General features: G+C 38.8%; 5 protein-coding genes across 7 annotated transcripts; 2 read left to right on the top strand and 3 right to left on the bottom strand.

Moving 5' to 3' along the window:
- Positions 1–674: 674 nt before the first annotated feature.
- On the bottom strand, positions 675–2,600 carry LOC122022394 (cyclic dof factor 1-like). The gene is made up of 2 exons (XM_042580374.1): positions 2,364–2,600; positions 675–1,816 (listed from the first exon to the last, which is right to left on the bottom strand). Exons 1-2 carry the CDS (start codon positions 2,451–2,453, stop codon positions 854–856), a joined length of 1,053 nt encoding a protein of 350 aa, XP_042436308.1. The 5' UTR covers positions 2,454–2,600; the 3' UTR covers positions 675–853.
- Positions 2,601–19,478: 16,878 nt separating this feature from the next.
- On the bottom strand, positions 19,479–20,253 carry LOC122022781 (leucine-rich repeat extensin-like protein 2). The gene is made up of 2 exons (XM_042580900.1): positions 20,237–20,253; positions 19,479–20,076 (listed from the first exon to the last, which is right to left on the bottom strand). The coding sequence occupies exons 1-2, from the start codon at positions 20,251–20,253 to the stop codon at positions 19,479–19,481; spliced, it is 615 nt and encodes a 204-aa protein (XP_042436834.1).
- An 8,538-nt stretch (positions 20,254–28,791) lies between these two features.
- On the top strand, positions 28,792–30,759 carry LOC122023514. 2 transcript variants are annotated; one of them, XM_042581642.1, is made up of 3 exons: positions 28,792–30,166; positions 30,251–30,309; positions 30,388–30,759. In XM_042581642.1, exons 1-3 carry the CDS (start codon positions 30,076–30,078, stop codon positions 30,502–30,504), a joined length of 267 nt encoding a protein of 88 aa, XP_042437576.1. In that variant the 5' UTR covers positions 28,792–30,075; the 3' UTR covers positions 30,505–30,759. The 2 variants fall into 2 exon arrangements, with proteins under 2 accessions (XP_042437576.1, XP_042437575.1); XM_042581641.1 differs by having other exon boundaries at positions 29,211–30,191.
- A 120-nt stretch (positions 30,760–30,879) lies between these two features.
- On the bottom strand, positions 30,880–37,436 carry LOC122023512 (probable glucomannan 4-beta-mannosyltransferase 11). Of its 2 annotated transcripts, XM_042581640.1 has the most exons (10): positions 37,300–37,436; positions 36,887–37,221; positions 34,850–34,948; positions 34,178–34,430; positions 33,508–33,618; positions 33,063–33,199; positions 32,276–32,389; positions 31,849–32,048; positions 31,446–31,640; positions 30,880–31,350 (listed from the first exon to the last, which is right to left on the bottom strand). In XM_042581640.1, exons 1-10 carry the CDS (start codon positions 37,304–37,306, stop codon positions 31,185–31,187), a joined length of 1,617 nt encoding a protein of 538 aa, XP_042437574.1. In that variant the 5' UTR covers positions 37,307–37,436; the 3' UTR covers positions 30,880–31,184. The 2 variants fall into 2 exon arrangements, with proteins under 2 accessions (XP_042437574.1, XP_042437573.1); XM_042581639.1 differs by lacking the exon at positions 37,300–37,436 and having other exon boundaries at positions 36,887–37,258.
- A 4,305-nt stretch (positions 37,437–41,741) lies between these two features.
- Positions 41,742–42,972, top strand: LOC122024250 (myb-related protein 306-like). The gene is made up of 2 exons (XM_042582827.1): positions 41,742–41,957; positions 42,050–42,972. Exons 1-2 carry the CDS (start codon positions 41,825–41,827, stop codon positions 42,679–42,681), a joined length of 765 nt encoding a protein of 254 aa, XP_042438761.1. The 5' UTR covers positions 41,742–41,824; the 3' UTR covers positions 42,682–42,972.
- The last annotated feature ends 28,926 nt before the right edge of the window (positions 42,973–71,898 follow it).

Here is a 71,898-nt window from a genome sequence, read left to right as displayed (position 1 = left end):
AAGTTACTATAGTTTGAATCAGAAATAACAATTCAAAGATACTTTATATGATTAATTAATGGCATTTTACAAAACTAATTCTTCACTTGCTGCTATTTTAGTTGTCTTTATGGGAAAGAACACATGCTTTGTCAAAGTGTATGTGCTTTCAGACAGTGCTTCAATGACATATAAGTTTCCAATAAGTGGATGACAAAGGGGTGCCTAAAAGCTTAATGTACCACAAAGTCAAAAGAAGATGAACTCTTACATTAGAGGCGTGAAAAATTACAGATGAGATGGTGGAACTAACAAGCAACCATGTACTAACCATGTTAATTAATTCCTATTTAAAAGTTTGGTCCAATAATTGTCTTTCCTCTTTATTTATCTCTTCATTATAAACTATTTATACCTTCTTGTTTCACTTGATATAACAATCAACAAATTATAATGCGTGCTTTTTGTTCTCTTTTACCTTTTTTCTTAGGAGTCGATTGGGTTGTGGCCTTTGAGAAAGTGAAGATGCTTGCCACAGTTCAACTTCTTTATCTCAACCAATCTCACTCCCTTCTCAGTTGTGCCTCGTATTACAAGCACATTTGAGCAATGAATGCATTCTCATTGGTTCCTTTGGTCCTAAAATTCTTCCGTACTTTTAGCATCCATCGACTCACAAAACGTGAACAGAATCCAAAAGCAGTGGTAGATTAATTTAATCATTCTTTTCATTCAACTTCTCATAAATAAGTTATTTATGTTCAAAGGAACCTATTGCTCTCACTGTAGCACACTAGTGAAACCATTAAAGTGAGGAATTCCTCCTCGTGCAAAATTCAGCTTCTGTCTTCAGTTGAAGTTTGCGTGGTTTAGTCTAAGAGCTCTCCTGGAAGTGCAGGGATCGAGCAAGTGCTGCAGGGTTGGCATGCAGCAGTGACGGTGCCTCCGGTGCATGGTTCTTGATGTTGTCCTTGGGTAGGAAGGCCTTGAGGAGCCCTCCGCCGTTGACTGTGATGTTCTCTCTGTCCATCGTCCATATAGAGCTCTTTGCTGCTGCTTCAGAGTCATCGATCCTGAATGTTTTGGCAGGATCGACCTGCCTGCATCCATCTTCCCCATCTCGAACACGCTTGCCTGGCTCAGAGAGCCGTGGAGTGTTCCATGTCCCGGGCTCCACCGCGCAGCTCCAGTAAGCTGCGGCGGGGTAGACCGGAATCGGTACGTTCGGCGCACAAAAAGGAAGTGGTGTGTTCCATGGAAATGGCCAGGTAGATCCGTTGAAACATGGAATCTGAGTGTTTGCCTCTTGATTCGGTGCGACTCCGGATGCCTCTTCCATCTTTGAGCTGATCATGGAAGCTGAGTTGCATAGAGGAGTGTCAGAGCCAAAGGCGAGCACAGTGCCATTGGTGGTTAAACATGGGTAACGAGCTGAGGGCTCATCGAATCGGAGAGCTTGGAGAGCAGATTCGGGTATCGAAATGTGCCGGTACTGGCACGGGTTCTTGTTCTTGCGTCGACCAGCTCCGACGGGGACGTTCCTCATGGTGCCTCCTGCAGTCCAGTACCTTTGGCAGTTCTTGCAGAAGTGCCTGGGCTGGTTCACATTGTAGTTGTTGTAGTAGCAGAACTTGGTGTCCATGCTTCTGCACCGTGGGCAAGGGAGTATCTTGTCGGGCTTCTTCAGAGTCACAATTTTCTCTTTCGATTGTTCGTCGAACGTCGATTTCTTAGTGGAGCCATCCTCCTCCTTAACGATGGAAGGATGGGTGGAAGACTCATTCATCTCTCGCGAGTCTGCTGTTTCCTCGTGAGGTCTCGCAGCAGTTCCCTGAGGCTGAAACAGGGTTGTATCAGGAAAGAAGCAATTGGAGCAGAAATTTTGGGGGCAATTCTTGATTGACAAGAAGTCTTGTACGTGATCTTAAAACAATGATAAACTAACTAGTTTGATCTCTGAAACTGATACAAAAATCCAAAGCATGTCTGTTCAATTGTAGTATGAACATTCATCTCAAGTCACAAATTCCTCAAAAGAGCATGAAAGAAAGAAGAAAAGAAAAAGGAAAAAAAAAAGTGAATTTTGGAAGTAATATTCGCAATCTAATCAAACAGAAAAGCCAGCCAGCCATCAAAGAATTAATTCAAAGTCAATGGTTAATCTCTTAGGAGAGATCATCAAAACCTAAAAGAGCCGACTCCTGATTCCATAAGAAGGAATCATATCTCCTCTGTTTTCTTCATCAAAGCAAAGCCAAAATTCAAGCTTTGTGTCCAAACCCATTCAAACATACTGAAAACCCCATCCCTGAAATTCAATTTACTATAGCACACAAAAACAAAGGGAGAGGAAAAAAAAGGAAAAAACATAAAAGAATCACTACCTTATCTCCTGCCCCGCCGCCTTCTCGCTGCAATGTTATCGTCTTCCCGAAGAGCTTGATCGCGGCGGCGATGCCTCTTTTCTCTGCCATCTCCTTCCCCTGTTTCACCCCTCCTTCCTCCTCCTAAGTTTACCTTCCCTCTGCTTCTCTGTTTCTCAGTTCTCTCAGGGTTTAACAGAGTGGGAAAGGAGGGAGGGCCAGGTCAGCACTGAGAGTGGAATTTGAGCCACAAGTTCCTTTGTGGCCTTGGGGGGTGTTATTTGATTCTCACTTCCTTTCCCTCCAACCCCACCATTTACTTTTGGGGCAAACTCTCGCCACTAAATTTTACTAGTGCTTAGTGTTTGATCAATTGCTTAACAACCAACAAGTATTGGTATTGATGACAACATTTTTGAAATCTAGTCGGGTCAACCGGTTCGATCAGAAATCGTAATTAAATCGGTTCAGAACTAATTCAACTCGAGTGAAACTTCAACAAAACGAACCTAGAAATTGAAAGTGAGTCCGTTGTCTTATTCAAGTTATTCAACCACGAATGTCTAGATTCGTCATTTTGTTAATTATATCATTGACTTGTGGAATCTGATGAGGATCGCATTGTCAACTTCAAAGTTGTAGAATTTGATTTGTCTTTATTATTATTTTTTTTTTTTTGACCATTTTAAAGTAAAAGATAGTAATGTGTCATGAGATGAATCCGGTCGGTCTTCTCTACTAATGCGAGAGTATAAGTTTGTACTATAATGTCAATGTTTTATTAATGACATAAGACATTGAATAGGATCCATGTGTGACCAATACGAAGATATTGAGATGGAGAAGCTTCTCGAACTGATGTGATCGTTCCGCGTAGACTTAATAATGTCAAAAATAAGATGCAAAAATATCTAGATGGATGTAGGAAGTTAGCAGGTAGAGTAGTAAATTGACCTAAAATCTTTGCACGTAAACTTAATTTTCTCTTTAGTCAATATGTTAGAAAAAAATTATTTCCAACTCTATGCATATACTTTTTTTTTTTTTTTTTTAGTTCAACTCCTTTGATCCGGTTTAGAATCTGAATCAGAGGGATCATCGGATGAAGTGAATGAAATGTTGATCGAATCATGACGTCCCGGAGGGAGGTATGCTGAAATAGCTTCTGTGTTATCTGAGTTAGAGGACTACCGAGTGAGGTGGATAGAATGTTGACCGAATCGGGATGTCCCGGAGGGGGTATGCTGAAATGGCTTATGTGTTGACCAAGTCGTCAAAAGTCCTCTGGTCAACGATACATGCAGCCAGCGACCGGGTCACCCCGGTCTCTGATACTCCGAGACTCGAGGAAGATCCAACGAACATATAAATAACAGACTAATAATATAATAATGAGATAAATGAGGGGTGAGTACGACAACGTACCCTGGCCCAGGGGGGCGCCCTCGGATGGAGTTCAAATCCTCTGTCCCCAATATCACCTGTCACCGTGTCTCACTCATCGCCCCAACCCACTGTCGACAGCCTCCGGCTGCCGCCCCGATCAATACTATAACCCTTGGGGAAGGTGAACCCAAGGGGGTCGCCATCGGCACAATCGGCGTCGGAATCCGGCCGGATCTGAGCAAACTTTCCTCTACCGTCAATCTAAGCCCCTGCTCTGATCTGGCCGGATTCCGACACCGATCGTGCTGATGGCGATCCCCTTGGGGTCATCTTCCCTAAGAGTTATAGTATTGATCGGGGCGGCGGCCGGATGTCGCTGACGGTGGGCTGGGACGATGTGTGGGACACGGGGACAGGGAGATTTGGGGACAGAGGATTTGATTTCCCTCGGATGGGGCGCTGCTTGATTTGTTGTGACCCGAAAAAGCAGGTGAACGAGAATCAGATGTGGAGCTAGGTCTGGAGGCACAGAGCTGAATGCGGCCTGGATCTGGAAGACGACACGCAGACTGGGATCTCACCGTGCCACGTCGATCGAGACATGAGATCGACCCGTCGATCGAGACACGAGAGCGGCACGTAAGCCGGGACACGAGATTGGCAAGTAGGTCGAGACACGAGATCGGCACGCAGGCCGAGACACAAGATCGGCACACAACCCGGACACAAGATCGGCATGCAAGTCGAGACACAAGATCAGCACATGGACCGAGATACAACGGACACGCCCACATAAGACAACGATGCGAGGATCAAAATGTAGCCTCGGCTCAAAGGCCGGAACGCAGCAAAGACAGAGCACGATCAGATCGGGGTCCACTGGCGATGAGGGCCTGGAAGTCCGACCCACATCGAAGATACACGACAATGCGGGCGATCCGGAGATGGTCGGAAGCGTCGGCCGACAATAGGAGAAGGAGACGAGGGAGAGGAGAAGAGGAGGTGCGGCGGCTGGCTATTGTGCAAGCAACCTCGGCGGGCTTGGCAGAAGCGGTGGCTGGAGGTGAATGTCGATGAGAGGAGAGGAGAAGGAGAGGAGTGGCTGCAAGTAGGTTCGGTGGTAGCGTCGCGAGGAGGACAGAGGATCGGCGGCGATGCTGGCCACGGGAAGAGAAGAGGAGGAGAGGCGGTCATCGCCGGTGTCGCGAGGAGGAGGAAAAGGAGAAGTGATCGTCGCCGGCGGCCATCACTCTGTTGGAGCAATCTAGTGACCCTAGGTTTTGATGTTTGGGCAAAGGTTTAAGTTAGGTTTATTGTTGTATTTGATATGCATTGTGAGTGTGCAGGATACAGGTACAACAAGGAAGTCCAAGTGTGATCTTGGCAAAGGAGGAAAGTCCAAGGATGAGTCTTGGCGGTGTAAGTCCAAGCATGTAGTCTTGGCAACGTAAGTCCAAGTGTAACTTGGCAATGGATGAAGTCCCGGAGGCGCGACCTCTTGGCAAAGGAAGACCCGACAACAATGACAAGGCCGATGGAAGCTCCAGAAGGCAAGACGTGAAGGATGGGGAGGCATCCGAGGGACGCAAGGCTGATGGAGGAGGCTAGAAGGCTAGGTCTAGGTTGGTCGGGCAGGGACGAGTGCTGAGAGATTGTACTCGGAGTAAAATACAAGAATTAGGGTTTACTGTAGCAGTACTGTAGCGTTACTGTAGCAGTCGACTGCATGTTTTATCAGTCGACTGGTGCAGTCGACTGGTGAAATCGAGCCGTTGGGGTGTAACGGTCGAATTTCCACAGAGGACAGTCGACTGCATGTTTTAGCAGTCGACTGGTAGGTGGGGTTTTCAACCCACGGGCTATAAAACCAAAGCTTGGGAGCTTGGTTTGAGTTGACGAAATTAGACTTGGTTAAGGTCTAATTAGTAGTCTACAAGTGCTCAAGAGTTTTCCTTGTGTCCAAGAGGTCTTGGTGAGTTTGTGGTGAGGTTTCTCCACCCACAAGGAGTTTGAGCTAGCCGGAGGTCTTCCGGGGAGTAATCCACCGACGGATAGGGATCGTCCACCTTACGGACACGCCGTGGAGTAGGAGCTTTATCTCCGAACCACGTAAATGATCGTGTAGCTTGGTTTGCATTCTTTCTTGTCTTATATTTTGTTTAGCTTGTTTATTTTTGTATTATTCCGCTGCGCAAGCTAACAACGTAGGAAGCGAACGATTTGGGTGAGCCGCTATTCACCCCCCTCTAGCGGACGTCAAGGTCCCAACAATTGGTATCAGAGCGAGGTCGCTCTTCTACGGACTAACCGCCAAGAGAGCAAGAAGCTAGAGGAAGAAGAAGATGGAGTCCGAAGGACCACTCGGATGGGATATCCGAATTCCACCTCCATACGACAAAGAAGACTTCAATTATTGGAGGAAGCGGTTAGAGACATGGTTCCAAATGGATTGGAACCAATGGGTTGTCTTGAGTGACCCATTTGAAGCTCCTACGGACAAGAAGGGTAAACGCCTCCGACCTCGGCATTGGACCGAAGAGCAACGGGAACAAGCGGAGGCCGATAAGAAGGTAACAAAAATCTTGTTAAATATATTACCTTCTAACATCCTTTTGAGTGTAGGTGAATACACAAGTGCATGTGATCTTTGGAAAAAGATCATTGTCCATCATGAGAACCCTACACAAATCCAAGAAGAGGAGAAGCCCAAGGAGAAGGGCTCATTGGTCCAAGAAGAGAAGGACCAATCGAATGTTGACATAAGTTCAACATTCGAGGAGGAGAAGGAAGATGAGGAGGTATCATCCACATCTTCAAGGGAGGAAGAAGTGGAATCATCCACATCTTCAAGTGAAGAGGAAGAAGAGAAATCCGAGGAAGAGGGGATCTTGGAAGCTCAACTCTCCACCTCAACTACCAAGAAGAGCACAAAGGACCACATCAAATGTTTTAAGTGTGGTAAGATGGGGCACTACAAGAGTAGGTGTCCTTCGCTCAAGAAGGTAAACCCTAAACTCACTACAGTTAATTTAGAAACTAATGTGAGTTGTAGGAAGAAGAAGAAGGAGAAGAAGCACATTAGGTGCTTTACATGTGGTGAGTGGGGTCACTACCACACAAAGTGCCCAAGGAGAGGAGAGCTCAAGAAATTGGCGCACTTGAAGAAGTGGGAGAAGAAGGGAGCTTCCAAGGTAAAAACCAAGGTATCATTTAATGAATCCATTCCGTTGACATATGATAAAAAGCATGCTAGAAATAACTCTTATCATCTTAATGCTATTTATCATGAGAATAGGAGGCATTATAACCTTAAGGATAAATATATTCCTCCTTATGCTAGATTTACCACACCTAAGGTTAGGAAGGTAAATAACAACCTAGGCAATAACACCAAGGATTTTAGATATATGCCTAAAAATAGAAATGCTCAAGGATTCAATGAAAAACCAAAATCTAGAGATTTATGGGGTGAAAATCAAGTCTTGAGAACAAGACTTGATAATTTAGAAAGGACCTTAACAAGAATGAAAAATATTCTTATGGGTCAAAATGAGCATAACCTAAGAAAAGCTAGACAAGAGCCATCCAATGGCTATAGAGGTTTGGGATACAAACCTAAAGTCAAGAAGGATGTGACTTCCTTTCATAGGGTTCCATATAGTTATGGGACCAACCCTAGGTTTAGAGGTCAAGTTAAAGATACTAGGGAAGGAATCCTTAAGAGTATTTTTGGCAAGACCAATGTGACTAAGGCTCCAAAAAGGCCTAATAAAGTCACAAATAAGGTTACAAAGGGAGTTAACCCTAGAAGTGACCTAGTGGAAGTGACCAAGGCTTCTAAGAAGCCAAGAAAGGTCGTTAGGAAGGTATCTAGGAAGTCATCCCTAGTGAGTACCTAGAGCATCCAAGGAGCACCAATAGGTATTGGGTTCCTAGGAACATATTCTCTACACCCTAGATGGGTTTAGAGAGTGTCAACTCAATTGGAAAGGTAGTTAACCCAACCTTAGGAAAGTTGACACTTGAGAGCATTTTCAAAGTGATTGTTAACCTTTGAAAATGAAAAGGATGATAAGTGTTACTCTTTGAAAGAGTAAAATGTGTCAAAATTTGAGGAGTTAAATCTAATTTAAATTGACACACTAGAGAGAAGCAAAAGTGATGCCAAATTTAGAATTCGACATTTTCTTATGGAATTAAGGGAAATGTAAACCTTAATCCAAATTGTCACTCTTGGAAAAGAGTAACATGTGGCAAATCTTAAGGAATTATGTTTGAATTAAATTGGCGCAATGTGGAAAAACATAAGAAATACCAAATTGGGATTTTGGTATCTTCTTAGAGTAATTAAAGAAAAATCTAGGTCATAATGTAAGATGTTCACTCTTTGGAAGAGTGAAATGTGTCAAACTTTGAGGTTTTGAACTTAATTTAAATTGACACATTTAGAAAAGGATAAGAAATGCCAAGTTGGGGTTTTGATATTTTCTTAAAAGGTAAAAGGCAAATCTAAGTTTTAATTTGATTTCATTTACTCTTGGAAAGAGTAAAATGTACCATACTTTGAAAAATTTGTTTAAGTTAAAATGGCACAAATTTAGAAAGGAAAAATAAATGTCAAAATTGGGTTTTGGCATTTTCATGGAAAATCATGGGCAATTTAGGGTTAAATTTTGAGTTAGCTAGGGTTAAGAATACTTAGATAGGTAATCTAGGTAAATTTTATTTATGCTAACTTGCCATGTTTTGTTTGCCTATCATATGTCATGACATCATATTTATATTTAGCATTCATATTTTATTATGAAAAATACAAAAATACCATGTCATGTCATACATACATCATGTAGCTATAGCTTGCTTTTCATTTTGAAAATTGCTTATTTTGATGTATGCCATGTAACATCATGCATTACTTTAATTCCCTTGTTATTTAAGGACAAATGACATCTATTATAAATGGTAAATATCCCAACAAGAGGGATTATATCAAGTGGCATCCTAGATGGATGATCATGATTTTTACAATGCCTAGATAGAGATGCATGATCCCTTAGTTTAGGGCAAGACCAAATATACATCTCACAAAGAACTATAAGGTGACTTGTATGTGTTTTAATACACGTTAGATACAAGTGAGATGTTAAGATGGTGAACTAAACTCAAGATGTTGATCTAGTGCATCTTGTTGAGTTTTAGGTTCATCAAAACACATAGTTATGTGTCTTCCAATCATTGGGAAAGCTAATGTACAAGTCATGTGCATTGAGCCCAAAGAACGTGGTTGGATATTGGTTTTAAAAATGATTTCAAAATACTTTTGAAAAACCTTGGTGAAGACTATCTTTTGATAGTAATCATCATTGGAAAGTTAGACACAAACTAGGAGAAAACATTGAAATTTTCAAGAGTTTTCAAATTTGTGTCAATCTTTGAAAATAGGAAGTATTTTCATAGAAAATTATTTTTCCTTGATAAAGTATACCCTAAATCATGTCTATATGAGTTTTCATGATGAAAACAAGTATGGTTTGGTTAAGAAAAATCAAAGTGAAGTTTCGGTTGAGATTTAATTTCATTATTGAACTTTGAACCTCAAAACTTCAAGTTTTGGTTTTCCTAATTATTTAGGAACCCCAAGTCATTGTTGGTGCAATGATAGAAGTTTGACCATGTTTTTAGGGGGAGTTACTCTTTGAAAACATAAAAATCTTTTCAAAGACCAAAAGGAGGTCAAATGTTAAGGTAGCACATGACATTGGTATGGGAGGTGTTACCAAGGACAAGGGAGAGTCATCCAAGGCCAATAAGAATGAATGTGCTAGGGTAGCATATTATTATAGCAAGGATGAGGTGTCCAAGATTAAGGACAAGAAGAAATTAACCAAGGACAAGGTGTCCAAGGTTAAGAAGGTGAGTTTTGTAGGCCAAGTATCACCCGAGGTGCACCGAAGTGGCCTAGCCATAGTGGATGAGTCACCAAGGGAGGTGACTAAGGTTAAGATTCCTAAGGTTAGGAAGAGCCTTTGGGACCCATGGTAGATGGGTTATCAAATGTGCCAAGTGGTTAGGAGACGAACTTAAGTCTCTAACATAGTGGGTTGGCACAATTGAGTTGAGTTTCATGCATAGAAATATGAATTGGGTTCATATTGCATGAAAATTAGTTTTTGATGTATAGATGCCATATAAACTAATGCTAGTGATGCATTATGGTTTAGTATGGGCAGATACATCAAGAGGAAGCCAAAACTAGGACTTTAGGTCAAGGTTTAATTGAACCATTTAGCTAGTTTTGAATTTTGTGTCAATCTTGGGATCTGTGATAGATATATTTTTATATATATTTTTCCCAAGTAGATATTGATATAATAGACCTCTCCACAAAATTTGGGGATTTTTGGAGGTCTGTGGAATTTCTGGCGCATTTCTGAAGTTGGCCAGAAAAGGCTGATTTTTTCATGAATAGTGTACCAGTCGACTGGTAACACTATTCACGGGCACAGAATGTCTCTGTAAGCTCATTTTCATGGGGGCAGTCGACTGGTACTTCTTGCAGTCGACTGATACGGTCTGAAAATGTTTTTCAAGCATTAGAAAATGACCAAAAGAGTGGTGAACATGTATGTAATCTTATGGGGGATTAATACATGATATTTATGGTCATTAGAGGTCAAAGAGTCTAATAATTGGGATATTGTTGGAGCTCTTTTTGATGTATGGCAAAGGGGGAGAAGTTTAGGTTTAAGTGGGAAACTTACATACCTTTGCAAGAAATCCTAGCTCAAGGGGGAGCTTAGGTGAAGGGGGAGTGATTGCTCATTTATTAGAAAAAGGGGAGAAGTTTACCTTTGCAAGAAATCCTAACTCAAGGGGAGCTTAGGTGAAGGGGGAGCCTAGGATTAGGTTCCATGATTTATGCATGTGTAGATTGCATGTTTATTTGCATTATTATTGATATATTGTTTCCCTAACTTAAGCGGTTTGCCAAACATCAAAAAGGGGAGATTGTTGGAGCAATCTAGTGACCCTAGGTTTTGATGTTTGGGCAAAGGTTTAAGTTAGGTTTATTGTTGTATTTGATATGCATTGTGAGTGTGCAGGATACAGTACAACAAGGAAGTCCAAGTGTGATCTTGGCAAAGGAGGAAAGTCCAAGGATGAGTCTTGGCGGTGTAAGTCCAAGCATGTAGTCTTGGCGTAAGTCCAAGTGTAACTTGGCAATGGATGAAGTCCCGGAGGCGCGACCTCTTGGCAAAGGAAGACCCGACAACAATGACAAGGCCGATGGAAGCTCGAAGGCAAGACGTGAAGGATGGGGAGGCATCCGAGGGACGCAAGGCTGATGGAGGAGGCTAGAAGGCTAGGTCTAGGTTGGTCAGGCGAGGACGAGTGCTGAGAGATTGTACTCGGGAGTAAAATACAAGAATTAGGGTTTATCTGTAGAAGACTGTTGTGTTACTGTAGTAGTTCTGTAGCGTTACTGTAGCAGTCAACTGGTGGTTTCATCAGTCGGCTGTGTGAAATCGACTGGGGTGTAACGGTCGAATTTCCACAGAGAGCAGTCGACTGGTAGGCGGGGTTTTCAACCCGCGGGCTATAAAACCAAAGCTTGGGAGCTTGGTTTGAGTTGACGAAATTAGACTTGGTTAAGGTCTAATTAGTAGTCTACAAGTGCTCAAGAGTTTTCCTTGTGTCCAAGAGGTCTTGGTGAGTTTGTGGTGAGGTTTCTCCACCCACAAGGAGTTTGAGCTAGCCGGAGGTCTTCCGGGGAGTAATCCACCGACGGATAGGGATCGTCCACCTTACGGACACGCCGTGGAGTAGGAGCTTTATCTCCGAACCACGTAAATGATCGTGTAGCTTGGTTTGCATTCTTTCTTGTCTTATATTTTGTTTAGCTTGTTTATTTTTGTATTATTCCGCTGCGCAAGCTAACAACGTAGGAAGCGAACGATTTGGGTGAGCCGCTATTCACCCCCCTCTAGCGGACGTCAAGGTCCCAACACACTCAAGGGCGGCGGCGAGAGAGGGAGAAGGAGGGTGGCTTCGGCTAGAGGAGGAGAGGGGGACGGCTCTGAGGCGGCTCCGACGAGAGGAAGGAGGACGGCTCTGAGGCAGCTTCGGCTAGAGGAGAGGAGAGAGAGGGAGAATAGAGGGAGGATGGCTCTGAGGCAGCTCCGGCGAGAAGCGCTCGGAGGCGGCGAGGTCGGTCTAGTGGTGGCATCATCTTCTGGCGTGTGATGGTGGCGTGGAGAGGAGAAAGGGTAGGAGGGGAAGTCGTCGCGCTCGCGTGAGGCCTCGTGAGTGAGAGCAAGGAGCGGCCGGCGTTGGACGTCGCCGGTGTCAGAGGCTGCAGAGGTGGCCCCTTCTCCCTGGTCTTCCTAGCAGCGAACCCCACCCAAAGCAAAAAACACAAACCCCCTTTTTGCTACAGTACCCTTCTCCCCGTAAAGTCCTAATAGTGATTTGACGATATTGCCCTTCCTCCCCCACTATTTCCTCCTATACCCTTCACCTATATCCATATCACAAGTCTCCCCTTCAAGTCTAGTCGAAGGAGGTGCAAGTCCGACTGACTAGACCAAGCCCAAAACAGAATCGCTACCGAACGTAGAATCAGATCACTGGGCTCGTCTTATCACATCGAACGAGTAGCTGTGGCGATGCTGAACAAGTGACTCAAATAGTATCGAACGAGCGACGAGAAATAATGCGAAGCGTATGCCGAGCAAGCGATCGATCAGATGCTGAGGGAGACCAAGTGATATCGGGAAGATGCTCGAGCGATACTGAGCAGAGTGATTGGGCGATTATGCAAATGACAAGTAGCAAATAAGTGTCGACAGAGCGACGAATGTGGGGCAAAGAATGAGCGAGACATGCGAACGACAAGTGCAAGGTGGAACGGTGAGTGAGTCGTGAGATGTGAATGTTTACCAAGCTATGAGTGTCGAATAGAATGGCAACCAACCCAAGATTTGACCAAACATCCGAATGATACTCGGGTGATAGGACAACTGTTGAGCGGGTCGAAAAACGATGGGCGAGCGATGTCAAGCGCGCGACCGAGAAAATGTCATCCGAGTGATAGTAAATCATGACCAGGCAATAGAGAGACTGATGAACGAGTGAAGCCGTGAGCGCGACCGAAAAAATGTCGACCGAGAGACAGTAAATAGCGACCGGGCAATTGAGAATTACCGACCAGGAAATAATGAGAATGTCGAGCGGGTCAAAAGATGATGAACGAGCGGTGTCAAGCGCGTGACCGAAAAAATGTCATCCGAGTGATAGTAAATCGTGACCAGGCAATAGAGAGACTGATGGATGAGTGAAGTCGTGAGCGCGACCGAAAAAATACCGACCAAGAGATAGTAAATCGCGACCGGGCAATCGAGAATTACCAACCAGGAAATAGTGAGAATGTCGAGCAGGTCGAAAGATGATGAACGAGCAGTGTCAAGCGCGCGACCGAAAAAATATCATCCGAGTGACAGTAAATCGCGACCAGGCAATAGAGAGACTGATGGACGAGTGAAGCCGTGAGCACGACCGAAAAAATGCCGACCGAGAGACAGTAAATCGTGACCGGGCAATCGAGAATTACCAGCCAGGAGATAGTGAGAATGTCAAGCGGGTCGAAAGATGATGAACAAGCGGTGTCAAGCGTGCGACCAAAAAAATGTTAATCGAGCTTCAGTAATCACGACCGGACGATCGAAAAAATATCGTCCGGGGCGATAGGGTGACTGCCGAGCAGGTCGAAAGACGATGAGCGAGCAAAGCCATGAGCACGACTGAAAAAATCCCGACCAAGCGACAGTAAATCACGACCAGGCCATCGAAAAATGTCAATCAAGAAACAGAGAGAATGCCTATAGGGCAGAATAAGAATGGGTGAGCGATGTCGAGTGCCCAACCGAGAAAAACATTTAGTGATAGGTCGATCGGCATAAAACGAGTAGCCGAGTGGTACCAGTGAATGGTCGAACTGTTAGAGTGTATACTGAAAGTCTAAGCTTTTGTAGACATTTATTTTGAATAAAGAATCACATTTGGTCAAATTATCTACATTTGTTTGTAGTTGTTCAATTAATTTATATTGTAGATAACATAGTATGTGGTGTCACATACAAAAGATAATGTTATCAGAACCTTATAAATTATAAACAGTAGCTCACGACCAAGATGGAAAGGAACAAACCATTGGAAGGTCGTAGTGTAATTAGGTATTAGTTTATCTTAACTATATAATTACACTAGTACACTTAGAGTGTATTGAGTAGGACCATAAGAGGTCGTTTCTTTTATACTGACTTTATAAAGGAACAAAGACCTCAGTTATTATGGAAGTGTGTGCTCTTAATCCTAATATAATAACAAGCACATATATTTGATATTTATTTCTTTAATTTATCAATGGGTGAGATTTAGTTCGATAAATCAATAAGCCTGATAAGTTGGGAAATGATATCACTTATAGTGTGTGTTGTTGATTATAGAAGGAAACTGTGTCCTAGTGATCTAGGTTGATAATGTCCCCAAGAGGAGCTCATAAGTATTGTCATGTTAAACCCTGCAGGTGGACTTAGTCCGACATGACGATAAGGTTGAGCGGTACTACTCTTGGACTAAGATATTAATTAAATGAGTTGTCAGTAACTCACTTAATTAGTGGACATTTGACATCTTAAACACAGGGAGACTAACACACTCATAATAAGAAGGAGCCCAAAAATATAATTTGGGATTGGTGCTGTAGTTCAATAATAGTTCTCTAGTGGAATGAATTATTATTGATAAAATTAAGTTGTGTGTTTGGGCGAACACGGGATGCTTAATTTTATCGGGAGGCCAAAACCAATTCCTCCTCTCGGTCCCTTTCGTAGTCTCTTAATTATAGAGTATTATACCCACTTATACCCACCTTCATACCCATGTTGTAGGGGCCGGCCAAGCTAGCTTGGGGACCAAGCTAGGGTCGGCCAAGCCTTGATCCATGGGTGGCCGGTCCTAGCTTGAACCCAAGCTTAGGTGGCCCGCCCTAATAAAATAGAAAAGAATTTTAAATTTAAAATTTTCTTATGTGGAAGATATAATTTAAAAGAGAGATTAAAAAAATTAAAATATCTCTTTTCTAAATTTCTACAAAAGATTAAGAAAAGAGATTAAATCTCTTTCCTTATTTGTAGATTAAAAGGATATTTTATTTTTCTTCTTTGTAAATTATCCACATGTTGAAAAATTAAAATTATAGAAATTTCTTTTTATCAACCATGAAGGGATTTTAAAGGGAAATTTTATTTTTTAAAATTTCCGGAAACAAATAAGGAATTTTAATTGGTTGATTGAAAATTGCCTTATTTGCTCTTCCATGATGTGGTCGGCCATGACATGGGTTATTAGGGAATTTTAATTAATTCTTCTTAATTAATTCATGTCAAGGAAAGTTAAGGAAATTTTATTGTAATTAAATTTTCTTATTTGCCAAAGCTAAGGATTATAAAAGAGGGGGTTTTGGGTGCCTTCAAGGTGAACAACCTCTATTCTTTTTCTCCCTCTTTTCCTTGGTGGTGTTGCCGACCCTTCCTTCTTCTCTTCTTCTTCTCTTTATGGCCGAACCTCTTCATACTCTTGGAGTTTTAATTGGTGGCCGGATCTTAGCTTGGAGAAGAAAGAGAGAAAGCTTGCATCCCTTGGAGCTTGGTTGGTGGAAAAGTTCTTCATCCTTTGAGTAGTTTTGTGCTTGGCCGAAACTTGAAGGAAGGAGAAGAAGGTGCTAGGTGATTCTCGTCTCAGAAGATCGTTGCCCATACAACGTCCGAGATTAAAAGAGGAATATGGTAGAAGATCAAGAGATCATTATTCACAAAGAAAGGTATAACTAATAATTGTTTTCCGCATCATGTTAGTTTTGTTTCTTTGTAAAAATACCAAATACAAGAGGCATGCGATTCTAGTTTTTCGAATTATTTTTCGAAGTTGTGTTCTTTTGTTTTTCTTTTCCTTGTGATTTGATTGTTCTTAGCAGTTAACCTAGCGTTACTATGGGAAGGTTAAATATTCAATTTCCTTAAAAGGCTTTGTCTAGTCGGTGGTGGTTGCTCCCATATCCAAGAAGACCATGTGCCTTACCATGCAGTACTGGAAGCCGATTTTGGAAATAGATATTTAATTGTCTTCGTGACCTAGGTGATTTGGATCGAACGTGTTAAATTCTGCAAAAGATCCAAGTCTAAACCTAAAAGAACAAATAAATTAAACTTAGGATCAAACGTGTTAATTTCCGCAGGCGATCCAAGTTTAATTTAAAAGAACACATGATAACTAGGAAAAGGTTCAGACCTTTGTACAAAATTTTTGTACAGTGGAACCGTTAGATTTTCCGAGTAGCAACCAACACGAACAAACGACCAAGCAACAGCGATGAGCGAAACGTGAATGGCGAGTGTCGGATAGAGCGACGAGTGGAGCGAGTATGATGAGTGCCGGACAGAGTGGCAAGTGAGCGGTGAGTGCCGACCGAGCAACAGCGGTGAGCGAAACGCGAATGATGAGTGCTGGGCAGAGTGGCGAGTGAAGCAAGTGTGATGAATGATGGGCAGAGCAGCGAGTGATCAATGAGTGTCGACCGAGCAACGGTGGTGAGCGAAACGCTAAGGATGAGTGCCGGGCAATGCGGCAAGTAAAGTGAGTATGACAAGTACCAGGCAAAGCTGCGAGTGAGCGATGAATGCCGACCGAGAGGTTATTGGGTGTGAGAGCATGCTCACTTATAACTCGCACTGGGGCGAGAGTCTGGAGGCGTGAGAGCATGTTCACTTATAACTCGTACTGGGCGCGAGAGTATGGGACACCAACCGGGTAGGTCGTTGGGTTTGAGAGCATGCTCACTTATAACTCGTACTAGGGCGAGAGTCTGGGACACCGACCGGGCAGGTTGTTGGGCATGAGAGCATGCTCACTTATAACTCGCACTGAGGCGAGAGTCTGGAGGCGTGAGAGCATGCTCACTTATAACTCGCACTGGGGCGAGAGTCTGGAGGCATGAGAGCATGCTCACTTATAACTCGCGCAGAGACGAGAGTCTGGGACACCGACCGAAAGGTCGTTGGGTGTGAGAGCATGCTCACTTATAACTCGCACTTGAGTGAGAGTCTGGAATCCCGATTGGAAGGTGATCGGGAGGCCTGACCAGTACTTGATCTAGAGACCTGACCAGGAATTGATATGGAAGTTTGACCAAGACTTGATCTGGAGACCTGACCAGGAATTGATCTGGAGGTCTGACCAAGACTTGATCTGGAGACCTGACCAGGAACTGATCTAGAGGTCTAACCAAGACTTGATCTAGAGACCTGGCCAGGAATTGATCTGGAGGTCTGACCAGGAAGCAATCTGGAGGCCTGACAAAGAAGCAATCTGGAGGTCTGACCAGGAATTAATCTGGAGGTTTGACTAGGAAGCAATCTGGAGGCCTGACAAAGAAGCAATCTGGAGGCCTGACCAGGAATTAATCCGGAGGTCTGACCAGGAAGCAATCTAGGGGCATGACCGAGAGATCGTTAGCGATACTCCGATCTGAGACCGGTGGTGATACTCTAGTCCGAGACCGGTGGCGATAGCTCGACCCCAAATGGGGGAGGATAAGCCTTGAAGCCCATAGAAGCGGAGCTCGTAGCAATATGAGGGGACAGAACCTTTATCATACTTGATCGCGAAGTGATGTCAGCCGGCTAACTCAAATCCCAAATGTCTGTACAGTCAGTGAGAGAAATAGTGTCGATCCCTTGACTCCCAAATGTCCGCGGAGTCAGGGAGAGAATAATCTGAACCTTGATCATCTAAGGGAGTGAAGCCCATAGCCATATAAGGGAGTAGAGTCACCGCAGGTGTAGGTAGCAGAGTCTGTAGATGTAAGAGAATGCAAAACAGGTGGAGGATGCAGAGCATATAATAATAATAGAGTAAAGCGCCTATAGCAATAAGAGGATGCTGAGCTCCATGGTGAAGGGTGCAGAGCCTGTAGTAATAAGAGGATGCAGAGCCTCATGGTGAAGGGTGCAGAGCCTATAACACACCTGATCGGGGAGCTGGCCCCTGGTCCCTGATTGGAGAGTAAGGCCCCTAGCCTGTAATCAAAGAGCGAGACCCCTAGATCCTGATCGGGTAGTCGTACTATGAGTCAATGATCGGGAAGCTGTGTCCCTAGTGAATGAGCGGGGAGCTGTGTCCCTAGTGTATGAGCGGGGAGTTGGGCCCCTAGTGTCCGATCAAAATTCGAAAGACCTAGTCTTTGATCAAGGAACTAGGATCTTACTCTCTTATCAGGGAGCTATAGCAGCTTATATAATCGTAAAAAGGGAGTAGAGCCTGTAACGTACCTGATCGGGGAGCCGTGCCAACCGGCTAAAGGTTTGTCTCAGTCCCTTGACTCCCGAATACCCGTGGAGTCAGGGAAAAAACATAATGGAAAAACTAACATGTCGGCCAGCTGAAGCTCCAACTCAATCCCTCGACTCCCGAATACCGGTGGAGTGAGGGTATAAGATAATATGTTCGTCGAGATCCTCCGAAACTGTGATAATGGCAGAGAACCTCCCGACGTCGTCCATCTGCACATTCCAAAATAGGTGGAGAAGATTCCCATAAATGGCACCAAATTGATCCTGTCCGGAATCTGAGTTAGAGGGACCGCCGGATGAGCTGGATGGAATGTTGACCGAATCGCGATGTCCCGGAGGGGGGTATGCTGAAATGACTTTTATGTTGACCAAGTCGTCAAAAATCCTTTGGTCAACGATACCTACAGCCAACGACCGAGTCACCCCGGTCTCTGGCACCCCGAGGCACGAGGTAGATCCAACGAACATATAAATAACATACTAATAATATAATAATGAGATAAATGAGGGGTGAGTACGACAACGTACCCTGGCCCAGGGAGGCGCCCTCGGATGGGACGCTGCTTGAGTTGTTGTGACCCGAAAAAGTAGGTGAACGAGAGTCGGATGTGGAGCTGGGTGTGGAGGCACGGAGTTGAATGCGGCCTGGATCTGGAAGACAACACGCAGACTGGGATCTCACTGTGCCACGCCGATCGAGACATGAGATCAACCCGTTGATCGAGACACGAGATTGGCACGTAAGTCGGGACACGAGATCAACACGCAAGCTGAGACACGAGATCGACACGCAGACCGAGACACAAGATCGGCAGCAAGCCGGGACACGATATCAGCACGCAAGCCAGGACACGAGATCGACATGCAAGTCGAGACACGAGATCAACACACAAGCCGGGACACGAGATCGGCAAGCAGGCCGAGACACAAGATCGACATGTAAGCTGAGACACGAGATCGGCAAGCAGGCCGAGACACAAGATCAGCACGCAAGCCGGGACACGAGATCGGCACGCAGGCCGGGACATGAGATCGGCATGCAAGCCGGGACACAAGATCGGCACACGGACCGAGATACAGTGGGCACACCCACATAAGACAATGATGCGAGGATCAAAATGTAGCCTCGGCTCGAAGGCCGGAACACAGGAAAGACAGAACACGATCATATCGGGGTCCACTGGCGACGAGGGCCTGAAAGCCCGACCCACATTGAAGGCACACGACAATGCGGACGATCCGGAGATGGCCGGAAGTGCCAGCCGACCGTAGGAGAAGGAGACGATGGAGAGGAGAAGAGGAGGTGCGGCGGTTGGCTGTCGTGCAAGTGACCCCGGCGGGCTTAGCAGAAGCGGCGACTGGAGGTGAATGCCGATGAGAGGAGAGGAGAAGGAGAGGAGTGGCTGCAAGTAGGTGCGGTGGTAGCGTCGCGAGGAGGACAGAGGATCGGCGGTGATGTTGGCCGCGGGAAGAGAGGAGGAGGAGAGGCGGTCATCGCTGGTGTCGCGAGGAGGAGGAAGAGGAGAAGTGATCGTCGCCGGCGGCCATCACTCGAGGGCGGCGGCGAGAGAGGGAGAAGGAGGGTGGCTCCGGCGAGAGGAGGAGAGGGGGACGGCTCTGAGGCAGCTTCGGCAAGAGGAAGGAGGACGGCTCTGAGGCAGCTCCGGCGAGAGGAGAGGAGAGAGAGGGAGAACAGAGGGAGGATCTCTCTGAGGCGGCTCCAGCGAGAAGCGCTCGGAGGCGGCGAGGTCGGTCTAGTGGTGGCATCGTCTTCTGGCGTGTGATGGTGGCGTGGAGAGGAGAAAGGGGAGGAGGGGAAGTCGTCGTGCTCGCATGAGGCCTTGTGAGTGAGAGCAAGGAGCGCTCGGCGTCGGACGTTGCCGGCGTTGGATGTCGCCGGCGTCGAAGGCTGCAGAGGTGGCCCCTTCTCCCTGGTCTTCCTGGCGGCGAACCCAAACCCCCCAAGCAAAAAACGCGAACCCCCCCCCCCCCCCTCCCCCTTCCCCTTTTTTTTGCTACAATGCCCTCCTCCCCATAAAACCCTAATAGTGATTTGACGACATTGCCCTTCCTCCCCCCCCCCACTATGTCCTCCTATACCCTTCACCTATATCCATATCATCCCTAACATACAACAATTTATCTAATTATCCTCTTAATTTTAGATAAAAAAAATCTAAAGTGAAATATGATTCTCCTAAATTTAATATTATTTAATTAAAATCTAGTATATTTTCTATCAATTGAGCAGCTTCGATCAATTAGAAATCGATTGGTTTATCATGAGGAAACAGAAGCCCTCATTATTTTTATAGGTACAAAAAATCTAAAATCAACTATAATTTCTATCTAATTGAGCACAATTCTTTTTTCACCTACCAATCGATTGACTTAAGTTGAATGGACTAGGAGCCTAAGTCAATCGATTGATATGAATTCCCGATCGATTGGTCAGGTAGAAAAAAAATCATACTTAATTTAATAGAAAACATACTATATTCTAATTTGAATATACTGAATTTAAGAGGAATTATATCTTATTTTGAACTTTTTTAACCTAAAAATGAGAAGAATTGGGTAAATCAATGTATATTAGGGAGTTGAAGTAAAAAAAATTACATGCAAGGAGTGGGAATAAAATTTATTTTACACAGCGACTGACTGAGGAAGATGTTGAGTTTGTATGTAGGGAGTTTAGGATAATTTACCTTAGTAGAAAGTAAAAATAATAAATAAATAAAAATACATTCAGATATTGTAAATATAATTTAAAATAATCAAATGAAGTAGAGGTATCAATCGGTAGAGCTGAGATCGGACCCAACTTAGGCATATTTCTTCATGTGAAGCTGTGTTAGGTTAGACTAGACTAGGATCAATTTAGGCCGTGCCAAGCATGTCGCAACTAACCCGAGGATTGACCTAGTGAGCTTAGGTTTAGAGTAAGTTAAGCAAGGCCAATATCGTTAGTGATGCGGTTGAAAATATGCCCTTAGTCTGAGGTAAAAATGTGATAACGTTCATTCAGACGATTTAGTATTATCAGCCCCTGATTAAATATAGATAGATAAATTATGAAGGTTTAAAATGAAATATGCCCTCAGTCATGTGATAAAAAATGATTCATTAGACCTATTACCCTGTCAACATGTTAAAATATGCATTTGTCCCTTCGGATGGGTCTAGTGGCTAGCACATGAGGTGCTGTCACAATGAGATCTGGAGTTCGAATCTCGATAAAGCCGAGGTAAATGCCTCCCTTATGTGCTAGTCACTATTCCAAAGGTTAGTAGTCGCCCGTAATTTATCTCCTCCGTGTTGGTCCTGAGACGGGTTGGCGGGGGCGCTGGGGACGAGCGTATTCGTCTTTTGCCACAACGTTAAAATATGCCCTTAGTCGAATGTTGATGCGGTGGTGATGATGTGGAGGCCAACGCATGTGGTGGCTATTGGGGTGGATGTTATCCGACCAGTGGCGGATCTAGGGGGGAGCGGGGGTGTGCTTGAGTACCCCCTTGCTTCTGGAAAATTCCACCAGTATGTTGCAGTCAGAGGGACAACGAGAAGGAAGACAAGCTCCAGCTCCCTTCTTTGAGCACCCTCTTCCTTTTTTGTCTCGATCCGCCACTGTATCCGACCAAGCCAAAGAGGTCCAGCTCGCGCACACCAAAACAAGCATCAAAGTTGTGATATAGTTGTATTTATAGTAATTAAATTTGAGGTCTTTGAACGGGTAAATAAGGGCATTGACCTAAATAGGATCACATAAACATGGTTTGCTGATCTAGGATATCAGCTGGATTTATTTTATAAATATTTAAATTTTAAGAGTATTTTCAAAATTATTAAAATAATAATAATTAATTAAAAATAGAATGCCTAATATTAAAAGTGATATTATAAAAAAAAATTAATCAGGTCAGATAACGTCGAATCTGGGACAACCGATCCAACCCACGGAAGTCGTTAGGATAAATAAAAAAGTACTCGTGGTGGACGACCAGAAGCCTAGCATTTCTTGATTGCGAGTCCTATTTGAAAGGAAATTCTTGCAAATAAATGTACCGTAGTTGGAAATTAAATCATGGGTGTCTGAATGTTAACTTGTTAGAAAATTAGTTTGGTGATCAATAGGGATAAAACGGCTATTTGGCGAGTAGACCGTCGTAAATCAATTTCTCGAGTGAATGAGAAATTAATGTCTAATGAAGGGTTGGTCTGATATGATCAGACGGAAATTTGATTCGCATAGGAGTTTTATTCATAGATGAACGCTAACTCGAGTATGTGGAATTATTGAGGGGTATTGAATTATAATTAATTTCATTGATTAATTTATTGATTGATTAAAAGATTAATCATTATGATATTAATTAATTGATTAATTAATATTTATAATAAATTAGGTAAATAGTTAATCATATTAATCAATTAAATTAATTAATCTGTTTAAGGGAAAATACACATCCCATACTCTTTCACTTCTTGGAAAAAACCTTTCACCTCTTGAAAGAAGCCCTTCATCCATATAAAAAAAATTTTATTCCTTCCACTCAAAATACTCAATTCTCAAGTTATGAATTCTCCTCTCGAGTTCTCTTCTCTCTCTCCTCTCTTAAGAGTTTTAAGGCTTCGAAAGTTCGACAAGGCTCGAAATTTAGAGTGTTTCTATTTCGAAACACAAGTCGTTGTATTTTGGGAGACGATTGTCAATAAATCGTAAGCACCTAGGCGGGGCAATATTATTTTAAGGAAGGAAGGTCTAGCCTTCACCTCGACCATAATACTATTATCCTTAAGGATAAGTTTACCCAAACGAGTTGTGACAATATCCGAATGGATAACTCGACGACCGACAAGATTAGGTTGGTAGCGACGATACCAAGAAGGGTATATCTCTTACATGAAAGGGTACTTCGATAACCGAAAGGGGATGTCAAGATTATAAATGGGACAAGGTCCACATTGACATACCAAGCTCCATCGGTTAGAGTCATCGACTTATCGTCGAGATGATTAACCGGGCCCAACTGTTGGATCTCAACACCAAAAATCCATATACCTACATTTTTCTTTTAAAAAAATATCCAACAATCTTAAGACAATATTGGCGATTATGGTGACCGTGGGTCCCACTCCTACTAGAGAAAAATTGGAGAAATTCTCCGTAATCGTCTTCTAGCGATGACAGTAAAAGACACTGTATTATTTGAAGAAAATGTATCTTTTAAGGTTACTATCAAAAGATGTTCTAGCGCATCTAAAAGTGAACCTCAAGTAATGTGAGAGTTACTCACAAGGAAGAATATAATTTTCCTATGTGAGAACCATAAGAATATAATTTTCCTATATGAAAACCATGCCTTAAAAGGATGGACAACAAAATTATATTATGGGTATAATGATGGTCAAAGCTTTGTGGGGGTCATTTGACTAAAGTTACAAAGTTGAGGATAGTAAGCTTAAACTATTCAAAAAGAAGGCTAATGAAGGTTTTCAAATAAAAGATCAAGCCCACTTAGTAAAAAGCTAAAATTGAGTCTAACTCAATAAGACCTAAGTGAAGGTCAAAATAGATGAGTTAGAAGGATTGCATTACATGTGTTGCAAGTGACTAAGAATTAAGTCAAGTGTCTCACAAAGAATAAATGCAATCATGGTCAGCACTCCAATCAAACGACTACATCTATGACTTGATAAGATTAGAAGACCAAGGGATGTATACTTCTTAAGTCGAGTATCTCTCAAAGAGTAATATAATCTTGGTCAGCACTCCAATCAAACAACCGTAGCTTTGGCTCGATGAGATTGGAAAACTAAGGGATGTATACTTCTTGAGTCGAGAATCTCTCGAAGAGTAATACAATCTTGGTTAACACTCCAATCAAATGACCATAGATTTGACTCGATGAGATTGGAAGACCAAGGGATGTATACTTCTTGAGTCGAGTATCTTTCAAAGAGTAATATAATCCTGGTCAACACTCCAATCAAACGACCGCAACTTTAGCTCGATGAGATTGAAAGACCAAGGGATGCATACTTCTTGAGTCGAGTATCTCTCTAAGAGTAAACACTCCAATTAGACGATCATAGCTCTAGTTAAGTGAAATTGAAAGACCAAGTGATGCATACTTTCTAGATTGAGCACTTTTTTTTACAAGTGTAAACGTTATCATCATTCTAATTAGATAACCGTAGTTTTAACTCGATGAAATCAAAAGATTGGAGTTATGAAGACTTGCTTTTAAGCAAGATTGAGGCCCTTGAAGTGTTTTATAAAACACTAGAAATGTGATTAGAAAAATCAATTAAGCAAGATCATCCATGGTGATTTGAGGGAGAGAATACAGGATATTGCTCAAAGAATGTTTCTCAAGGAAGAGCAACATTCCGATAATTAACTATATCACATTCACCTCAATTTAACAAAGGTGGCTTAAACATTGAGAAAATGATAAAAACTATGTTGATAAGTTTTGGGTTTATCTTGGAAATTGTGGGAGAAATTGTTCTCTCAGTAAACCACAAGCCCTAGTGAGATAAAAATAAAAAATCTCTATAAGGCATTGAAAGGTCACAAACCTTCTAATATGAGGGTTAACTACTGTGCCAATATATATAATATATTATGGTATCTAAGAAATTATGAGAAGGGTACTAGTGTAAAATGGTAAGTTCTGAAATGACTTAATACCATTAAAGCAGTAGATCTCTAGTGGTAAAATCTCTATGGAATATAGAGAATTGTGCGGATCCGTTAGGCCTACCAAGAGATTAATTATACTGCATGTTTTGGGGAGTGAGTCTAAAACTCAATATTTAAATAAAGTAGTGTTAACCCAACCATGTTGATTGGAGATCCCAAGATCATGGTTCAAAAGAGACAACTAAGCTACAATTCGAAGCACCTAGAGTAATTACTCTAACTCATTCTTAGAGACAAAAGGTGCAATATGTGAAATGAGTAAAGGATAAACAAAAGTTCTTAATGATTCCTATATTATATCGTAAAGGGTATTATAGGGTATTGCAGGATACTCTTAATAGGAGATCACCTATATAAGTGTGAAGATGAGTCGCTTTAATGAAACACTTATGAATCTCAAGATTTGTCTATGATCAAAACAGACACGATAGAGAACTAGTAAAAGCCTAGGGGCTATTGTGTGGATATGATTGTCTTGGTTTACTGCAACGATTGAACAATTTAAGATGTAGTTTATTTGGCAGCCAAGTAAATCCGATCATATTCCACTACGGAAGGTTCAAAGTCACAAGCTATCTCTCCTGATGTAATAGTCTTCCAATGAAACTCTTGTTTGAGATTTGAAACTTATCCATAATTTTCATTCATGTGGGGGATTGTTGGAAAATTAGTTTGGGGACCAATAGGGATAAGACGACTATTTCGTAAGTAGATCGTCGTAAACCAATTTCTCGAGTGAATGAGAAATTAATGTCTAATGAAGAGTTGGTCTGATATAATTGGACAGAAATTTGATTCGCATACGAGTTGGATTCATGGATGAACGCTAACTCGAGTATGTGGAACCATTGAGGGATATGAAATTATAATTAATTTCATTGATTAATTTATTTATTGATTAAAAGATTAATCATTGTTATATTAATTAATTGATTAATTAATATTTACAATAGATTAAGTAAATAGTTAATCATATTAATCAATTAAATTAATTAATCATAATGAAAATGTTTAAGTAAAAAAGTTTAAGGGAAAAATACATATCTCATACTCTTTCACCTATTAGAAAAAATCTTTCACCTCTTGAAGAAAACTTTTCACCTCTTAGCCTCTGTTTGGATGGGGTGAGGTAAGGTTCATTAATGGAAGGGGATGGAAGGGGATGGGAGGGAAAGGAAAGGAAAGTAATATATTTATCTTACCCTTGTTTGAAAGGGAGGGAAAGTTTATGTGAGAGGAAAGGGATGGAATGAAGGTTAAATATACAAATTTACAAAAATATCCTCTTATTTTTTTAATAAATCTGCATGTGAAAAAATAAATAAGGATATAATTGTAATAATTTCTCCTTACCCTTCCTTACACCCCAATTTGGGGTGTAAGGAATTTCGCTTATTCCCGAGCATGCAAGGGGAGGCTTTACCCTTCTCTCCCCTTCCCCTTCATAGCTCACTCTCTCCCAAACAAGGGTAAAAATTCATTTTACCCATGTTTACCTTTCCCTCCCCTTTACTCACCTCCTCCCAAACAGAGGGTTAGGAGTAATCCTTCATCTATATAAAACAAACCTCATTATTTCCACTCAAAACACTCAATTCTCAAATTGTGAATTCTCCTCTTCAGTTCTCTTCTCTCTCTCTCTCGAGTTCTCTTCTCTCTCTCTCTCTCCTCTCTTAAGAGTTTCAAGACTTTGAAAGTTTGACATGGCTCGAAAGTTGGAGTGCTCCTATTTCAAAACGTAAGTCGTTGTATCTTGGGAGACGATTACCAATAAACTGTAAGCACCTGGTCGAGGCAATATTGTCTTAAGAAAAGAAAGTCTAGCCTTCACTTCGATTATAATACTCTTATCCTTAAGGATAAATTTGCCCAAAGGGATTGTATCGATATCCGAAGGGATAACTTGACAAGATTAGGTCGGTAGCGACAATACCAAGAAGGGTATGTCTCTTATCCGAAAGGTTACTTCAATAACCGCAAGAGGATGTCGAGAGTATAAATGGGACAAAGTCCATATCGTCATATAAAACTCCATCGATTAAAATCATCGATTTATTATCGAGAAAATTAATCAGATTCAACTGCTAAATCTCAACATCAAAGATCTATATATTTATATTTTTCTTAAAGAAAAATATCCAACATAATTGAAGGTCCTTCCACTATATCATAACTAGGAGGTAATCATATAAAACGATATAAGCAAAATGTTTATTTTATATATGTGTGTAAAACTGGCATTGGTCAAACTTAACTCGCAGACCGTATCGAAACCCAATCTCATGTCTTCAGGCATAGCCTAAATTCGAATTAAGTCAAACACAACCTATAAAACATATAACTGTCACTCAATTTAAGGGCTTTATTAGATTTGAACTTTGTATGGTCGAACTCATGTATGTTTATGTCGTACTTATCATAATTACATCGTGTGATTTATAAGGTGATACGGTGGTTAAGGTGGATTCCTCCCGACAAGAGTAAGAGTCTAGAAGGTCGATTGACATGACAGTTAAGGTCAAAGAATGATTAACATATAAGGATAGACGGACATAATCAATGAGTTGATTGGACGTCGAATTCCTCGGCCTTGAGAAATAAAGGTGAGTTAGTACTCTTTAGAGCTAGGAATTATTTGCCTTTTGAAGATAAAATGAGTGTTAGCTTGGTTAAGTGATTTGCCCGATCGGAACTGTGGTGCGATCGGATAGAACGGACGACTAGTTTGGTCGAACTCTTTGGCTGAAAATGATAGGCCGAGTGGGGGTAAGTTCATGACCATACTCTATTAGTCCGATTGGCTGGAGTTAGCGTCGATTGGCTCACAGAAGGAGCTAGGTCAACCTACCATGTGAGCATATTGTGGGCTCCTTAGTCTCCTCGAGACGGTTTAGTGGCTAGCACATGAGGTGTTGCCACTATGAGATCTGGGGTTCGAATCTCGGTAAAGCTGAGGTAAATGTCTCCCTTATATGCAAGTCACTATTAATATTCCAAAGGCTAGTAGCTGCCCGTGATTACCTTCGTGTAGACCCTGGGACGGATAGACTGGGATGCTGAGGCGAGCGTATTCGTCTTTTGCCACCATATTGGGGGCTCCATATCTCAACGGGCTCATATTCCTTTTTGATATCTTGTACCACAGAGGATAGAGAATATTCTGTATGCAAGTTGTACCGTAGAAGCTTCCCCTCTGCCACATGTAGAAATTACAGGTTCATTTGGAGAAAGGTGTGAAAGTATCTTTATAGTCAACCCTCTTTTGGAAACATTTTAAGATTTATGCATAAACAAACAGAGACACTATAAAAATGGATCGGTACATTTACGTGAATAAGACGTTAAGCTACATAATTTTACGCATCTATTATTCTTGCTAGAGTTCTTCATCTTTATCTTCCACCAATAACTGATTTGAGTGTCGAAAGGTCTACGCTAGAAACTCTTTCCCTGACCTGATCCTTAACACTCTTTTCGGCACGCAAGAGCACTTCAAAATTATTTTCAAGATAACAAGAAGTTTTCATTTAGTCCGCACCAAAACCATTCGTTCAGCCTTTCATCTCTATCAATTTCAGACATAATCATAAGGGTTTATGTCCACACAGCTTATTTTCTCTTATTTAGAAAATAAGAGAAAATGTTAGCAAGAATTTTTAAAATGTTTAAGTTAATTGGCACTAGAAAAGGAAAGTCTTAATTTATATATTGAATAATTTATCTAATTTGAATATTAAAAATATATATTTTAATATATATTATATATAACAGAAAAAAAGGATTTTAAATCCCAAAAAAATTGGGCTAAATATGGCTTAATGAACATCACAAAAGGTATAATCAGATAACTATAAGAAGAAGAAAAAAACTAAAACATCATTATAAAAACTACTCGTCTCCAAAATTATAAAAGTGAAATTTTCCTAAAAGAAAATTAAAATACTTTAGTATCATGAATATATTTTTTTTTCCCCAAATACTTCAGATCGAGGAAAAGCACGCCATCGCAGCTTCGGCACTGTTGCTGCCCTAATTTGAGAAAGCAAAGGGATGAGGACGACACGCAGCAATGAAGAGGAAAAGGAAGAGTGGCGCCTGCCTTACCATATCTGTCGAAGTGAAATCATCGCCTCAAACCGAAGCTTAAGCCGGCGATCGACTGGTTCGAAGGAGGCAGTTGGCTCGCAGCGGAACTAAGCAAGGGCTGTCGGCGCCGATCGACAAGGGTGGGGAAGGGCCGGATCCGGCAAGGAGAGGGCGGCGTCGGGGAAAGGAGAGCGACGAGCGCGGCCGAGGTTTGTTCTTTTTGCCGTCTCATGGCGTGAGGAGGAATGAGGTCGGCGGCGGCGTCCGGCTGTCTCACGTCGTGAGGAGGAGACGGAGTTGGCTTCGGCGGAACAGGCACAGGTCCGGTGAGTAATCGGCAACTTTATAAAAAAAGCCTACTACTTTTCCAATTTACAATTAGACCCTCTATCCAACCTGATTAGTTTATGTAATATTTTATTTACTTCGGATTTTAGGCAGATCAAATTTTGGTTAAAAAAATTAATCTGCAAATGGATTGACGATCCATCCTTAGCTTAATTCTGTGTATCTAATAAACAACAATGAATAATCATCATCTACACTGAGAGATGGACCACTGAGTGGGGACGAGAACGTTGAATGCTGATGGATACTGACTGTTCACTCCATTCATTGTGGCAACGAGTAAGTGAGGTGATCATGATGGCTTTCAAGATGTTCAGTGGATTATCTTGACTCCAGAAACATACATGAGCTTTATTTTTAATCTTTGGGACAAATCATAGCCGTGCCAGACCTAACACGGTCCACCAAAAGACACACAAAAGATAATGTTCAAAGTAAATCATTCTTAAATCAGTCGTGGAGTTGACCATCTCTCTTTAATGACTTGATTAGAACGAGAAGAGAAAAGTGATATTCAGAGATTGCAAGTTGAATATATATAGATAGATATAGATATAGATATAGATATAGATATAGATAGATAATGCTATAGTGGGAGTAGCTGGAAAGGAAAGAGATATCTATGTTAGGTAGGTAGCATAAAGAAGGTGCCTCAAAACTTTCTTCCTAATTCCTTTGCTAGATGAATGCCCCATGAAAGCACCCAAAAGCTATGATAAGTTCATCAGTGGCACTGCATAAAAGGAGTCCTCATGACTCTGCTAATAAAGCACTTAGTGTGCTTAATTAAAAAGACATGGAGAGGCTCACCTGCCTTCAGGGGTTACTGGTCTCGTTGGCCTTCTCTCAACTCATTACTTCATGCTGCCTTGCAATTCCAACAACAAGTGATCATCTGCTACACCATCATTGGTAGGAAATCAAGTAAACCTCTTTTTTTTAATCTAAACACAGTGATTCTGTTCTTCCAGGGAGTCGAAGTTTGTTCAAATTGGATAAAGAACTGTTGGTTCCTAATGATTCTGTTCAGGTACCATGGTTGATCATCATTGGTTCTCTTAAACTTGAACCAAATGTAGTTTAGTTCATGTTCTCAACTGGAATGCAGATTATGAATGGAGATGAAGTTTTCCAAGAAGGCAAAAGTGAAAGGATGGATTTTGAGATTAATGATTATCCAGGATCAGGTGCCAATGATCACCATACTCCCAAACCACCAGAGTAGAAACTATTCTCAGTTCAATTAAGAGTTAAAATGCTGGTATAGAAACTATAGGAGCTTGATGGCAAGAGCTGTCCTTGAAGGACAGAAATGTGAAGGATATTGGAGCATGACTAGTCTTAGTAGTCTTCCAATTGATGTAGCATGACTAGGCTTTTTGACCTTATAAGTGTAATTAAACTTTGGGTCTTCTTCACCATATAGGTTTAAATGAATGAAAGCTATGCAATTCTGCTCTCAGAGCATTTTTCTTCTTTATATTCTCACTGTTTATCTCTGTAACATTATTAATTTTTAACATGTTATCACAGTCTTAAACTGTTAAAGAGAAGAGTTTTTTTTCCTCGCCTGTGATTAAAACAAAAAGGGAAAATAGAATTAAGGAAAAGTAAATACAACGGGCTATCATTACATTTTAATGAATCCATTACACTTATAACTTTGTAGCTACATTCTACATTCTTTCAATCATAAACGCCTAAACTTGCATGGGATGTAGCTTCTTGCTCTCAGAACTCCTGCATCCCCCCTGCTTATTATCTGGTGAGCTTTTTCAAGGTGGAATCGGTTAATCTCTTCGTACAGGATGCAGACTGTTACATAAATAAATGGCAAAAGAATTTGAATATATAGAAAGAGAGGCGACGGTAAAGGAGTGAACCAAACCTACTGGCTTGGTTTATCTACTTGGTTTGTGGGATATAAGTGCCAACAAATCCAAAACCCATCAGGAGGAAGGAAATAGTCTGAGGGAAAATGAAAATGAAGTGCTGATCTTTCCTGAAGGAGAAATTGTAACATGCACATATCAAGAGTATCAATCCCATGCTCACTTCTAAGAAAAGAAGCCTGTTTGGCATGGAATAAGGGTTAATTAGTAATCATGCAATTCTGGTAGCTATGAAGAATTAATGTTATGGATGAAGAACTGTCATCAAGATTACCTTTCCCACAACTTCCTTGCGAATTTCTTCTCAACTACTGAAATTTGTTTAGTCTTCAATGTGTTCCCTAGTTTCTCTGTGACAACCCATTCATTTACTCTCCCCGCTTCAAGTAGACCAATGTAAACAGCTTTGCATCGATGCAAGGACATGACATTTTCAAAAAATACCCAGACGACAATTAGATGCAATGACCTGATGAAGAGGAAAAAGTGAAGAGAATTATGAAAAAGAATAACATATCTACTTTCTCTCTCTTTAATCAGAATAGTATTTAGGAAATATATTGTATCGATGTAAGTCAATAGTTTTGGGACAGCACTGTTGACATAATTCTAGCCTCAGTTGTCTTTGACTTTATATCTGTAGTCAGTAAGCAAAATAAAATGTTAAAGTGATAAACCTTGGAGTTCCAATTGAATTGAGGATGGTAATAAGAGTCGGGACATAGAACACCCCCCACTTTGGAATCACAACTTCAGGGAAAAAAGAAGATAATGGGATGATGATGCAGTAGAAGAAGAAAGTCACATTGTGAGATACTATCCTTCTCGCAAAGAAGAAGTTGTAGAGCAAAAATAATTTCTTCATTAAGGGCACTTCCTGTTGAAATCAAATAAAATGACGTGCATTAGTAATAGTATTTAACTGACTAGTTTAGGATGTTTAAGTGATTTGTCCACATGAACGGTATGATGCTTTCTCTTCTTGTTTGCCATAAGCAGCATCTCAAGAAAATCCAAACAGTGTCTTGGAACAATCATCACCAACTCATGGATTTAACAGCATTAACTGACTGCATGACATACAATTAACAAAGTATCACTGACCTTGGCCATTATAATATCTAATGCCATTTTCTTAAACAAATTTGCTGGCCCACATGCCCAACGATGTTGCTGATACCGATAGGCTTTATAATTGCTTGGTAACTCACTTTTAACCTAGGCAACAAAAAAAAAAAATGAGGCTCAGTTAAATGTTAACTTAAGAAAAAAACCATTATTCTTGCAAATAGTTTGAATAATGATTCCCTGCTTCTCCAAAGCTACAAGTTCATGATAAAGTCTAGGGAAAATTCCTCTACAGACATCCCAAGAAGACTCTTACAGATTTCTTATTTGGGCCAAGAGAATATGTTCTTCGATGGAGTATGAGAGCAATAATTATTAAGAGACTTCAAATAATAAGTCAGAACTAAGTTTTGCCAACAGGTAATAAACGATTAAAATAAACACTAGGCTACAAATCTTGAAATTTCAGAAAACTAATTGCTTCCATCTATATCGTTTTTGGCATACCATTCCAGAGTCACGGTCTCATGCTTCAAATCTTATTTCGATATGTACAATACATTGTCTTGTATCATCTACAAAAGACTTCATGTATCTTCCTTCCTTTATTTATCTATCTATTTGTGGCATCCTATACCTACTGTTCATAGATTTATCATAGTGGTGTGTTCTAATTGTGTCATTACCAAATTCATATGCTTCATAGAAAAGTTTTGCCAAAGGAAACCAGAACCTTATCCAGTGTAGTTCTGAACTCCAAGAAGTTATGCATGCATCACAATAAGTACAGCTGCACGTTAACATTAATCATGTAGACACAAACCTTGAGGTCCCCAATGTATAAAAACTTCCAGCCTCGAAGAGTTGCTCTAACTGCTAAGTCCATATCTTCAACAGTAGTTCGCTCTTTCCAACCTTCAGCATCATTAATAGCTATAATTCTCCACACACCAGCAGTTCCTGGGAAAGAGATCAATAAACCAATTGATCAATTACACTAAAGGTTAAGTCCATCCTTGTTTTCTTATTACAAGGAAAATAGACGGGGGCAGAATATCCATGAATATGTGATTTAAGTATCACAAGATATATCATGCAATATTGTTAGTAATCCAACATTTATGTGGAATTCATTTTGACCATATACTTTACAGTCCTTGAGAAAATTCATTCATAACAAGCATTCATGGAGCCTCATTGTGTGATGCCTTGTAGATGTGCAGACCTCATGGTAAAAGTTTATGGTTGCAATAAAAAGGATAACTTACCATTAAATCCAAAGAATGCCATAGTTGATGAACCAGATTGTTGCTCCACTTTAAAATGGTAGTTCAATGACATTTCTTGTATTCTTGTCATTATGCATTCATTGGCATTCACTGCAGAGGATACAATCATACATATGATAACCAGGTTTGCCGGATACAAGTCTTGGGCCCTAATACCAAAATAGTATATCAATGCATCAAAGTTTACCCTGCATGTTACAATATTACCATAGTGGTAGTGAAGTAACGAGATTGTTGTATACAATAATTGACCATGCTTATAAGTCAGGAGAATGAGATGACATACTAGTTGATGAACAAACAAGCACTTCATCAAATTATTACTTAAATCAAATAAGCCCCTTTTCTTTGTCTATTGGCCATGTTTATAAGTCATGACAATAAAGACAGAACAAATACTATGCTTAGGAAATAGATTGGTGTATACAATATTTATAATACTCGTTTTTATTCGGTCTAAGTTGTAATGTTCTTTAGTGAGAATTCCAAAGATTTTATGAAGATTTTGTTAAAAGTATTAGAGGATAATTAATGCAAATCCAAATGAGCCTAATTGATTCATCGTGGTCATCAATACAATGTAAAGGTGATAGTTTCCAAGTTCAATATAACGCAAAATATAGATAAAGTTGCTTATGCATAAATTTACCAAATTTCCACCGTGCTTGAGCGAGTGCAATTTCACGATTGTGCATGAGGAAAGGAACAGATCTTAAAAGGAAATCAGTTGGGGGCTCATGATCTGCATCAAATATTGCCACATAATCACATTTCTTCACATAGTCAAGTTCCATTGCTTCTTTTAGAGCTCCAGCCTTGTATCCATTTCGATTGTCTCTAGATATATAGTGTATGTTCCGACCTTTTCTATGCCACTTCCCACATTCTTCTTGCACTAATTCCTGAATATACATTGAATTGTTCATCTTAGTATGATTCAGCTGTGCCATGAAAGAGTAATTGAATTGCATGTTCCTAGTTCCATAGAAACACTCAATTACTAAAACCAATTAATGAATTTTATTATTGGTTGAAAGGGTCACTTCACCAAACAGCAGGAACCCACATGCTGCTGCAACTCTATGTTTTCAAGTGGAACTGAGCATATGATCCTTAATTTTGCAATTATATATAGTTTAGCACTGTCATATAAGTGCAACAACAACCAACCCTAATCCCCCTAAGTGACTGTCATACAAGTAAAAAAAAAATCTTAGCATAAGTGATTCTTATTTGCAAATATCTTTGGAAGCTGTACAAGTAAAAAAAAATCTCCGAAGGCAACTCCTAGGAGGAAGTCAATGATAAGAGGAAAACTTACCCTAATTGTGATGTCTGTCGAATCATCAAGAACTTGTATTATGAGTTTGTCATTTGGCCATGCAAGAGTGCAAACCGCTCCAATTGAAATTTGATAGACCTGCATTATGCAGTTAATACTTTAAGCTCAGGAGCAAAATGTGGTTCAAAAACTATGGTTATTGTTTCTGTTTTCTTATTTCTTTTTCTAACAACTGAAACTGCTGAATTTTTCTTTAATTGACCCCATATGACATTACTGACTTGATCTTAGACTAAAAGGCAATGTCTAACTTCATAAATCCAAGTTATAATACTTGAGTCATACCAACTACTGTTGAATTTTTATTTGTTTGGCATGTAATTTAGTGACATACAGCATAGCCTTTTACATTGATCCACGGTGCATAGGTTTTTTATCGCCTAGAAAATAACTGAAACATTCTTATCTGAGACATAAGAATATTTGTATGTTTCTGTCTGCAAATGTTAAGGCTAAGGCTAATAAACAGATCAAATGTTCCAACTCCAATTTTACTGAGAGAAAAATGTTTTGGAGACCTGGCAAATGCAGCACTCCATGAGAATGCCCCACAAAACGATGATAGTAAAGAATTTTCGATTTTTGTCTCATCTGAGAACAATGCAAGCGCACTGTCATTCTACTTGGTGACTGCAGTCCTCAGCTGAGAACAATGCAGACCTACCGTAACTCTATTAAGTGACCGCAGTCTAGAGACTGTGAAACAATAAAAATAAAATAAAGTAGATCTGCCAAGTATTACAGTTGTATCCTACCATTGCATCTTTATACAAAATTCAAAACCATCGTGTGAAGCAAGATGGGACTTGGTTTCAGGATCCAGAAGCATGATATCCTATATACAAAAGGTCACACTGGTCACCTTGTAGACATCATACAATAATTGTAAGGTAATTCTTGGCAAATGGCAAGTTGGGCAAAACTAATACAATAGGGTGCCTTGGTGTTTTTTATAAATGTTTTTTTTTCAAAGTCATTGGATAGAAGTAGAAATGAAGGAAAATAGGAAATTAATCTTTATAGTTGACAAGTGAATGATCTAGCAGTTAAAAAAGGGTCTTACATTAAAAAAAAAAGTCCTCTCCATATTATTTTTGGCTCCATATTGCTTTTGTTTTCTGACAGATTGGCAACCAAGATTGAGGCCATAACAAAGTACAAACTGTAGCATGATCTAAGCGCAGTAAAAAAGTCCAACCATATTTTATGATTTTTAGGATTGTGATCCAAGTCTCTAAATGCCGACCCCGCCCAGTGGGATGGTGGTAGTGGTTGATCCAAGCCTCTAAATGATCCATAAACTGACCGTGTACTTGTGGTTAAATAATAATGTGGTTTAGCCTTAAAACACTGATATTTAGTAGGCCTGAATCAGACAGAAAAATGTGCAACAGTTCTTCGGTCCTACAATGAAAAAGACAACTTCAAAACAGAGACCGGTGTTGAGCACCATCAAATGAATGGTGTCAGCGACTCAGCGTGGACAAAAAATCTAACAAAATTTGCTTCTCATGTGAGTCGCAAACATCCAATCCAACCACCCTCCACATGTTAGACGAAAGCCAACAGTATATTGGCCCACATCAAAAAGCAGATGCGACTCGTAGACATAACTCAGGACCAACTTAGTGTCACAGTGTCCTAGTTAACTGGCACCAAGTCCTCGAATGAGGGCAATTTGGTTGCAAGCCAGGGGAATAACCAGCCAGAAGCGTTATGCATCGATAAAGTGACTGTCTTTTGAGAAGAAAAAATTCCAGGCTTTGGACACTGCAAAAATGGTTCGAAAGAGTGGAAATATTGCAGACTTCGGTGATGGCTCTACTCGAACATTCACAAAGGGGGAAAAAATTTGAGGAACCGATAATTTTAACAATGTTGCTTTGATGCACGTTTTGAGGAAGAACAAACTAACCTCAGTGACAGATCCACGGATAAGTGTTTAAAAAATGAGCTCTATTGAAGGGGAAGTGTAAAAACTGAGTTTTATGATCTTCCAAGAGCATTAACTTCTACCTCTCGCTCATTGAACATGGGGATCTGGACCAAGACCATGGGGTAGGGCAGTGAGCCGAGCTCCGAATCCTGCGGAATCTCTTCCCACTTGTACACCTTCTCCGGCGTCCGTCCGAAGACCTTCACATAGAGGGCGACGAGCGCCATCGACAGCTTCTCGATGACAAGGATCACCGACATGACCAAGCACAGCACCACCGCCGCCTTCATCAGCGGCACCAGCACCGCGACCCTCACCGCCGTCCATACCGGCGCCGCCCGGCTCAGGGTGGAGAAGAAGAAATCGGAAGCTTGATCCAAGTAGGAAACCAAGGGTTCCCAGAGATCGGCAATGCCTGCATCGACCCGCATTAGTTCAAGCATCAGCGCAAGTACGAGAGTTGGAAAAAACAAGCTCGGGCTCAAGTATGCACCTTCCATGGCCCCAGCCACCACCACCACCACCCACTCTCTCTCTCTCTCGCCTTCTTCCTCTACTTCTAGACAGCAGAAAGACGACGGAGCGCAGACTGGGTCGATCAAGACTTGTTTGTTCTTTGGTGAATAATCTTTTTCCAAAAATAAAAGTTGATTTTGGTTCATTATTGAAGTAAAAAGAAAAAAAAATGCCACACGAGCTGATGTGCGCTGCAAAAAAATAATATAATTAAAAGATAAAAAAAATAATAAGGACGTTTATGGGTGGCCCACACGGTGTTCATGTTTTTTTATAGATAAAAACAATAATTTTGAGTTTTTTTTTTTTTTTTTTTGTCAATATTGTCTAATTCGAAAAAAAGTCTTTCATTGCTAGTTTGAGCAGATAACGAACTTAATTATGGGATTTCGCCTTCTGTAATGTAAAACAGTTATTGAAGGGTGGAAGTGATTAGAAGTCTTAATCCGTCTTGTTATCCTTTAAATATAGCAGTACTTATATAATAATATCGTATACGGAGATACTTAGTTCAGTTTAATATCATTTTAAATTAAATATATTTTTTAAAAGATCTGTGGCCGGCCCAACCCTGTCTATGCTGTCCAGGTTGTCTACGGGCCGGGCCGGGTTGGACTGTTCTGGGCCTGGACAACCCCACCTGAGCCGCTGTTTCCATAATTATTAATAACTCGTTTCATATTCCATAATTTATTTTTTAATTTTAGACATTATCTCGACAACCTTTAGTTTTAATTATCTATCAAATCAACCAGATAATTGCTCAAATTCCTCAACATGACAATCACCGTAGGTATGAAAGGAAATTGAGGGTATTGATAGCTCTAGAAAGTACTTTGTGTATATATATATATATATAATTCGAAAATATAAATTAAAAAAATTATTAAAAAAATCTGTTTAAATGTCACTTAGATAGTCGAGTCAATCTTTATCGGGGCTTTATTTTTCCTTCGGAAGAAATTAATTAGATTGAATAACATGGCCTAACTTGGGCCCACTAGGTTTTCAACATCTTGTAGTTGCGGCCCGTTCCACATGACCCAGGACGCAGACAACTTCCACGTGTAGGGACCACAGACGGGTCTAAATCTAATTATGGAAAACGGAGCAACCGGGTTGGCCAACTCGGAAACAGCTCGGTTTCCGCTGCCAAAAAACCAAAGGACAATTAAATAATAATAATATATTATTTTTTAAAAAAAAAACAATTTTCAAAATATAAAATAAGAGATAATTCCAGATAAGATAATATTAATATCCCTTTCTAATTAAACACCTACTTTGTGCGACATACATCCAATTTAATTTTGTTGACTTTCGTTTTCCTCATCATTTTCAAAGTCAACCACTTATTAAGTGAGGGAGAAAAAAAATTATTCAGGGTGCAATTAAGAAAACCTAAAACGGCATTTTATTAGCGAGATAATTAAAAAAATTCTATCAAAATAACCCTCGGAAAATTTGCAAGGACCATCTAGCAATTAAAATTTTAATCATTGTATGGACATCCACCAAGAAAAGAGGAGCGTGGATCGTTCTTTCAGTATCGTCTTAAACAGAGAAGGAGAGGATGCATGGGACAACGGTATTAAATTCGACACGTATCATAACATGCTTATTAATTATTGAACGACAAAATACATAAAATTAAATTAAATGAAGGAGAAGAAGTGGAGGGAAAAAAATTACAAGCAATGGTGATCCATGTAGTGCCATAAGGGGTGATCAATAATAATAATATAAACAATAATAATAATAATATAAACTTTTATTTGAAAAGAAGGAAGGAGGAAGACGAATTGCCGACTAGTTAGGAAAATTGTGGTATTATTAATTGCACCTAGCTACCTTCTCGATAGGTTCTCATTGGAAAATGATACATGCATCACGTTGTCCTCCGAGATTTCATTAGTGGACTCTTTTTTCTTGATCATCATTATCCTTTTTTTTTTTTTTTTATCTTTCAAATATTTCATTTATGGATGAGCAAATGACTAGAGATTGCCCATATTTTCCACACATGCGTGTGGGTTCATCGAGTCATTTTTGTCCTCTAATGTTTTAATAGATCTTGACCATTTTTCCTTTCCATGTAGATTATTCCATCGCAAATTGAGTGGGAAGAGAAATGGGGAAGAGCTCTACTTTGTAACGGTGTTTAATAGCTATAATGAGGAGTAATTAAAGCTTGAGATGAATGAAGAACGCAAAAGCAAAAGGGAGAGGCCGAGTAATGTCACAATCAATGCCCATGCTTTTAATAAATTTGGCCGACTTTGAATAATTTTACATTTTCACTTACCAAGAAATTTTACATGTTTTAATATGATTTTTTTAAAAAAAAATATCAAGCATTGTTGTTGGATTTCTAATTATTAGTATTATTACTTTGCTTGATATAAAGATAATGTTGTGTGTTTGTAATTTTTATTGGGTAAAATAAAACGACTAGGGATTGTAAATTTTAAAGAGCATTTTGGGATTCATATGGGAAATAATTCTTAGGAGATTATAAAATTTCAACGAAAATAATGAAGTAATACGATGGCTATAAACCACGGGCATGAATTTATTATTGATGTGATATGTGTTTCATCTCATAAATAAAATAAAAATGTGTTCAATTTATTAGAAAAAAAAATAAGAAAATAAAAATATTAGAAGGATAGTTTTTTTTTTCTTTGTAAAATGCGAAAATGTATGGTATTCAAGTGGTTTACCATAAATACTTTAGAATAAACATGGTAGATTCTTATAACATTTTAAAGAAAATAATTATACGTGTAATTATTTTTTTAATGCGATCATTTTTTTAAAAAATGGATTTTTATGAATTTAAACTTTTATATATTTTACAGATACGATTATTCTTTTACTATTAACTATTTTATAAAATAATGTTTATCCAGGGAATTAAAGGTGAGTTATGACGGTGAGAAATTTCGTGGAAGGAGACTTATTTTATTTTCACAAATTTTTCAAGATCCTCTGTTTTAAAAATAACATGTCTTCATGTCCCCTCGTCGATTGAACGGTCATGATATTTTTATGATGTACATTACATCTTTAAGATATGATTTAACTCGTCCAACTAACCAGAGGATACGAGTACATATTATTTTTAGAAGCGAGGATCCCAACTCCCAGAGTAAAAGCATCCTATACGTTTACAACGTGCAATTGTGCATTAAGGTCCCCGGGCATGGCGCAATAGTAGGATGAGCTTCTGTGTTGTGTCGTGAATGTTTAAAACTCATGCAGTGTGTTTTATATGTCTGTGGTATTTGAATCACTTTGTGATGGTAATTTCATCTGTGTTTTTTAAATTTATCCGATGGTAAATGAGAAATTTATACGAGATTAGATTGATGACACGAATTAATTGAATTAATCGAGTCTAGAGTTGATAAGGAATTCAAAAAATAATAATACATTAAGAATTACGCAGAGTTCGGTGCCTCGAACTTTGAGCTCTTTCAGGTTAATAATAAATAAAAACACCCCCATTGAATGGACTTTGACTCTGAGCGTTGACGTTTGCCATTCAAAGAGGTCTGCGAAGCTTCCTTCTGAATCCATCAGCGGCAGCAAGCAAGCAATAACTCATCCTCCATTCAAGTTTGTCAGCCAAGTGTCAATTCTCCTCCTGAATCCATTAACTACTACCATCTGTCATTATTATAGGATAAGAATTTAAATTTCAATAAAATTAATTATAATTTTTTTGATTTACTTTTTTTTACAGATGATTGTGAAATTAAACGTGTGAAACTATTAGAGTGATGAATTTTACCTTTTACTATTCTGGAGAAAATAAATGTGACCAGTACAATAATATAATGGTTATGTCTTTCAACATATAATTAAGGAATTTAAGATTTGAATCTCAACGATAATGTATTATAGAAAATTTTCATTCTAATAAAAAGTAGGAATTGTTATCCTAATGACATATGAAAAATTTCTATAAAATTAAACTAATTATCTTTTAAATTAGTCCGTTTGTTAAATGGATGATAGATTTATTATAATCAAACATAATAATTCCGACGGATATATATCTTTGGAAAAATTCTCACACACTCAGTGACTCGAGAGTCGGTAACGAACAACTGGGTGAACTTAATCACGTTTTTTTTATGATAGAGTTGATGGCCAACGCAGCCAGAGGTACAACTAGAGTCGACTACTTGGCGTGCAATTTCTACTAATGCTACTGCTCAAAGCCATTGATCGACAACTCCCAGAAACAGGGTCCGATCGAGCTGCTGACTTTCGGATCTCATGCATGGGAAATGCACCTCCTTCGTCCCTGCCCATTAACTCCTCCCATCCATCATCATATCATTATCGTCCATGGTCAACGCCTGCTCCCTTTCTTAATCTGAATACTTCCCCTGTCTTTATATCAAGCCTTCAGAAGCTTGCAAACATCATTCTTAGAAGCTTTTCTTCTTCTTCTTCTTCTTACTGAAACCTTTTTCAAGAGAGTACTGAAGATGGGAAGGCCACCGTGCTGTGACAAGGATGGCGTCAAAAAGGGGCCATGGACTCCAGAAGAGGACATAATCTTAGTCTCCTACATCCAAGAACATGGGCCTGGAAATTGGAGAGCTGTTCCTACCAATACTGGTATTTTATTATTATTATTTTTGAATTCTCTGTTGTTTTTTTCTTCTGTTCTTGGGATTCATGTATATATAGTTTTTTTTCTCTCCTTGCAGGGCTTTTGAGATGCAGCAAGAGTTGCAGGCTCCGGTGGACGAACTACCTCCGGCCGGGGATAAGGAGGGGAAACTTCACGGATCAAGAGGAGAAGCTCATCGTGCACCTCCAAGCTCTGCTGGGAAACAGATGGGCGGCGATCGCTTCGTATCTGCCGGAGAGGACGGACAACGACATCAAGAACCACTGGAACACGCACCTGAAGAAGAAGCTCTGGAAGCTGGAGAGCGACCCCGAGGTCAGTATCCAGCCGGGCTGCAGGTCGATGGCGAAAGGGCGGTGGGAGAAGTGCCTGCAGACGGACATCGGCATGGCGAAGAGGGCGCTCAGCGAGGCCCTGGCGGTGGAGAGGCCGCCGCCGGAGGCGTCCGCCACCAGCTACGCCTCCAGCACCGAGAACATCTCGCGACTCCTGCAGACGTGGATGAAGCCCGGCCGCCGCGGAGCCGCCTCCGGCCGGCCGGGGCGGAGCGAGCCGGCATCGAGCCAGGGGAGCGTTAGTACGTCGGCGGCGGCTGCGGGGCTGAACGAGGACTCCTCGCCGCCTCCGCCGCCTTTGATGTCGTATCTGGAGTCGTGGCTGCTGGACGAGACCGAAGGGCAGGATGGCTTCCTGGATGATTTGCTCTGACTAAAAAATTCCAAAAACAGGTAGCATTTTTAGAGATCAGATCATCTGTTCCGGAAATATCGTGTCCCCCGTGTTCTAGTACAGATCAAATGAACTAAATTACATCTCAAAAATACAATGTACATCATGAAATTATCGTAACCGTCTGATCAGCATTGGAACATAAAGACATGATATTTTCGGGACAGAGAATCTTATCTCACTTTTTTTTAGATCTTTAAATCGACATGCAGACGATTAAAACAGAGGGAAGTGTAAATTATGTGTAATTTAGAATGAGATATGATTTCTAAAATATTATCAATAATAATCTCATCTATGGCTCAATAAATCGAATGAATATATATACATAAAATGCATAGCTTCTTAAAAATTTATTCTGTAAAAATATTTATTTCCATATGAATAAATATATCCTTTGAAAAATAGTTATTATGTGAATTAAGACTCTTCACCAACTTCACATGGTGAGTAGTCGTCATGCATGATTCCTTTTCTAGACGAGCAATCAATTGTCATCGTTAACAATGATAATTAATCCTAATTAACTAACATTCAGGTGCATTAATAGTTCCTGGAAATTATGAAGGAGGAGAAGCTGAATGGACCCCTGGACGAGCTAATTAGCAATTAGGGAAATGAGTTGTTACAGTGAACTCTTGAATTAATGCTCCATGTGACAATTAATTTTAGATGGAGTCTATAATTTTAAAAAGAATTGTATTAAAATTTCTAACCTTTGAATTTTATACTTATGCATGAACTACAATAAGATTTATTTATTTATTATTTTATTTGACTTAATTACAAATAAATCATGACTTATTTTATACCTAGTTCAAGTCATGGCTCGAAAACCAGAGCCAAATCAACAGCATTTCCTCTTCCCCTTTTTTGTTCTTCATCTTTATTTTCTACTGCCTGATCTTGGTAACTTTAACATATTCTATTTTTAGAAACGAATTCTCAAACATGAACCTCAGAAACTACAAAAAAAAAAATGTTTGATAATAGTTTTATTGTTTTAAAGAAAGTAGAAAAAAACACTGTTGCTCTTTTCCTTTTTAGACTATAACCACACCAAACTCAATTCCATTTCCTCCCTCAAATTCATACAAAAGTTCATCCAAATATTCATTAATTTCGCTTAAATTACATTACTGATCAAAATGAACAAGAAAAGGGAGAAACTAAAAGGCAGAAACAAGTAGTATTTGGCACAAGAAAACATGATACTGGTCTTCAAATTACGCTTGGAATGCAGTGCAAGATTCATGCAGATTGTTTCTCAGGGAGACAGAAAGCAAAAGCTTCGTTTTCTTACGAGTTGAGTCATGTCAGAACCTTCTGAAACAGTTTCCTCGGGTTCCTCAACCATGATTGGACTGAATCAACCAGGGTACATAAATTCACTGAGAGAGCTCAAGCTTCCAACAGTTGCAAGCAATGGCAGCTTGCAGCCTCAGGCTCCTTCTTGTCTCAGTATGTATTGCTTTGATGTTAGCTGCTGAGACAAGTGTTGGCTGTGTTCCTGCCAAGAAGCCTTCCATCCCTTGCGATCACGACCAAGTGGACAGAGGTAAATCGGACGCGAAGTCTGTGTCGTTTGCCAGGGAGCAAGTGAGAAGGAGGAGGTTCCGGCGAGGGCCCAATCCGATTCACAACAAGAGCTAAAAGCAGGGGGTCTGTAGAAGTTTAATAGGTTTTGCCTTGAGTTACTTCTTATTTATTTTTTTTTCTGTTTGGATTTTTTTTTGCTTTTTCACCCATCAGTGCAGCAATAGAAGTTAAAACAATAGAATCATGTTCCAATTTGGATTGAGGAATTTGTTAATAAGCAAACGATGCAGTATTGCTTACTTATAATGAGCAAATGGTCTTTTTATGACTTTGTACTATGCCTATGGATTCTCATTAAGCTTGGCCAATGTTCCTACCACATAGCGTCGAAAGATGAGCTATTATCAATGTTGACTGAATCACCGGACTTTAGGGAAAAACCAAGAAGAAGGAGTTGAAGGTGGAAGAAAATCTTAGATCTGCAATGCCTGCAAGACTGTAGAAAGAGGGGAAGGGAACAGAACGTTAGAAGGAAGGTCAGGGGTGCCCTGACTAAGTCACTCCGATATTTAAATTAGTCTCCGACGGACAGAAAATGGAGAAGATGAACAGGAGACAGATGTGAGATCCTTTTATAACCTAGATGAAAGAGTACTTTCTCCTCATTAATGAGCAACAAGAGGTTCTGGCGATGGCCTAGAAATGGGGGTATAGGCCAAGTTTGTCAATTTTTTACTTGATTGCTTTAAGTTACTTGTAAATCCTTTTTTTCTTCTTGAATTTTGTTGTTTTCCATCAAACAGTCAGCAGAAGTTAAAACAATAGAATTTTGGATCAAAGAATTTGTTAAAGCAAATGACTTTGTATTATGTTTTACGGATTCTTACCAAGCTTGACCAACTTGCCTCGTTTCCTAGTTTGGTTGGCTACTTCAACTTACTTTGACTGTTTGACTTGCTTGCTCAAATGATTACCTACCTAACTTGCTTAACTCTTTAATTGTCCAACTTATTCTCGACTCACTACACCACTCGTTGCTTGGAACACCAAATTAATCGATCAAATTGATGAGTTAAACCGATCTATGATTTGCATTAGGTTGGCCTGTCTCAACTAAATTAACTAAATTGCTCGACCCAAATATTTGATTAGACCATCCGTCATGACTAGCCCACTTCACTCACACACAAAATCCACTTCGAATAATAATAAACTTGTCTAGATGGTTGGACCAATAAGGTCATTCTATCCGCTCAACTTGATTGGATCTATTGATTGAAATATAAAAAGGACTTTTACCTAATCAATTGTTAAATTTTTAAAATTATCAAATCAAGTAAAACAATTTTAAAATTATTAAATCATGTGATTATTTTTTGTTTTATTTCTATCAGTCAATTAATTTTTTTATCAGTCTAATCTTTATGTGTTTGGCTACCTCTCCTGGTTATATTCATACTTTCAAATATCAATTTGACTCAATATATTAATAGTAGTGATTTTTTGAATACAAATATATTTAAAAAATTAATTTATACTTAAAAAATTATTACTTTCAATATATTAGGTTAAATTGGTATTTGAGTACATGGATATAATTTGAAGAGATAGACGAACACACAATATTAATTTTATGTTAATCCGAGGTCATTCGATTCATTAGTCGATTTTGCCCAAAATCAGATAATGAACTAAATGACCTCGGATTGACATAAAACTAATTCCTATGTGTTCATCTACCTCTCTTGATTATATTTATACCCTCAAATTTTAATTTTACCTAATATATCCAGAGCAATAATTTTTTAAACATGAAAATATTTAAAAATTTTAATTTGTGTTCAAAAAATCACAACTCTCAATATATTGAGTCAAATTGATATCGAGAACATGAATATAATCAGGAGAAGTAGACAAACACATAAGAACTAGTTTCGTATCAATCCAAGATCATTTGATCCATCAGTCAATTTTACCCTAAATCGGCTGATGGACCAAATAACCTCGAATTGACATGAAATTAATTCTTATATGTTCTTCTATCTCTCCTGATTATATTCATGCTTTCAAATATCAATTTGACTCAATATATTAAGAGCAATAATTTTTTAACACAAATTAAACTTTCTAAATATATTGGTATTAAAAAAATTATTATTCTCAATATCAAATTGACGTTCGAGGACATGAATATAATCAGGAGAGGTAGACAAACATATATGAACTAGTTTCATGTCAATTTGAGGTCATTTGGTTCATTAGTCAATTTTGGATAAAATCGGATGATGGACCAAACGATTTCGGATTGACAAAAAACTAATTTTTATGTGTTTTTCTACTTCTCCTAATTATATTTATGCCCTCAAATAACAATTTGATCCAATATATTGATAGCATTTGATTTTTTTACCATGAATTAAATTTTTCAAACACATCCGTGTTCTATTAAGTCAAATTGACGTTTGAGGACATAGATATAATCAAGAGAACTAGCCAAACACATAAAAACTAGTATCATGTTAATCCGAGGTCGTTTGATCTATTAACTGATTTTACCTCAAATCAATTTTGATTAAAAAAAGTAAACCAGTGACGGATTTGCTTAAAATTTTGAAGTTTAAAAAATTTTCAAACATATCTCTGTTTAAAAAATCACTGCTCCTAATATATTACGTCAAATTGATATTTGAGGGTATAGATATAATCATGAGAAGTAGAAAAATACATAGGAGTTAGGTTCATATCAATCTGAGGTCATTTAGTCCATCAGTTGATTTTTGACAAAATGGACTGGTGGACCAAATGACTTTGAATTAATATGTAACTAGTTCCTATTTATTCGACTACCTTTCCTAATTATATTCATGCTCTCAAATATCAATTTGACTCAATATATTGAGAACATTGTTGTTTTAAACAAGAATATGTTTGAAATAATTCAATTCATATCTAAAAATTATTTTTTAAACACGAATATGTTTGTCCAAAATCGATCAATGGACCAAATGACCTCGGTCTTATGTGTTTGTCTACCTCTTCTGATTATATCCATGCCCTTAAATACCAATTTGACCCAATATATCGAGCAATAGTTTTTTGGACAATAATTAAAATTTTCAAACATATTCATGTTAAAAAAAATATTTCTCCCAATATATTGGGTAAAAATAATGTTTAAGAGTATGAATATAATCAAAAGAACTAGCTAAACACAAAGGATCTAGTTTCATGTCAATCCGATGTTGTTTAGTTCATCAGCTAATTTTGGTTAAAATTGATTGATGGACCAAATGACCTTGAATTGACATGAAACTAGTTCCTAGATGTTCGTCTACCTCTCTTGATTATATTCATGCTCTCAAATAGCAATTTGACCAAATATATTGAGAGCAATGATTTTTTAAAAATAAATTAAAATTTTTAAATATATCTATGTTCAAAAAATCACTACTCTCAATATATTGAGTTAATTTGATGTTTGAATGCATTAATATAATTAGGAGAGGTAGTCGAATACATAGGAACTAGTTTTATGTCAATTTAAGGTCGTTTGGTCCATCAACCGATTTTACTTAAAATTGACTTTGATAAAAAAAAAAAAAAAAAAAAAAGTAAATCGGTTAGACTGATTTACTCAAAATTTTGACGTTTCGGCACAAAGGAAAATCGATTCGACTTATAAAAAAAATCAGTCGATTGATAGGGGTAAAATGAAAAATAGATAGTGATTTGGTAATTTTAAAACTAACTTACATGATTTAGCTAGTAATTTCAAAAACTTATCTACGTGCTTTAGTAAAAAATCAAATATAAAATGAAAAGTATTTCTAAAAATTATTTTATATAACTGATGTGTAGGTAAATAAGGGTGCACATTGCAGATCCTTAACTAGGTAAATATAGACTCCCGAACTACTAAACCGACTCAACGAGCCGAATCATTGACCTCCCGTGAGGAGTCCTCCTCACAAAAGGCACTCCCCACTCTTCCCAAAGAAGGTCGATTCCCCATTCTTTTCCATGAAGGCCAACTTTCCACTCTTGCCAAAGGAGGCTGTATTGGGTAGCCCGATGCAAGTGGGTACTAAAATAAGTTTCGTAAATATGCGCATTGAAAATAAAAATATAATAATTCTTAATTATTACATTTTACACACCACACATATACAAAGATATAATATCGCTAGACATGATCATGAAATAAACATTTTACAATAATAAATTATACCTAGTGGAGAAGTCTCGTCTCTATTGGTATCCCAGCCGAGTTATCCTCGAGGTGATTTCACTAAGCAGGGATCATTTGGTCCGTATTTACCACTACAGCAATTAGAGAGATTTAATAGTCTCCACCTGCTAAATAAGTGGGATCATTCAATCTCTATGATCACTGCCTCTGGTCTAACACGGAAGTTACCCACTTGATTCGGGCCGGGGGGGGATCATAGTATGATTTGTATTCGGTGGCAATTGCAACTGGGATGATGTCTAACACGGAAGTTACCCACTTGATTCGTGCCCAGCGGCTCAAAGCAATCAGGTGACAACGAACCGAGATGAACGGCAACAACGATCGTTGCAGTTCCGGGTGAAGTGACTATCGCCTGCAGTCCAACCGGTGGCAAAGTCTCCGGTGGTCAACAGCTGACTGCCGGATGGTAAGGTAGTCGACGGCAGCAACTCCGGCATCCACAACAAGTGCTCCGGCGAGCTCGTCGTGGCTGGAAACACTTTCCGACGGCTGGAAGCTCACGGCAGCAAGCAGGGAGATGGATACTCCATGTTGTTCGGTGGCTACAGTAGCTTCTAGACGTCCACCGGTCGTCGTACGACCGGTGGTGGCCAAGGAACAGCCCGATAACCCTTCCAAAGGACTATCGCGAAGGTGAACAGCAGTCGGCGGCTGCTATTTGTTGCTCCTCTTCTGCTGCCGGAGTCTAACGCCAGCTGGAGGTGGCAGCTAGACAACCACTTGTCGTCGGACGACCAATGGTGGCCTGTGGATGGCCGGACAACCCTTCGAAAGGACTGTCGTGCGGCTGCTTGCGGCGGCGCGCGGCTGAAGTGCGGCAACGCGCGGGATGCGGTGACTGCCAGCATCCTAGGCCGACCGGTCCTTGCCCATGGTGGAGAAGGTTGCTGCCCAAGGTGGCAGGAGGCTACAATAGCTCCGGCGACGGGCGTGGGTGTCTTGGGTGGCGATGATTTCGTTTTGGGCTGGCAGAATATAACGCGCGAGACCAAGGAGGAAATAAAACGTTAATCACAGCATGATTCACCTAAAACTTTAGTTAATAAAATATAAAATATAAAACTTTAATCACAGCGCGAGACCAAGGTAATCACATAATCAAAATTATAAAAAATAAAATATAAATAAATATTATTTGATTTAACTTAGATAATATAAACAAAATTTATTTGTTTGAAGATTTTAATAAATAACGTACTTTAATATTTTTCTATATTACCCTCAATTATAAAATCAACCATACATATTACTCTTTTTCATTTTTTTTAATTTTTATTTACTTTTCTTGTTTTATGTTTTCTACGTCTTTATGTTTTTTTTGTTTTTTTTACGTTTCATTATTTTTTTTAAGTTTTATTATTTTTATATTTTTTACGTTTTTTATTTTTAAAATTTTTAATTTTCTTTTAATTTTTAATTTTTTTACATTTTATTTTTTTTATTTTTTATTTTTGCATTTTTTTTATTTTTATTTTTTTGTTAATTTTTTATGTCTTTTTTTAAAAGTTTTTTATTTTATTTTTAATGTGTTCATGCTTTTACGTTATCGGAGGGTATTTTTAGTAAAAAAAATTCGTTAATCCTGAAATCAAGAAAAACCTTAATTTCCCGAAGTTTTCCGATTCCGGATTGCATGTCCCTTTTACTGACATGTCGGGCATGGAACATTACTCGAAAATCATCGATTACCTAAATCAAATAGGGTTTTTGTTGATAACTTTGGATAGATAATCAATCAAGGGTAATCCTCAACCAAACGCACCCTAATCCTTATCTCAAAGCTATTAAAACTTAAGTCATAGGTTTCATCCAAGCCATTGATTTCCTCTTCTCTTATCCGGTTTGGATATAATCAAAAACCTTATCACTAGCCTAAATATCCAAACCATTTAACTTAAGTTGGGTTCAAACCTAAATTGATTCAAAATCAAATCATTTGGTTCAATAACCAAAACACATCTAATTAGAACCAAACCAATTGGTTCATTTGGTTTTTAAAAGATATGGTTCATCCACGCTTCCATTGTACCAAACTCTTTCCATATTTGTTATTCATCTGGTTCAACCAGACTCAATCTCTTCTAATTTGATAATTCAATTCTTAAACTCATTTTATGTCTATTGGATAAACTCATAATGTGTATGATCTATAGGTTCTCGGTTATGTTAGTCATTTATAATTAACCATTAAATATGGATCGATCATGAGTAACACCTAATAGTACATCATGACCCCCAATTAATTGAAAAATCAAACGATTGATTCCAAAACCACTTTTGAACCATTTAACAGCTATAGTAAGTCGTTCATCCTTCCTTTCACTTGTCTTATACCTATTTGGTTTAAAACAATGTCTATATGTCAGTCTCCATTAGGCTGACTATGTCACACATATCCCAAGTAATATTTCCTCATTTTGTGGATTCAAATTACTCCAACATGTGTCCAATAGTATCATACTCTTACTCTTGATATATATATTTTGGACAAAGACTTTGAGTAACATGTAGATCCTAGTGAGACCGGTAAGAGGAAGGTCAATTGACTTGAAATGAAAATAGCATATTTCTCGTTCTTTCAACTTAGATTAGTAGCACAATTATAATAAATTAATTGAACAACCAATAAAATAAAAGAAACAAAAAATTTATTTGGTTACAACCTACGTGGTTGTTAATCCAAAGCAGATGAAAGTACTAGAAAATCTCATTCGTTGAAGGCGGAGAAACCTTTTATACTCTTTGAATGCTCAGAAATAAGCTAGGAATTGATTACCGAAATTGTTGATTAATTCCTAGCACCAAGGACCTTTTAATAGCTCATAGAAAATCCTATTCGTGGGTGGAAGACACCTTCAAGAGGGTTGAAGGCGTCGTCAAGTGGGAAACTTTATCCTTCGAAGATAAGGTTTTATCTTCGGCTAACGACTAGGGAAGGCGCCTTCAACAGGCTAGAAGGCGCCTTCAGCACTGTTCATAGAAGGCGCCTTTGAAGCCATTAAAGGCGTCTTCCCTGAGGCATACCAGCTTCTTAGCTAATCTTCTTTGAGTGACTCATCCACGCTTCCATTCTAAAAAATATTTTCATATTTATCTTATGTATGGTCCAATCAAATATTTATCTCTTGATCTGAGAATCCTATTCTCTAACTTATTTTACGTCTTTTAGAGACTCATAATGCATGTGATCCAATAGGTTCCCAATTTATCTTGGTCATTCATAATTAAATACTTAATTATGGAACAATTATGAGTGGTATCCAATAGTACATCATAATCTCCAATTAATCGAAAAATTACAGTTGATCTCAGAATTAATTTTGAACTCTTCAGGAGCTACAGTGAGTTGTGTCTCGTTCTTTTCACTCATCTTATACCTACTTGGTTCAAGACATGGTCTATGTGTCTGCCCCCACTAGGCTGACTACATTACACCTAGCCCAAATAATACTTCCTTGTTCTATGGATTCAAATTACTCGTACATGTGTACAAGAGTCTCATACTCTTAACATGTGATGCTTTGACCAAAGACTTTGAATAATAATCCTAACGAGTGGTCATATGGTATTCATCTCCTCATAAGGAGCGGTGAATCCTCTGTGGGCTATCCAACCTTCTGACATTTTGACTTATACTAAACCATCTTAGGTCTACACCTCTAAGAGATGTTTGCTTAAGATGTCAAAGTATAAGTCTTCATGATCAAGATAACTTGTATACCTCAAGTTGAAAGAAACTTCCACTCGAGCTGCAGTAACAACTTCACAGAAATATTCATATATGTACAGAACTGTTACCATAATTAGCATCCATGTTTAACTGTCGACATCCTAATATCTTCAGCTAGTGAAAAATAGCTGCTTGGCCGAACTAAGGAGTATAACCCGTGCTAATCTTACAGAATTGATGATGTTCGAATTCATCAATTTGACAACTAGAGAAATTCCAATAGGTTCATAATTGCACATGTAGAGATAATCACAAGTTGTGATCTAATCACAAGTTGTGATCTAATCACAAATTCTCTTATGCTATGAATTGTATTACATATATTCCGTAAATGAGTTTAAGACTATTCAAATATATAATATGCACTTAAATAACGAATCTATTTTTATCAAATAAATAGTAAAAATCATAAGGCGATTGCCTTAGGACATCTCTCAAAATCTAACATCTTGAACAATACTCCACTTACATCCTCGACCTCACTATCCGCTCAATGCTTTCACAAGTTTGTTGGCGCTGGGAGTTCCGTTCTGTGTAAATCCCCTGTACAAAAATTTGTACAGGCACAAAACTTTTCCTAGCAACCCACATGCTCGATCAGACATGTGTTTTATCAATCAAGCAAGTTCTTGATTGAACAAAGCGCACCTTGATCGAAGCACAATATCGCTGGCCTCTTGTGTTGGTATTTAGGATCCATACAAAGAAAAACAAATAATTGTGCTGCGAAATAAGAACTAGTTGTACCTTTCTTCGTATGCTAAGACCTCTTGATCTTCTGTTGTATTCCTCTCCTCTTCTTGAACGTCGTGTAGGTGACGATCTACCAAGAAAAAACACCCGAACCTTTTCTTCCGTTCCAAGACGCCTACCACTAAAGAATGCAAAGAAAAAAGGGGCGTCTCCTCCTTCTTTTCCTCCAAACCGTCGGCCACCTAGGTGCTTCTTCTCTTCTTTTTCTTCTCCTCCAAGCCCCGGCCACCAAGGGGAGATGGAGCGCCGGCCCTAGAGGAAAGAAAGGGATGTGGGGTGCCGGCTCTAGAGGAAAGAAAAGGAGAAAGAAGGATGTGGGGCGCCAACCCTAGAGAAAAAGAGAGGGTTGTTGAGTTGTGGAGAAAAACAAAACTTATCACTTATGTTTTTGTAGCACAACCACCTCCCCTTTTATAACCTTGGAGCTAGATAAAAAAGGAGAAAAATTAACAGATTTTTTTAGAATTCTGTTGAGAGAAAAAAATCTCCCTTTTATAACTCCCTTTTTTTTTCTTTTTCTTTTTTTCTTTTATTGTGGTCGGCCCCTTGATTGGGCACCAAGCAAGGCTTGGCCGACCTCTTGCTTGGGCACCAAACAAGGATGTGGCCGACCCCTTTCTTGGGTAGGAAGCAAAACCAAAACGGGTGAATGCGAGACTTTATAGAGGCTACAACAGGGACCGAGAGGAGGAATTGGTTTTGGCCTCCTGATGGACTTGAGCTTCCTGTGTTCGACCTGAACACCCAACTCAAGTTTATCAATAATAACACATATCACTAAAGGGTCATCATTGAACTACCGCACCAATCCCATATTACAATATGGGCTCCTACTTATCATGAGTGCGTTAATCTTCCTGTGTTTAAGATATCATATGTCTGTTAATTAAATGAATTACTGACAACTAACTTAATTAACATCTGACTCCAAGAGTAGTACCACTCAACTTTATTATCATGTCGGGCTAAGTCCATCTGCAGGGTTTACATGAGAATCCTTATGAGTTCCTCAAGGGGACATCATCAACCTAAATAAATAGGACACATTTTCCTTTTATAATCAACAACACACCATATAATTGACACTATCTCCCAACTTATCGGCATATTGATTTAACGAATAAATCTCACTCATTGATAAGTTAAAGAAATAAATACTAAGTATACATGCTTGTTATTATATAGGGATTAAGAGGGTGCACGTCCATAATACCAGAGGTTCTGCTCTTTTATATAGTCAGTATAAATCGAACAACCTCAAATGGTCCTGCTAAATACACACATAGTGTACTAGTGTAATTTTATAGTCAAGACAAACTAATACCAAATTACACTACAACCGTTCCAATGGTTTGGCCCTGTCCATCTTGGTTGTGAGCTACTATTTATAATTTATAAGGAACCGATAACATGATCTTCTGTGTGGCACCACACACCATATTATCTACAATATAAATTAAATGGATAACTGCATCGACATATATATAAATATAAAATACAGACATTTGACCAAAGTGATTCTCATTTCAAAATATCTCAAAAATAGATGTTCATACAAAAACTAGGCTTGTAGTATACATCCCAACAAAGTTACCATATGACATTCTGGGCTCAAAGAGTGAAGTAGAAGACAAACAATCAGAAATGGAAAATGCGACACAATGGAAGTAAAAAGTTTCACAATCAAAGCCATTTGATTACATGGAGAAAGCAATTACTTGAATTCGGAAAACACATCATTATGCATCTCTTGCTTATAATACTTAGATGGTATAAGAAATCCTCTGGGGGTCAACAATTAGATATCCTGCCTCTTGGAGTTGTCGAATGGCTCATTCGATTCCATAAGAAAGCGTCTAAGTGATACGATCACTGAATTGATCCCCGAAATCATCAGAGCGAAGATATTCCATCCGCCTCGCCTAAGAGCGATTATTTGCATCTAACTTGTAAGCTTCCAACTCAGAATTAGAGCCCATCAGCTCAGACCCAGTTTCTTCCAGCTCGGTTCGTAGTGAACCTAGCTCATTTTCTTGTACATCTAAATTCTATTGCTGGCCCAATATTGACAGGTCCTTGGTGTCTAGCTCCCTAGTCCGGTGTGCTAAGTGAGAAGCCTGCGACATCTTTAATGTCTCTAGTGCATTAGTCTTTTGTGCAAGGTCAGATATAGCTTTAGTCTTCACAGTAGTCTCTGCTCAGAGCTTAGACTTCGCAGTTTGTAGAAGGGCTTCCAATTGTTCCTTGGTCACTCATTGGGCGTCAATGGTTTGCATAGCTTCATTTAAGGCTTGTTCCTTCTCAGCTAGCAGTTTTCCATGGGCTTCCGCCTCTCGTAATAGGTGGAGAATCGCGGGAATTGCAGTAGCAATGACAAGACATTCTAGCTCCTCCACGCCATCCTTCAAGGATTTTTGCACAACGCTAGGTGGCTTAGGGTCATCCCAAAAGTAAAAACCTAAAACAAAAGATGGTAGAGATCATACTATTAAAAAGGAGAAAAAGACATAGGATTACCGTAGTAGCATCTTGGGCAAATAAATCAATACGATCAAGGATGGAACTGCTACGTGTCTGTTCCACTAAGTCCACCCAGGTGTCCGCCAGTAGCCCACTTAATGTAACAGATTCTGAAGGCGACAAGGAATTAGTGACCACCCCATATTGAGATGACACGTTGAAGACAAAGCGGAACCACCTTTTAGGCCACCGTGGCATTTTGAGCCTTGATGACGAAGCGCCCAAGGTAGGCATTGGTGGATGAGGTTGTCACTCAGGGTAGGCATAGCTCCTAGTCTATTCCTGATAGGTGCCCCATCCGTATCTATAGAACACCATTTCTTACATTTCCTGGGCACGACTCCCAACCTATTTCAGGTCGGCCCCAAAACCGATCGAGCTCCCTCCAAGAGACAATATTGTCAAAGAATCATAACATTATGCTAGGGAATATTCTTCTGTTACCTGAAATAATCTAACATCCGACATTTTCTAACGACTCATTATTATGTTGGTTACACACGACGCTGCCTCATAATTATGGAAGTTACGAAAAGCAATATAAAAAGGGGTCCTCTCCATCAGTCAGGTACGTGCGCGCACACACACACACACATTTACTACTTTTCTACTGTTCACCTTCTTCTTGCATTTTTCGCTCTACCCCTGTTCTCACTTAAGCATCGGATGACCTGCCCCAGGGTGATGTACGTATGTTATATATGTTTCTAGGCATTATTTAACACACATCTACTTATATTTTATGGATATAATCTATGTTTATTGCACCATATTTTATTATTTATGTCATACTTCCATCTTATTCGTTCGAAGATCTACTTGTTGCTTTTTTGTTTGACAGGACACAATTTGGAGTGAAAATAGAGTTGAGGTACACATTGAAGCAATTTGTGAAGATCTAGCAACCTGGTTGTGCCCCCTGGAATAGTCGTGTGACCTCCCCCTAGGAAGCCACGGGTAGGGCTGTAAACAAGCCGAGCTGAGCCGAGCCGAGTTTTAGGGTGTTCAAGCTTGTTTGATAAGGTAACCGAGCTGAGCTAAGCCGAGCTGAGTTTAAAATGAACCAAGCTTTTGAAATAATTGTTCACGCTTGAGTTAGTTTATTTTTTATGAGCTTGAGCTTGTTTAAAGCTTGACTTAAGCTTGGTTCATTTAGATGTTATCAAGCTCTCAATTCAAGTTTGGCTTGAGTTTGGTTCATTTAGATGTTATCGAGCTATCAATTCAAGCTTGTTTGATTGTTTGAAACTTTTAGTTGCTTGATTGTTTGAAAATTTTAGTTGTTTGATTGGTTATTAAGCTTGATAATTTAAACTTATTTGTTTATTTTATTTTATTATTTATTTAGCATATTGAAAGAATTTTATTAATAAATATTGTTCGTGAACATTGTTCATGAACGTTGTTCACAAACGTTAACGAGTTGAACACATATGTGTTTAAACTTGTTTGTTTAGTTTAATGAGTAGTTCAAGTTTGTTTGTTTAATTAATCTTATGTATATTTAATGAACATAAACAATTTCTTACCAAGCTGAACACCAAGCTTGTTCACGAACGCTTGGTTCATTTACAGCCTTAGCCACAAGCATGTCATACCTCTAAGGTACAGACGTGCCTCATTACCAGCAGGGCACACAACCCGACCATGCCTCCCATTCCAGCAAGAGACACAGCTTGCCCGTTCCAAAAGGCACGGTTGTGCCTCTTTGCCCCAGCAGGTGCCATGGCTCAGTCGTGCCAATTGGCACGGTCGTGCCTGCCTTGGCCCGTGGCACACACGCCTCGGTCGTGTCTCCAGGCACAACCATATGGTGGAGAAAGAGAGGGGGCATGGCCTCTTGCCTATAAAAAGGAATTTTCTCCCCTTTTAACCTATCTTTGGTTTGGGGCTCCGCCCTCTTCCTTTGGGAAGAGTTTTCTCCTTTAGGGGAAACCCTAGAACTTCCATCTTCGCTAATCCACACCAATCATCCTCCTCCAGAGCAAGGTAGCACCTCCAAAGACACCGAGCTTTAAGGATATGCACTCTCTTTTTTCTATTTCCATATATTAAGTTGTAGTTTGTTACTTTCTTCGTCTTTTGGTTGTATTCTTTTATAATGGAGTAGGTTATCTGATTCTTAGGATGTAAGGAGTAATTTTGATGTATTGTTGATGTATGAACTATGTATTTGCTTATTTCTTTGTTCAATGAAGTGTTTATGATTTGTTCTATATGTGTTGTGCCTTATGTGTGTTTGACGAAATGTGTAAATGGTGTCTGCATATGGATTGTGGTGGATTGGTCATCTTGTAGAAAAGAAGTTCTAGATTGCATTCCGCAGAGCTCCGTGACAGAGGGTAACCCTTTAAGTAGTCTCTCTACCATGATCATCTTGCAAGGAGATTGATTCTCTACAAAGGAATATCTAATTTGAGTTTTGAAGGTTTTCCCTAAACTAATCTTAGGAAGTAACTTGAATAACCTAGATTGCATATCGCGGGTACCTGTGACAGAGGGTAACCCATTAAGTGGTCTTTCTAAATTACCTCTTCATTTAATGGCAGTAGGATATGGGTAAACTTTCCTCTACGATTTCTCGGTGTTGTGTCGGGCTTTAGTTAGAAATCTCACAAAGTGTATACATGGAGATAAGGGGATGAACAATGCATAAGACATTAACTAGTATCATAGTGAAATTGAAACCCTAGAATGTTCCCCAAACCAACTCCTCTCACTCTCTTTCCTCTCTCTCTTTCCGAACTCTCCCTCTCTCAACCTCTAGCTTTCAAGCCTCCAACCAACTTTCGAACATCTAGATAACTCGTCGTGAGAACTCAACTAATGCTTAATCAATACTCCTTGAGGATCAATATTTTTATTACTGACGATATAATCATACACTTGCGGCTCCATAACATAGGGACTCCTTTCTTGATTTTCAATTTAACGCTCCTATGCACTTGTTGCATAGACCCGTGAGTACTCTGCCCCACCTACTCCCCTGCGAGAAGAGAAGGTCCGATGTTTCGAGCTCATCCTCAAGCTTCAGCCCCAAATCTTTTCACTATCAACGCATCTGTCGTTCTACACCCTCTGCCGACCCCTCCATCCGACTTAACTTTCGAACGAGATCATACTACACTATAACGATCAATTGGGATAATGTAAAAGGTAAAATGGGTATGGGAATACGTCATTTAATAATTTTAAAACTTAGGTATGTTCGGTAATTTACCATTCAAATAGAGCTAAATATTATACAGAGTTGCAAGCTAAATATTAAACAGATTAACTAAGCGAAGAGGAGGGGAGAAAAGTTGATCCGTGCATGTAAAATTCCTACAATCAAAGACCACTGTCATAATGAAAAATATTGTAATAAAAAAAAAAATATATATATATATATATATATATATATATATATATATATATATATATATATTTTGTTCTTTTTTCTATAAAGGGAAAAAATAACAATGAAACTTACACAAGCTGTTTGAGGTGGCAATAAGGATGTGGTTGGTTTAAGTTATATGTATAACTTTGTTATTTGATTATTTAGTAATTATATAATCAAGATTATAAGGAATAAAATATAATTAAATATTATTTGATTCAATTTAGGTACTGTGTAATAAAATTTATTTGCTTGAAGATTTTAATGAATAACCTAATATAATATTTTACTATATTACCCTTAGTTACAAAATCAAACATATATTTTTTAAACTCTACGTTTTTTTTTATTTTTTCTTTTTCACATTTTTCTTTATTTTTTTTTCATTTTTTTTATTTTTTTTTAAATTTTTTAAAAGTTTTTTAAAGTTTCTTCGTTTTTTAATTTTTTTCATTTTTCATCTTTTTAAGTTTTTTTAATTTTTTAATTTTTTAGTTTTTTTATGTTTTACTATTTTTATTTATATATATATATATATTTTTTATTTTTTAATGTTTTTTATTATTTTTACATTTTATTAATTCTTTTTTACGTTTTTTCTATTTTTCATATTTTTTTCCCTTTTTTCTATTTTTTTTACGTTTTTTCTATTTTTAAAATTTTTTAAAGATTTTTAATTTTTTATAAAGTTTTTATTTTATTTTTATATTTCTTTTTCCTTTTTTCTTTTTTTTTTTTATCATATTTTTCTCTTATTCGCGTGTATTTTGAGTAAAAAACATTTCGTTAATCTTGAAATCAAGAAAAATCTCAGTTTTTCGAAATTTTTTATTCCAGATGTATACCCATTTTACTAACGTGTCGGATATAAAACATTACTCGAGAATCATTAATTATCTAAATCAAATAAGATTTTCGTTGATAATCTTAGATGAATAACCAAGTTATAAAAACCAAATACATCCTAAATTTTTTACATGCCATGCAAGATAATGAAAAGCAGCCTTACAAATAAAATGGCTTCTGACAGACAAAGCAGCCTCACAAAATAGTTCAAAAGGAGAAATACTTGATTTCGTATGGATTTAACATATCACAAACTAATGGTATTTGAGTCCTATAAAATGAAAAGAAGAATATCACTAATGTGACTTATTTAAAGAAAACTTATTAAAGGTAACAAATAAAATTTGCTGGGAGAGATGTACTTCGGACATCTTAACTGCCACGAACAACCTAAAATAACTAGGCATGTGCAATTTTATACGCACGAAAAAGCTTATTTTTAACTAATGATACATATATGTTAACTTCCATCACTGGTCCTGGAATATATCCCTTGCAGTGCTCCTAAGCAAAAACTTTCAAGAGCAATCGTGATCACCTTCTCTTTAGATGACATCAATCTTATTGATGTTTTCAGACGAGCACAAATATCCAATACGTGTGTGAATCTTTTTATGTTTGACAAAACTATTTGTAAAAAAAAAATGATGAGAAATAATAATGCGATCCATTATAGAGAAATAAGATAATAGCGCATATAAAGTTTTTGCCAATCCATACAAGTTATTAAGTCCTGCATAGGTAGTATGTTTGGTCAAATCACTGATGTGCCTCTTGTTTCTAATTTTTTCCACTTATCTTCCTAAATCTTTTCGTTCCCATTTATATTCCTCCTCTTTTATCTTTGTTCCAGATGATATCATTAATTGAAATTCATTATTATGTCCTTCTTATTTTTAATTTTTTCCACTTATATTCCTAAAGTATTTTCATTCCCATTTATATCCCTCCTCTTGTATTTTTGTTCTAGATAATATCTCTATCGTTAATTGCTCCGTGAAAATTAGACGGAAGTGACATGTGATGTGCATGTGACTCTATTTTTCTTTATCATACGTTTATGTTCCTCTTCTCCCCTAGCGTCACGGTGCGTCCTCGTCGTCACTACTCGAATTCGACCTGACATTTGACGATAAGAAATTCGGTGGCAACTAGGAAAACAGCACCACCAGTTTTCTATCTCTCGCTGACGATCTACCCGCCGATGATCCTGTGGGCGGCTTATTCTTCTTTTGCAGGTTTCGCACGATGTTGATGCAGGACTAGATGTTGATGGAGGCCTAGTCGACCATGTTCAAGAAGTTCCTCACGGTAGTGAGCAGCCGCAACGAGAGGGCTCCATTCGTCTTGGAGGTTCCAGGATGGTAGTATTCCTTAACGCCCCTCACCAGCTCCATCGCCCGCCCCTACTCTTCTCTCGTCGCTCACAACTCCTCCACTGTCCCGACGAACACCCACATCTCGTGAACCCATCGTTGCCGCATGAGTCCAGAAACTACTTTATCTCAGTCAAACGAGCATCTAGAGAAGCACAGGTCTTTGCGAGGGAGTTGGTGTTGACGCCGACGACCTTCTTAACGTTGGTGAACTCGTCGCTAATCCCCCCGTTGACAGCAAGACCCAACTTGATGTACTCTTTCTCTCTCTCCTCCCTCGTGCTGGCGCCGCCCCGACTAGTCGTGCGATCTAGGATGGTCGACCCGTGGCTATGGTTGTGGTTCACCACTCGGCGCTTGCCCTCACCAGACGACCTCCTCCACTACAAAGTGGAGCAGCGTTGTGCTCTCGTCAGTGCTCTTCACATTAAAGAGCTTGAAGGCCTGAGCAATGTCGCGATGGAGCAGGTGAGGGGCATCATGGAATACTATCACCCTGGAACCTCCAAGACGAATAAAGCCCACCCGTTGCGGCTGTTCATCATCGTGAGGGACTTCCTGAACATGGTGGACAAGGCATGCGTCGACATCATGTGGAACCTACAGAAGAAGAACAAGCCACCCACAGAATTGTCGACGGGCAGATCATCGACGAGAGACAAGCAACCGGTGGCACGATTTCCCCACTTACTGCTAAATTTCTTGTCGTGAAATGTCAAGTTAGATTTAAACAACGACGACGAGGACGCACCATGATGGGAGAGAAGACGATTAGAAATGTTTGACCAAGGACGAAGCCACCCCAAAGGCTGGGGTGGGCTCCATCCCAAGCTTATTTTTCTTGTTTTAAGTTAGTATTATGTATTCAATTTTATGTTTTATGGGACTTAAGTCCTAGGTAAATTATTTTCATCTTTAACCTATTACAATGTTTAAGCCAATTAACTTTCTTTTAGCCCAATAAAATATAGGAAACTCAAATAACCGATCAATTTTCTCTTTTTCTATCCTAATCTAAAACTCGACGACTATTTTTTGTCAGGAAACATCGAGCTCCGCAGGTGTAACCATGCAATCTCAAAATTGATTGAAGATTTTTGTTTCTCAAAATTGATTGAAAAAGTGAACTAATTTGAAACCCAAAATCCTAGCTCGTGTTTCCATTTCTACTGAGTTGTTCTTTGATTTTTTTTAAGGTATTTAGTAATTTAATTTATTAGATCAGCCTGACGAGGAAGAATAGAGTCATGTGCACATTACATGTCATCTCGTCTGATATTCACGAAGATTTCTTGGACTAGAAGAAGCCCTTCAAGTTCATTGGGAGATGAGCTGGACCCCATCCATTAAATAGATAGGGTCTAATTCATCCTGCCAATAAATAGACAGGGATCCCAGCCTGATCCAAATATCAGAGGATCCCTGGCCATACCGAGGAGACTTATTTTTGGCATCTATTCGACAGAAAGAAGAGACTAAAAAACAGAGATAAAGATTAGCATAACTTCCCATGTTTTCAACCAACAAAAACTAATAGTAGTGTAGCAAAAAGTGAGATTATCTTTCTACGTGTACTCTGCTGCTGGAGAAATGTCATTAGCAAACTGATTTTCTAGTCATTTCACCCCCAAAAAGAGGGAGAAAGCCAGGAGAGGTTGACTTTGATAATAAAGAAATGAGAGTAGAGAAAGACAACAATTAATATCTTACTCGATCATTCACATGGAAAATGAATAAAAAATTGAACTGGCGTATTTCACCTTAAAGGCAAAAGGAGAAAGCATCAAAATTTAGTTTGCAAGTGATCAAACCCCATCCATTCAAATCAGAAGCTGAAAGAGAGCTTGATTCTGGGTAACTCGATCATTTCTCTCATTGTTACCATCTTCGTCTACCTTTCCCTAGTAAATAACTGTTTTCCTTCCTATTCTCCTCTCCTACCCTTGAAGTTACGGATTCAAATCACGAAAATAACCTCTTGTAAAAATACAAAATAAGGCTTCGTACAATTGATTATTCCATGTGCTTCAATCCTTCCTAGGATGCCGCACAACCAAGAGCTTCATGCATCAAACTGATTTTTTAATTAATTGAAAATATAGTAGTCAATTAGTTTTAACCATACCACTAACTAATTAATCGGACATATGCAATTATCTCCCTGACTCTCACTCCCACCCCATGGGTCTTCATCTCTAGTCTATCAACTAAAAAAAACTGCTGCCTTTCCTTCTATGATTCCCTACAGACTACTCTTTCTTATTTAAAGGAACTTAGATGTAAGCTAGCACTTTGTAATTGATCTAAAATGGTCTTGAACACATCTACAAAGTGAATGGTGAAACTCAAGATGGTTTGTTAAAATTAGCAGTAGCAACCGCCAAGCAGTATTAATGCATCTAAGAGAAAAATAGGCATAGAAAATAATAATAATAATAATAATAATAAAACTCAACAAATTGACCAAGAGACAAATAACTGACATAGCATGCATGATATACCTAAGAGAAATAATGGGCATTACAATCTTCTCCCTTCAGGTACATGATATTTCTTCTCTTTAGGCATGCAAAAAAACATTAGAAAATCATTTTTCATAAAATCTTTTAGCATCTGTATCGCATCAAGATGTTGAACAAGGTTAGTATTCACACACCTACACATAGTTAGAGGTTACCACACACTTCTTTGGTGCTGAGCCAAGCAGATAACCAGTGGTAGCCTCATTCGTACCATTCCCGAACCCAATCAGAACGTCATTGCAGTTAACACTCATGGGAGACCATCTGGTCCCGGATTGAAATCTAATCACGGAGAAAACCCTAACATTGAATCCTACTGCACCATCACCTCGCCCACGGTCCGACTCGATCCCCCTCACCACATCGGAATTGATGTACTTCCCGAGCACCGCCAATCGAACTCTGATAACCGTGGTTTCGCCCGCCCCTTGATCGAAGGGTGCGAGAGTCTTTTCGGACAAGATGTAGGAGGCATATAGCATGCTGGTGATGCCGTGCTCGTAGAAGATGCGGCTCCAACGGTTGGGGCTGTGGACGGTGAGGTTTAGGTCGAAGGAAGCGGATAACTGCTGCTGTTGAGCGGAGAGGTTGAAGCCAGTGACGCAAGCGGAAGAGACGGCGAACTCGGGATCGCGGACGCCGAAGATGGCAGCAAAGAGCAAGCCGAGAAGCACGAAGCCCCCCACGGGGATGAGGACGAGGCGGCTTTCGAAGAAGGTGCAGAGGCGGCTTTCGAAGAAGGTGGAGAGGCGGTTTTCGAAGAAGGTGCAGAGGCGGCTTTCGAAGAAGGTGGAGAGGCGGTTTTCGAAGAAGGTGCAGAGGCGGCTTTCGAAGGTGGAGAGGCGGTTTTCGAAGGTTTCGTAGCAGGAAGGAGGAGCGTAGGCCGGAGGAGGAGCAGGAGGAGGGGAGGAGGGGAGCGGTTTGACGGCGGAGGAACTCATGGCAAGTCAAGTGACTCAAGAAATCCGAGAGAGGCGGAGATGGATGGAATGACAGAAGCGCGCAACGCTTCGGCCAGCGATGCTTTCACCCTAGAGGGACACGGAAAGGTCGGTTACGGGAAAAAAAAAAGGGTAATTTATACAAGAAAAATATATATAAATATATTCCAATTTCGAATTAAATAAGAGGATAAATTTGTGATCAGATTTAGTGGTGGGTATCAAATATCAATTGGTAATTTACCAAAAGGTATAAATAGAGATTTAAATTTATCAAAAAACATAAGTTACTTTGGTATTTGATATTTATCAAAGAATATATTTTTTTAAATATATTTCCTATTTTACCCTCCTGATAATTTAATTTTTTCTATCATTTTTCTTTTCTTCACTATATTTCTCTCTCTTCTCTTTTTTTTTAGCAGAACATACGGACAACATTAGATAATATTTTCATAACATTTTAATACATTTGAAGAAGCAAAAATAAACAACGAATAGCATATCTGAACTCCTTGTAATTTTAGAAATCCACTAGAACTAAAATGAGTGCAATCGGAGCTCTCTAGGTCGATCAGTAAGTTTCGGTCAAAACCCACTGATAGACCTAGAGAACTTTGATTGCACCCATTTAAGTTTCTATGGATTTCTAAAATTTCAAGGAGTTCAAATATGGTGTCCATTATTTATTTTGGGGTTTCATAGATGTTAAGATGCAAAATCAAAGAATCGATAAAAAAGTCCAACGTGGGCCTGATATGGACTCATATTAGGCCCAACGTGGGCCTGATATGGAATCGTATCAGACCCAACGTGGACCTGATATGATTCCATATCAGGCCCAACTTCCATGTTGCAAAAATTCAACAGCCTTTTCTAATAATTGTGGTTTGCATGTGACCCGATAATACTCAATGTACTTTTTACAGATTGAGTTTAGAGATTATACATGCTTTATGTATATGAAAAACAATAAAATGATTTATTATGAGAAAAGGCTGTCGTTGTGGTAATTTCTCTGACTGTGACAGTTATAAAACAGATAACTAATTTTGGTTATGACTAGATGATTAATCATTCAGGTGCAATTTAATCATTCGAGATTTTAACTGTGCTTAATCCAACAAAACAAGAGGATAATAAATTAGTTTAAATTTGCATGTTAGTCAGATCCTTACATCATTCAAGTAACCGCCTTTCATAAATTTTCAAAGCTCTGCTTTATTTTCCCTCTCTTTTTTTGTTACCAAAATTGAAGGTATTTAGAATGGCCAACAAAGTGCATTTTTAAAGTTTAGTATGTAACCAATTTAGTTAATCTTTAACCAGAACTTACTAATTCATTCAGAATGAAACATATGAATTTTACATACCAATATTTTACTGTGCGGAAGGAAACATACTAGAAACTGAAATCTACAACAATAAAAATATTAAATTTTTGCAACATGGAAGTTGAGCCTAATATGGAATCATATTAGGGCCACGTTGGGTCTGATATGAATCCATATCAGGCCCAACGTGTAGTTTTTGCCGATTCTTTGATTTTACATGTTAACAGTTATGAAAAGTCGAAATAAATAAGAGACACCAAATTTGAACTCCTTGCAACATCAGAAATTCATAGGAATTGAAATGGGTTCAATCGGAACTCTCTAGGTCCATCAGTGGGTTTTGACCAAAACCCACTAATGAACCTAGAGTTTCTATGGATTTCTGATGTTGTAAGGAGTTCAAATATGATGTCCATTATTTATTTCGGCTTTTAATAGATATTAATATATAAAATCAAATAATCGATAAAAAAAACCCACGTTGGGCCTGATATATTCCATATCAGGTCCAATGTGGATTTTTTTGCCGATTCTTTGATTTTGTATGTTAACATCTATGAAAATCCAAAATAAATAATGGACATCATATTTGAACTCCTTGTAATTTTAGAAATCCATAGAAACTGAAATGGGTGCAATCGGAGCTCTCTAGGTCCATCAATGAGTTTTGACCGAAACCCACTGATCGACCTAGAGAGCTCCGATTGCACTCATTTTAGTTCCAGTGGATTTCTGAAATTGCAAAGAGTTCAAATATAATATTCGTCATTTATTTTTGCTTTTTCAAATATATTAAAATGTTATGAAAAAATTGACTAATGTTATCCATATATTCTGTTGCTAAAAAAAGAGAAGAGAGAGAAATATAGTGAAGAAAAGAAAATGATAGAAAAAGTCAAATTGTCAGGAGGGTAAAATAGGAAATGTACTTAAAAAAGTACGTTCTTTGATAAATACCAAAATAGCATACTTCTTTTAGTAAATTTAAATCTCTATCTACACCGTTTGGTAAATTACCGAAATCAATCCGGTTATGTGGTGAAGACTATCAATTGAATCAATCCATTTTTTTTATTAATTTTAAATTAAAATATTCATAAAAGATTTAAAGTTTACGGTGCCTGAAATAATATACGTATATACATGGTTGAGAAATATTAAATATAAAAGTAAATTTTAAATTTATATGTTAAAGAAAATTTTGAAAAAAAATATAGATTTTAATGTATAAAAAATCACAGATTTTAAGGCATAAAATCTGTTATTTTAAAGAGGAAAACAGATTGTTAATGTACAAAAAAAAACATATATTTTTAAGGGAATAAATCATAGATTTTTAATGTATAAAAAAATCACAGAGGTTAACGTTTAAACTTTGTTTTGATAGTTTAATAAAGGAGGAGACAAACCAATAAAAATAACAAATTTTAATATATAAAATATAAATTTTAAAAATATTTAAATTTCATTTAATCATCCAATAATATGATTAATTAAGGCGTCATCCTCCGTACTGGATTTGCAGGTGGAGATGCGCGCGCTTTACCCAATCTCATCGGCGGTGGAAGGAAAAAGACGTGGATGGCTGCCACATGGCGGGAAAACCTCAATCGATGGTCGGAGACTACGGAAGGATGTGGCAGCGAGGCAAAGAGGTAAGAGCTGAACAAAAGCCTTTCTTTGTCTTCTTGCTCTCCTCTGCCGCCGTCATGACCACAGACGAACCAGGCTTTCAGAGGATAGGACCAGTACCGTGAAGTTCGACCCGACGCCTACATTTGCATCAAGTCATCAGGGTAAAACCAAACTATGGACGTTTTTCAATTGTTACAGGTTTTTTTTTTATTTGACAAACCTAATAACTTTTATCTATTTAAGCAAAAAACCTAATAAAATAACAAAATTTTTAATAATACAAATTATCTTATTTTTCATGATATAAAATATATGGTTGAAATAAAAAAAACAAAACCTCTACTTAAAGAAATCTCACTCCATCTTCATGTATGAAAAATCCATAATTATAAAATGCATTCCTTCTCAGTACTCTTTGATATATTCATCTTTTTAAGTGATATGATGGTTGAAACATGAAATGTTATCGTATAAAGTCCTAAGATCAAAATTTAATATGTCTGTGCATATCTTTTTCCATATCTTGACAACTTGCATTAATAATTAATGATCACTTATGATTTATCTCCTTCGTATTAACTTAGGGATAAATTAATGGGAGTGTTGGGATAAGTAAATCATCTTTTGTCACATGATATATCTCATACATTGTCATCTTGGGATGATACGATGGTTAACCTATAGAATATTATCATATAAAATTTTAAGGTGAAAACATAATACGTCTCCTATGCATTGTTTTACCATGCCAAATATTGTAACGTTAACCAAAGTAGTTGCTCATGTGTGCGAATAATCCAGCCTGAGTAGATCTCCAAGACCTAGTACGTCGGACTCTACTTGATGGGAAACCTATACCAACTGTCGAATCGAACTCGATTTAAAAGATCAATAAAATTTTACAAGTTGATAATTAAAGAAATAATAAAAATAATTGACAAATAGGTTGAGTAGAAAATAGACACGCTACCAATAATAAAAAATTCATTCCTATTTTTATTTTTATTTCCTTTCCAAAAGCCTCCGGAAACGTGGAGAAATCATATAGAAAAAACTATAAAAAATTTAAGTACAATAATAAATATATGATAACACAATAAAAATTACTTTAGATATTACTGATTAGAAATGAAGCATAACTTACAGTGTATCATTGTTGCACTACATAAAGTACGATAACACTAGAGCATGAGCACGAGCACGGAAAAAGATTGATAGTCAATTGATGATGTAAAAGCTCTACCTCAAATATTTTATATAGCCCTCTTTTATTACTGACGTGACACCCTTTGGTCGATTGGAACTTCCATGATCGCCTGAATGATGTTAACGTGGCTATAACGTCTATTTAGTAGATAATGTCGTCTGTGTAGAAATTAACGTCAAAGAAAAAGAGTAGTCATCTTTATGTGTATGAATCAAAAAATAAAGAGTACAAGGCCTTATATAGTTAATTACAAGAAAAAGTCTAAAAAAAAAATCTACAGAAAAATCTAAACAAACCTTAACTGAAAAGGTAAAAGACTAAATTGCCCTCAAGGCTATAAATAAATAATTCTAATTAATTATATAATCTAACATTCTCCCTCAAACTCACGATGCTACAGCCAGAAGCATTGAGAGTTTGTCAGATAAAAACTGGAAACGTGAAGCGGAGTGAGCCTTGGTAAACATATCAGCTATCTGTAGTGAGGAAGAAACAAAAGGTAGTGTGATAGTGTCAAGCTGTAGATGATGACGAGTAAAATGACAATCTATCTCAATATGCTTCGTTCTCTCATGAAAAACTGTATTGCGCGCAATCTGAATGACACTCTGATTATCACAATGAAGAGCAGTAGGTTTTTGAAGAAAAACTCCCATATCTGCAAGCAACCAACGTAGCCAAACAATCTCACAAGTGGCGGTAGCCATGGCACGATACTCAGCTTCTGTGGAGGATCTAGAAATAACATCTTGCTTCTTGCTCTTCCAAGAGATAAGAGAATCTCCAAGAAAAATACAGAAGCCGGTGGTCGACTTACGATCCGTAAGATCACCCGCTCAATCAACATCAGAATATGCACAAAGTTCTAACGAGGAAGTAGAAGGGAATAAAAGACTCTGAAACTGAGTTCCTCGAAGATACCGAAGAATGCGAAGAACAGCAACCTAATGAACTGTGGTCGGTGCAGTGACAAACTGACTAACCACATGTACAGCATATGCAATATCAGGACGAGTCACAGTGAGATACACCAAACTTCCCACAACTGTACGGTAGAGATTAGGATCAGGCAAAGGAGAACCATCTGAAGGAGAGTACCTAGCATTAGTCTCAAGGGGAGTATCAACTACCCTGTTGTCAGTGAGATGTGCACGCTCAAATAGATCAGCTATGTACTTTGACTGAGACAAAAGATAGCCTTTAGGTGAAGAGGCAATCTCGATCCCCAGAAAATAGCGTAATGATCCCAAGTCTTTCATAGCGAAACAATGAGCTAATTCAAACTTCAAGGACTCAATTCCATTAAAATCATCACCGGTAATAATCATGTCATCCACATATAAAGACAAAAGTATACGACCTGTACGCGTACTCTTGACAAATAAAGCTGAATCATGATTACTGGAACGAAAGCCAAGTGAGGTAATCACCATGGAGAACTTCGCAAACCAAGCACGTGGCGCCTGTTTGAGTCCATAGAGAGCTTTGCGAAGCTTGCAAACTTCACCAGAACGGTGAGAAACTCCAGGAGGAGGCATCATATACACTTCTTCTTGAAGATCACCATTCAAGAAAGCATTTTTGACATCCATCTGAGATATTTTCCATTGACGAGCAGAGGCAACAACAATCAACATACGAACAGTGGTCATTTTAGCAACAGGAGCAAAAATTTTCTCATAATCCATGCCATATTCCTGAGAGTAACCTTTAGCAACAAGAGGAGCTTTGTACCTTTCAATAGAACCATCAGATTAAGTTTTGATCTTATAGACCCAACGAGAACCAATGGCGCATTTTCCTGGTGGTAGAGGTACCAAATCCCAAGTATGAGTATGATGCAAAGCAGTTAATTCCTCGTCCATAGCATTCTGCCAAAGAGGATTACCAACAGCTTCTCTATAGGACAGAGGCTCAGAAAGACGATGAACAGAAGCAACAAAAGAAGCAAAGGAAGTGGAATAACAAGAATAAGCAAAATCGGGTAGTCTAGTAGACTTACGAGGACGTGTAGACCGACGAATAGGATTGTCCGCAATCTCTTGAGGTGATGGAACAGGCGCAGGAGGGGGAGGTGGAGGTGGAGGTGGAGGTGGTGTCTCGAGAATACCAGATTCATTGAAGCTGTCATGTGGAAGAGTAGCCGTGGGGGAGGCTTCGTCGATGTCGGTACTGAAGGGATCAATGTGAATAAGATCTGCATGAGTCATGTCATGTGATAGAAGAGGTATAGAGAAGAAAGGAATATGCTCAAGAAACACAACATGACGAGAGACATATAATTTTTTACTGACTGGATCAAAACAACGATATCCCTTTTGACCAACACCATAACCAAGGAAGACACATAAAGCAGACTTAGAGGACAATTTATCACGCTCGATGTGTGGTCGAAGAACAAAACAGGTACAACCAAAAACACGTAAAGAGGAATAATCAGGAGCATGACCATATAATTTTTGAAAAGGAGACAAACCCGAATTGTGAGAAGTTGGAATCCTATTAATTACATAAGTAGCAGTAAGAATTGCTTCTCCCTAAAAAATACTAGGAACATCTGCAGACAATAAGAAAGAACGGGCTGTCTCAACAAGGTGTCTATGTTTTCTCTCTGCAATCCCATTTTGTTCAGGTGTTTCTCGACATGATGTTTGATGTATAGTACCTTCTGATGCAAGTAAGTGAGAAAAAGTATTGGAAGTGTATTCACCTCCCAAATCACAACGAAAACACTTGATAACTGCTAAATGTTGAGTTTTGACAAGAGCTTTAAAGTTATTGAAGATTGTAAGATAATCAGATCTGTGTTTCATAAGGTAAACCCAAGTATAGCGAGTGCAATCATCAATAAAAGAAATATAATATCTTGATCCCCCTTTTGTAGTAATAGGAGAAGGCCCCCATACATCAGAATGGATAAGATCAAACGGATTAGGAGAAAAAGATAGACTTCTATTGAAAGGTAGTGCAGAAAATTTTGCTAGTTTACAACCACTACAATCTGAAATATCATGACTTTTTAAAGTTCCTAATACTCCAGATGAAGCTAAAAATTGTAAACGAGAGGCTGAAACATGACCTAGACGAGTATGCCACAAATAAAAATCAGAAGAAGAACGACTCAATCGGAAAGATGACAAATCGATACTAGAAGCTGCA

This window comes from Zingiber officinale, chromosome 9B (assembly GCF_018446385.1).
Source record: "Zingiber officinale cultivar Zhangliang chromosome 9B, Zo_v1.1, whole genome shotgun sequence".
NCBI lineage: Eukaryota > Viridiplantae > Streptophyta > Magnoliopsida > Zingiberales > Zingiberaceae > Zingiber > Zingiber officinale.
This window is presented reverse-complemented; position numbering and strand designations above follow the sequence as displayed.

Coding starts and splice junctions, on each gene's coding strand:
- LOC122022394 (XM_042580374.1), bottom strand. CDS start 2,453: ATGGCAGAGAAAAGAGGCATCGCCGCCGCGATCAAGCTCTTCGGGAAG. Junction 1,817..2,363: donor GCGGCGGGGCAGGAGATAAG/GTAGTGATTCTT, acceptor ACCCTGTTTCAG/CCTCAGGGAACTGCTGCGAG.
- LOC122023514 (XM_042581641.1), top strand. CDS start 30,032: ATGACTCTGCTAATAAAGCACTTAGTGTGCTTAATTAAAAAGACATGG. Junction 30,192..30,250: donor CATCTGCTACACCATCATTG/GTAGGAAATCAA, acceptor CTGTTCTTCCAG/GGAGTCGAAGTTTGTTCAAA. Junction 30,310..30,387: donor TTCCTAATGATTCTGTTCAG/GTACCATGGTTG, acceptor ACTGGAATGCAG/ATTATGAATGGAGATGAAGT.
- LOC122023512 (XM_042581639.1), bottom strand. CDS start 37,249: ATGCTTGAACTAATGCGGGTCGATGCAGGCATTGCCGATCTCTGGGAA. Junction 33,200..33,507: donor GGCATTCTTTGGATTTAATG/GTAAGTTATCCT, acceptor TCTCTTTCCCAG/GAACTGCTGGTGTGTGGAGA. Junction 32,390..33,062: donor TATACATTGGGGACCTCAAG/GTTTGTGTCTAC, acceptor TTTGTTGCCTAG/GTTAAAAGTGAGTTACCAAG.
- LOC122024250 (XM_042582827.1), top strand. CDS start 41,825: ATGGGAAGGCCACCGTGCTGTGACAAGGATGGCGTCAAAAAGGGGCCA. Junction 41,958..42,049: donor AGCTGTTCCTACCAATACTG/GTATTTTATTAT, acceptor CTCTCCTTGCAG/GGCTTTTGAGATGCAGCAAG.